Here is a 72,089-nt window from a genome sequence, read left to right on the forward strand (position 1 = left end):
TAAGGTTCAAAAGGTTCAGGTTTAAAAGGTTCAAAGGGTCATGCCACATGGGCGCCCAATTTCTAACATCTCCCACTCGCACATGAGTTGGCATGACACTGCCATATCTCCATCTCAATCTCCCGAAAAAAGAACAATCTCATACTAGCTAATGCACTGTGCGACTGCTGAGAACACCTGCATGTGGGAGCTCTATACTAGAAACTCAAAATGAGCCAGCATAGAGACATCAACCCAAAAAGAACAGAAATAGTGTCTCATATACCCCAGACCCATCTAATTACACCGGTCCAAAAAATATCTCTAATCCCTCAAAAAGAGCATGTTTGAGCCTCTCAATTCTTGCAATATATTCACACTCAATCCGTCTCTCATACAGAGCGATGTGAGTTGCCGGCAGTGAATATACAACAATGGTATAATACTAGATGATCTTCGCTTTGCCCTCATGCCATTTAGTTTAGGATTGACCGCTTTCCCAGTGATGTCCCTTAAGGCCGAATCATACATGACCGCAGGCAACATACCAACGTAGCAGAACATCAACCCCTTGCCTTATGACATAGTCAAAAGTCATAAAAGGGTACATAAGTGAAAGTCATATCAATAATGACATGTAAGACTCACACGGTGAGGAAACAGGGATCCATTCTCTCACCTCATTACTCGATCGCCAAGCACATATAGTATGAATACATGCTACGGTGGAGTAACTCTTTCAAAAGAGTGACGTCATACTCGATACACCGTACAAATATTAGTTTAGTCGCTTTCTAGCGCCTAACCCGAATTCTCTATTTGCTCGCCTTCCAGGCGCAAAATTAGATCTCGCATCTGGCTAATCATAACAGGCACAACATGGAAAGTGAGTACTAACATCCATGTTTGATCCTTAACATGACCTCATCTTGGTTGTAACCAAGGCGACATGCATAGTGGATAATTTAAGCCTCTCTTGGCTCCAAATAAAAAATAAACCACTAGTCTCATCCTTGCTCGCTCCCAAGCACCAAAGGCAATTGCTCGTGTGAGTGAGCCAATCTTGCCTGCTGACATTATCATCTGCTAATCATTATGACACAAACCATAATAGTGTCAACATCCCATCATCTCACAACAAATAAGTGATCGATTTTTAAAAAAAAAACACAACCACAGTCTGCGCAATTCTAGATTCCAAGCATAAGCTTATCAGCACCTCTTGCGATAAGCATATACAACGGAATCCACCATTTGCGCCTCACATGAAGTGGTTCAAGATCACTACCTCTTGCGCAATTACCTCTCTAAAGATGTTTTGGTGACCAATTTGCGTTCATTCTTGATGCGCCCAACTAGCGCAGATGCGCCCAACTAGCGCATTGAATCTTACAAGGAGCAAATTAATATACTACTAGTAAAGCATTTTATCTACAGTCTAATGAGCAAGGTCAATGTCTAAACAACTCAGTTGACCATTTACCAAAGATAACACTTATCATGCCGAATACGCCCGCATAGCGTACTTTAGGCTCCCACAACAAAGAAAAAATCAAGGAATATAGGTCATCTGTTTCTCCCAAAGACAATCCGAGGATTCACTCAATAGCTAAGGCTCTGGCTTTCACCGATAGGTAAGTCAATGGGTTTGCAATTTTGCATCTAGAATCATTCTAGGATATTCCTTATGTAAGTCATCGAAGACAAAATAGGAATTCTCCCAAAACAATCCCTAAGGATCGTACATCCGAGCATATAAATTACATCACCCATGTCCATCATATCTAAAACGGAGGACTGCCCACCCCAGGTGGCGACAACCCTATAAATTCCTGGTTCATAATGACTAAGGAAAAACTTCTTTTGGACCATTGATCATGCCTCAATGGTCTTCATCGATCATCGTTGGCCTATCATGGCTTGACGAAATCTAAGAACCACTATTTGGATAACTGTTTTAGGCTGAAAAAATTTATTGGAACTAGCAACCTTTTTGCGCTTCTAACTTTTCACCATAAAAGCAGAAGGTAAATCCTTACGGATCTACTTATCCAATTCTCTAACGAGAAAGTTGGGTCACAATGTCTACAAATCAATGTTCCGAACTTATGTCAATCATAGCCTAAGTCAAAATAACCTCACTTCCCAGGAGGAAGTCTTCTCATGGTCTACACTTTCCTCAATGGTGCGACTTTTCGGTATCTAGCGAGCTTTATGCCTCAACAATGACTATCCAAATTACGCATAACTTTAGAACAGTTTCTCTTCATAATAGAAAGTCAACCAAATTATAGAAATGGTTAATCCTCAAAGACTTTGTCTTAAACTGTGCAACATAAATCCACTTTCTAAAAACAGGGGACTAAAGCCTTTGGCATTATCCTAGGCTCTTTATCATCTTGCAGAGTAATCATGAGTGTTTCCCTCTTAATCACCCAGTGATGACGTAGAAAAATTTCACAATTGCTACCACGCAACTAAAAATGTAGGGTATTCTTCTCTAACGGATTAATCCATTAGTAGGCACATCGCTCCCACTGTCCCTAGGATATTGGAAATTTCTGTCCATTCTCAACTAGGCTACATAAAGCGCTATGCTTAGAATTCTCTATCTTATAGAGTTCCAAAAACTCTATTTACGTCACCTTTACTAAGAAAACTTTATGTGACTTAGTTACACTACCACAAAGCTGCTTACCTATATGTACATGACATGAAGGGTTTACATGACAGCATACAATAATGCGCTATAGAACCATAGGTTTTAACTTCGCAACCTTATGAGAAGTAAAATAAGGCTAAGTTGCTTTTATGGTTACAGTTCGCCCACAAATGGCTCTCTGCTAACCCATTACTTAAATGAAGTGTAAAATCTAATATGAAGGGCACTTAGTTAGGGATATAGGCAGCAAACTAAAGTGCAATTCGCAATTGGGAAACATTTTGCGCCATTATCCCCCTAACATTAACAATACTTAATTCCTTATCTTTTCTACACCATTGTGTTATAGAGTATTAGGAATAATCAATTTTCTAAGCATCCATCTCTCTTCACAGAACTTTTTTTTTTCTAAAATAACTTAAATAGATACTCGCCACCTTGGTTAAAACTAAAAGCATGATAGCTGTTATCTAATTGATCTCAACCTCATATGTGCAATGTCAAAAATCATCTCAAAACTTTTGACTTATGGGAGATCAAATAGTCTTGACTTAGATGCGTATTGTAATCTATAAATGTGTCAAGATTGAGGCTTAGCTATCATACCTTTACACATATCTAGTCACAAAAATCATAGTGGACTAAATGCGTCAATACAAATGACCTTCTACGGTTTTCCTACTTACTTGTGCGCAACCATTGCGAACAAAGTTACACATTCACATGAGAGCAGGATTGTAAAACCCCATATTTTTATATAATAATAATAATAATATATATTTTTAATTTTCTTAAATAATTAGTCACAATATTTTGAATTTAATAGTCTGTATATTTTTATACTGAACATTTATTTAAAATAAAATAAAATAAAATATTTTTTTGACTTTATATTATCACTCAATATAAATTTATGAACCTTATGATATTTTTATTTAAATTACACTGAAACCTAATATTTTATATACTAAAACCCAAAAATATATATATATATATATATATATATATATATATACATATTTAATCAGACTCTAATGGAAGTCAATTAGACTAATTAAATTATGTGGGATTTGAGATTAGATATAATTAACTAATTTTGTGTCAATCAAGACTTATAAAGAATATGTATTATTTAATTAAATCAATCTTAATCATAAATTAAACTATGGAAAAAAAAAAAATTATGGGTGTATATGAAGTGAGGGTGTGCTGAGAAACCCAAGTGTGTGTACTAAGAAACCTGTTTGTGTGTGCATGTGTAAGTGATGTGCTGGAAGCTTGACCAAGGTGCACGTGTGCAATATGTGTCAACAAGAGAAGTGCATGTGTGTGTGTATAACTAAGGAGTTAAAGGTGTTTGGGTGAGGAATTGGTGGGTATGTGCTGTGAGAGTCCTAGAGGGAGAGAGAGAGAGAGATAGAGAGAGAGAGAGCCGAGAATGAGAGAGAGGGAGTGAAAAATAAGAGAGTATTGAAGCCTATTCAATTTTCTTTGCTAGAAGGAATTTCATGGGAAGCAAAAAAAAAAAAAAAAAAAAATTAAAGAAAGGAAGATCTTGAAGGCTAATAGGTAAGAAAACCCTCTCAACCTTCTCATTTTTTTTTTTATATAATTGAAATTTTCAGATTGTATACATATGATACATTGTCTAAATTGTTTTGAATCTGTCCGCATGTTTACCCGAATTTTTAGATAATTTTATACTCAACATTTCAAGATGATTTCTTCTACAAAGTTGTTGATAATGATGCCTAGTTTGTCCAGAAATTTTTGGAAATAATTTTTGAGCTTTCTACGAATTTATACAAATTTTTAACTAAATCTGAAACTGTGTTGAGAATAAATTGTTTTGAATCTGCCCGCATGTTTACCCGAATTTTTAGATAATTTTATACTCAAAATTTCAAGATGATTTCTCCTACAAAGTTGTTGATAATGATGTCTAGTTTGTCCAGAAATTTTTGGAAATAATTTTTGAGCTTTCTACGAATTTATACAAATATTTAACTAAATCTGAAACTGTGTTGAGAATAAATTGTTTTGAATCTGCCCGCATGTTTACCCGAATTTTTAGATAATTTTATACTCAACATTTTGAGATGATTTCTTCTACAAAGTTGTTGATAATGATGTTTAGTTTGTCCAGAAATTTTTGGAAATAATTTTTGAGCTTTCTACGAATTTATACAAATTTTTAACTAAATCTGAAACTGTGTTGCGAATAAATTGTTTTGAATCTGCCAGCATGTTTACCCGAATTTTTAGATAATTTTATACTCAAAATTTAGAGATGATTTCTTCTATAAAGTTGTTATCCAAAAATTTTTGAAAACAATTTTCGAGCTTTCTACGAATTTATACAAATTTCTAACTAAATCTGAAACTGTGAGACAGATTTTACCATGTATTTGAAAATTTATTTAAAATTCTATACTAAGCCAAATCTGGTAATTTCTAACTAGAAGATGAAATTTGAGAAGTCTAGTTTCATAATAAATTTTTAGATTATGGGTTTGATCTATAAATTTAAGCATGGAATTAATGTAAGGAAATGTGACAAATCTGTGTCATAAACACCCTTGGAATTTGTTTAGAATTATTTATAAGTTATTTTTGGAAAAAGCTTTCTGAAAAATAACCATAACATGTTTATTGAGTATCCTGTAGATTGATATGAATTTTAGAGTTGTATAAGTAATGTATTTATAATTTTAATTGCAAGATATATACTCTGAAGATTTTTCTGGACAGAATAAAATCACCACTTTAATATTATGCTAGTCTAATTTTGTAAATCAAAAACTTGTGCATGTGTGTGTTTAGGGTTTAATTCTTGTATCTAAGTTATTATTTCATACCATGGTTTAAATAAATTGTTTATTTAAATTCTGTACTTTTATTTAGTATTGTGTGACACATGCAATATTCTATGATTGGGAATTTTAATGAGTTGGTATAACATTATTTGTGATTAAAAATTTAAAATTATTTGTGATTAATATCAAAATTAACTGAAATGATTAACGGCATATACAAGTTAACAATTGACGGTTAATACCAGTTGTTCGGGGTGAGTCTTGGTTTAAAGACTTTACGGAATTAAGGGCTGACGGTTAACACCGGTTGTTCAGGGTGAGCCCTGGTTTTGAGAATTCTCACGTAAATTGTGTTGCGAAACTCTAAGATGGCACGGGACTTATTTGAACCCTTTTCGATATTCGGTTTTGGAATAAGGGTGGATGTGCAGGTGGCACACAGGGAGGTTGCTTACCCCTGGCAGACCGTTTCCTTGGGGCAGACCACGGATGCCACTACTTGGGTATATAACTCCGGACGTGGGCATCCCTGGTAGTTACGGTTGGTAACACTTAAATATTTGACCAAGGGAGGGTTTCAAATTAACCGTTGCCATGCTTAGTGGTTGGTAAGTTAAATCTCTTTGGCGAGATTTCGAGTGTCACCTAATTTATTAAAATTACTGAAACTATTCTAATGGTTGTAATTTATGTGTATAATTATATTGTTATCTCATGTTTAGAATATTATTATTTGTCTCTTAAAAAGAATGGTAGGTTGGTTACGTTTTCTTACTGTGTTGCAAAACTCATGTTATATATTTTTGTTGCCCTGGCGTTTTATGCCAGGTTTTAGCGAGGAAATAATTGAAGCTGAAATGGAGTTGACGCTAACGTAGAGCCTTGGCTGACTTGAAATCATAGCAAAAGTCGAATAACTTTATTATCCTATATATTAGCTATTAAGGACCTTATAATTTCATTGATGTTGTATTTGGATAATGTTAAGTTTTTATTTAATATTATTTGAACCTTTGGTTATGTACGAGAGTTGGAATGCCCTATTAAGATGTCAACTTTTTAGTTTATTAAGTCATTTTGTTTATTTAATTTCCCTTGATGTTTCAAAAAAAAAAAGAAAATTTGGGGCGTCACAAGGATGTCATAAGCGAGTGGGCCCGAGAAGGCCTACTCAAACCATCGTGTCATCATTTCATTAATGTGATTAAGTATAATAAGCCACTAGTTCATGACCAATGTCATAAACTAATTCCAATCATCTTAATGTGTGAGTTCTCGAAGACAAGTTTAAAGGTTTAGGCCCAACTAGGTAATGACTCATGACTAATTCATGTTCACTAGATCATAAAAGGATGTCATAGAGATACCAAGTGCGCCTAAGTCGCAAATTTAACTAGTAAGTGCTAATCCTTTGCACTTTCAAGTTAATTTTATTCTCCATACACTTTACTGCATCTAATTGAAAGATGATGATACTCCTCTTGCCATCTCTGTTTCTCGCTTCATAGTTACTTGTAATTAATTCTACTATCCACAAGAAGGAGAGAATAAGCTATCAATTTATGACAGCTCCTGAAGTAACTTAAGTACGAATTAGGCTAAAGAGTCTAATTCAACACAATGCTCTCACAAGCGATGCGTCAAATTCTTAGAGTCACAACAACCTTGTCGGCCTTGACCTTTTCATTACTATGCTGCAACGTTTGCGCTTAGTGGTAAACGTTATTAAAAAACGTTAGCCTAGCTAAGGAATCATACAAAGGAGCCCCTCCTCATGTGTCACACTCAGATGTGGAAACAGTAAGTGTCCAGACTTAGACAAGTTGGCAATGCTAATAGATTTTGCAGCCACTAAGCGCTAATCTTTTCACTTAGTGTTAATAGATTTTGCAGCTTCTAAGCGCTAATCTTTTAACTTCACGTGATATTTCAACGCACACTATTATAGCGCATGAAATTTTGCTCCATCCACTCCCAATAATTGGGTAGAGAGCAAAACACTGCTCATACTGGCTACTCGTCTTACACTTAATGACTAATTTATTTAAGCTCGCATTTCTTGGATGACGTGACTCTTAAATGTTACTTCATCCAATGATGTAACATTATTTACAAGTCAAATTACAAAGTCAATCCGCGCAGCTCAATAGTCAAGATCATATACAGATCTATTGAGGCCTTACTAATTTCATAACTCCAAAACTCGCCAACCAAAACTACGTAGCATGCCGCTAACCATAGCGCACACATTAGTTTTTATTGTGCCAAACAAGGCAACAAAACCACGGCGACTTTGAGTTATGTTTCCTTACTTTGGCTCAATTAAGGTCTGACCTAAAGTCTCCAAGACTTTTGCTCATCTAAAGAATAGGATTACATTGTTCACATTTGAACATTTTTACTAAGTCTAGGTCAACCAATTAACTTCCATAAGCTACGTCAATTTAAAGAGAAATTCACATTGGGATTAATTTGATTAGCATAATATAATTTTGCCACAAAAATCTAAATTAAATAGTGACAATATTACACAAGTCGCAAGATCGAAAATCCGCTATGCTCGTAATCATTTTTTGCGCCACAAGTGACAATTATCCAAAATTTAATTTAATTTATGCGCAAAATATTGGTTTTCGGAAGTTAATTTACAAAGATATCTCTCAACCGAATAACCTCCCACTGACTATGGCATGTCTAAAAGCATGATAAAAAATTCTAATTCTATACAATAGCATCATAATGTAGATTCACAACCAACTCATGCTATGTCACAATTAATAATAGAATTTAAACAAATAACAATTAATCATGTTATTCTAATTACAACATATTAAAAACTCTAGGCAAAAAATAACAATAGACTATATTTAATATTCAAATTATGCCATAACAAAAACTATATCACTTATGAAATTTTCTGGAATTTTTTGGTATTTTCTGGAATTTTAAATAACTAATAAACACACATAAAATTAGAAATAAATATTCCAGAATCTGCTAAAATGCTATAACTATACTAGTAAATAGTAAACTACAACAGTAGTCTATAATAAAAAATTCAACCCCAGAAACTTAATCATGCAACACCAGATACATTTTAAATCAGAAATAATGAATTATTATTTCAGGAAAAATATTTTTTATTTTCATAAAATTTTCAAAATTTTACAGAAGATAAAAAAATTAATTCTGAGTCTAACGATACAAACCACGCTTAAAACAAAGCTATAACGAATTAATTATGACAATTTAACGCGATTCAGAATTTAAAACAGAACAAACAGAGCCTTATGCATCAGCAGCTAAGCCAGCCAAGCCGGCGAAGGAAAAACGGCGCGGCTCGGCGCGCGGCTCGACACGCGGCTCGCGTGTGTGGCGCGGAAGGCGCGCGCATGGACAGCGTCACTGACGCGCGCGTGACGACGCGTAGAAGCGTGTTTGAATCGCGTCTAGCACATGGAGGCGCGTGCAAGGGCGTGGCAGTGCGTGGAGGCGTGTGGAAGCCTCCCACGGCGTCAGGTGGCGTGTAAGGCCCACGCTCTGCCTTCTAGGGTGTTTTCTGGTTCGATTTTTGTACTGCCGGACTCCATTTTTCACAATAAAAACATTTATGGCATTAAAAATAACATTTAATGAACATAAAAATGAAGATATCTTCCTCCTTTATTAATATTCATGCATATATCATGTATATAAAAATATACACATATTTTGATGCATAAAAATAAGCACGAAAATACCCATATTTGCTCTGATACCAATGTAAATCAAAGGTAAACGCAGCGGATGAAAAAATTATGGTCATACCTTGTTCTGCAGAGTCTGAATTGAAGGATCTCATGGGTAAATCACGTGCTTCCTGAATCTGATCAATCAACCCAGCAATGAAGTGATATTACAGAATGAATATCACCCACACAAGTCTCAGTACAAAATGGCTCTTGATCGTTGTTTAATGGGCGAGAGTCAGAGAGAGAGTTTGGGAAAAAAGGTTATGGGTAAAAACCACATAACGTATATCTGACATACGTATCTGATCTATTAAATATATTATATATAAAATATATAATCAGATATAACAACCAATATCTATCTATCCATATCTATTGATAAGATAGATATAGATATCCTGAATGATTATCCAAATAAGTTTTGAATTCAAATTCAAACTTACATGGATAAGATTCAAAAGGTTCAGGTTCAAAAGGTTCAAAGGGTCATGCCACATGAGCGCCCAATTTTTAACATAGGACAACTTCATGCAAAACGCTCATATAGGGCGATATCATACAAAACGCCCTTATTGGACGACTTATGCGAAATGTCCACTTAGGATGACTTGGTACAAAACGTCCATATAGGACGCGCTTATGCGAAACGCCCACTTCGGCAAGTTTATTCAAAATGTCTATAACGGGCAACTATCATACAGGTCGATACAATCGAAATCATGCAAAACGATCATAAAAGATCGGCATCATATATTATATCACAATGAGTCAATAACTTATACTGAACGTACATGACGAGTTGAATACTATACGAAAGTCATTGGGGACCAAAGACATTTCCCAAGTTGTTATCATAGTTATCGTTTCAAAAGGAACTCATTCCTTCTTAAACAAATTTCATTTTTGAAAAGTTTATCATATCTTACTCATTCGTTCCTAACAAAACCTCATTTTGGAAGACATATCGTATTGTATACGTTTTAGAGTTTCAAAGTATACCTTAACTGTTCTAAGGTTCTTGTTCACAAACTTATCGTATCAACATTTCATAACAAAACATAGGTGGCCCAAATTATCAGATAATATAGTCATTCTCAAAGTAATTCAAACACGAAAATATCTTTATAAATAAATTACTCACAGTGCTTGGCCGGATGATACTCCTCGTGCAAGCGACCTACACAAACACATAACACATACACATTGAAACACAATATCACTTCCTTGATTCAACTTGGCTTCTCTTGTCTTTTTCTGTATAAGTAATCCGAAGTTCTAGTATACTTATTCTTTTTTTATTCAAATGAATTGGATTCTTATTTCACATATTTTTTAATTACTAAATCCTCCTTTTTCCAAATGGATCGATTTTTAACTTGGCTTCTTAATCAATCATTACTAAATCAGTGATTTATTCATGCAAAGATTTCAAATATTTTTCCTTGATTTTCAAAACACGAAATTAAAGTTGTAAAACTCTTAGAAGAATATTTGCATGTAATTTACGAAGCTTAATTTAACCATAATTTTCCAAAATCAAGCCCAAAATAATTACTTTCTAATTTTACTTTCATAAACTTGATCTTAACTCTAAGTCATCATTTTCTTATCAATTTTCCTAGCAAATATTGCATGTATGTAATTCAAATAAACTAACTAATTTAATATATATTTCAAAATATGGTTAGATCAAGTAAGACTCTTAAATTATATTACATGCATGGATGAAGGATTTAAAATCAAACTACATTTTAGATTTCAAATCAAAATCAAAGCCTCATCTTGCTCCATTATTAAACCATTTTCATGAATTTCATAGTATAAGATTGAATGACTTAAATTCCCTCAAAATTTATGATTCATGTAAAGATGGAGTCCAAATTCATGAAAAATAACACAAATTAAACTCAATTAGTAAATTTCCTGAATTAATTTCTTAATTCTTGAACTTAATATATATATATATATATTTTTTCTTTTCATTATATTCAAATTTACATACAATGGGATTCTATTTCTTCTTGATTTGAGATGTAGGAGAGGATTTACTACAAGATTGGAGTTGGAAATCTTACCTAGAGTTGTTGAATGATTGAATCTCTTCACAAATTCTTGAGTCTCCATTCTTTTCTATATTTTTCCTAACTTTTCCTTAGTTTTTCTTCCCCATTTCCAGCAATTAGGAGCTAACTTGGACACTGTCTCTCTCCCGTACAGTTTTCTTCTTCCTCTCTTTAGAGTTCTTGAACTCAATGACAAATTATTCCCTTGAATACACCACATTACATACATTACTCTCATCCTCTCTTATCCTCATTACATGTGCACACACCCATTCTTGTAGGACTTCCAACACAACACTTAACATGCACACATATACACGGATTTCTCAACGCACATACACAAAAGTTCTCTGCACACCCACACCCACACCCACACCCACACCCACACCCATCCTCAAATTCTAAATCATTTTACAATTTAATTTATGGTTAAGATTAATTTAATTAAATAAAATTATTCTTAATGCATTTTAATTAGCACATAATTAAATTAATCATAAATAATCACCAATCCCACATAATTTAATTAGTCTAATTGACTTTCAATAGAATCCAATTAATTATATTTAAACTTATCATTCTGAATCAGATTTTTAATTAAACTCCCAAAAGGCTCCAAATATTAAACTAAACTTATTTCCATTCTCAATTTTGGTTTCTTAAATCATTAAGGCTTTCAATTTCAGATTAAATTTCTAAATCTTCATCTATAAATTACATATTCAATTGAAGACCTCATAAATAAATTTAATTCATAATAATCTTAATTCCCAATCCTCATAACTTAATTAACTCCAATTCAAACCCAATTAACCAAATTTCAATTTTACAAATCTGAATCAAATATTTAATTAAACTCTCATATAGTTCGGTATCCGAAATTAAATAATTCAATTCACCATTTGTACTCTCTTGAGCCATTTAGGCCTTCAATTTCTAATTCCAAAATAAATCCTCAATAGAGTCATATACAAATCAGTCTCCATAATTTTCATAAATCCCAGATTAAATTAGATTAATTGACAATTAAAATTCAAATGTCCTGAATTAATTAAATACTAATCATTGTACATGGTGGGGTCGTCACAGGAATAAACCCCATTATATTTAATATTAGAAAAATAATTTTAATTCAACTATTTTTGATGATAAAACATGTGCTGCAAAGAAAAATTATAATTTTAATGACTAAACCGTTTGTCAAGAAAATGTAAACGATAAATATTTTGGCCTTAAGTTCTACCTGTCATGAAAATGTAAGAAATAGTTTTGAAAAAAATAAAATTTTCCTCAATTTTGGTCTAATTTTTAGGTAAGACCCATATGCCAAAATTGGCGGGTCTAAGTGGTAACGCATTCTTGTCGTGTTGTGATTCACATAGTAGATTTGGTTGCTCAAAACTATTATCGAGTGAATGGGAAATTGAAGCCAAAGTGAGCTCCATAGAAATGATGTTTTTGGTGAAATTTTCATTAAGGTTTGAGTTAAGGTTAGTCCCACATCAATTTGGTGGGCAAACTTTGAGTGGTTTATAAGGCTTGGGTTTGGAACTTGGGGTAGGCCCCAAGGGGCACTCAAGTTTTGTAGAGGGAGAGGTTATAGGCAAAATGGGCTAGACTTATTGGACCTAAAATAAACATGCGCGCCGCCATCCGGTCTGGCGGGCTGGGTTGGGCTGGGCTTGGGCACGGGTGTGCGGTTGGATTGGGCTTGTCCGGCCAAAAACATTTGAATTTATTTTTATTTTTTGAAAAAATAAAATCTATCCGGTTTTGATTTCAAATTTCGGTTGGAATAAATTCAAATTTTGGTTTGCACCTCTTCAAATTTTCTGTACAGTTCCATACCTGTCTAAACAGATTCAGTATCTGTTCAAAATTCAAACCCAAACAGTTTTACCTATTCAAACAATGCTGAACAGGAACCATACATGTTCAAATAGGTTTTCTACCTGTTGGGTTCAAATTTGAAAAGCCAAAATTTCTCTTATAAATAGACAGGCCCTCATTTGGATTTTGCACTCTAATTTTTGTTCTTGTTGCTGTCATTACTCTTTGTATTTTGCTGTATTTAATTTTATGTAAGAAAGTGTATAAACACAAAGTGTGTTCATTGTGCAAACAGTTTGTAGTACTGCTACTGTTTGTTGAAGATCATTTCATCCTGGGAGATAAACGTCCAAATTCTGTGAGCACCTTAGAGAGGACGAATTTGTCTTAAAAAGGCAGTGTTAAACACTAGACTTGATCACTCTAACAAAATATTTTTTGTTCTTAATTTTATTTTCTTCTCTCTTTCTTTATTTCTATTTTCTGTTTAGTTTATGTAATTAAATAGATTTTGAAAACTCTTTCTTTTAATTTATTTCTTACGTGTTTTGTTTGTTGTTGAGTACACAAACATAATTTATTCTTAATACAGTGAAGATTGTTCAACAATCTTAAGACAGAGTATTTTTTGTCTTCATTGTATTTATTTTCTGTGCTTTTACAAAGTGATATTCTGGTTGAAAAATACAAATAATAGTTATATGCTGTTTGACAAATAGTAGTAATATACTGTTTGTCATTAATAATTTCAGAATATTAATTTGTGTAGTAATGTTATAGAAAATTATTGTGTGGTATTTTATTTTTCTGGTTTTAGTAACTAGAAAAGTTATTTATTTTCTGGTTTTAGTAACTAAAAAATTAATTTGTGTTTTGGTTTTGGTTTTTTCTGATTTCTTGTAAATCAGATATTATGGCTGCTGACAGTAATACTCCAAATTTGATTGTTACAACGACTCTGGTCCCTATCTAGAACCATGTTCAAGTTCCAATAAATTATGAAGAAAAATCGGAAAAATTTAATGGCATCGAGTTTAAGAGATGGCAACAAAAAATACTGTTTTATCTTAAAACTCTTAATCTTGCCCGATTTCTCCGTGAAGAGGCTCCAGTACTTAAAGATGATGAAAGTGATCAACAAGTTGTTGCTGCTATAGACACTTGGAAACATTTTGATTTTATGTGCAGAAACTATATCTTCAATGGCCTTGACAACATACTCTATAATGTTTACAACCCTCTAAAAATAGCAAAAGAATTATGAGATTTTTTGGAAAAAAAAATACAAGACAAAAGATGCCGGCACAAAGAAATTTGTTGTCAGTAAATTTCTGGACTTTGTTATGGTAGACTTTCAAACGGTAATTTCTCAAATTCAAAATTTTCAATTAATTTTGCATGATATTTATATTGAAGGCATATCTTTTAGCGAGTCTTTACAAGTCGCTACATTAGTGAAAAAATTACCATCGGCTTAGAAAGATTTCAAAAATTATTTGTTACATAAACGCAAAGAGATGACCATGGATGAACTGATTGTAAGACTGAAAATTAAGAAAGATAACCGTAAGGCTGAAAAGATGAACGGTAAAATCCCATTGAATCCAAGGCTAATGTGGTTGAGCATGTGCCCAAACCACATAACAAAAAGAGAAAATTTGCTGGAGATGGTCCTAAACAAGGCGACAATAATGACAATAAGAAGTTCAAAGGCAAACGCTATAACTATGGCAAGACCGAACATTGAGCCTCTGATTGCCGTCGCCCTAAGAAGGACTGTGGAAGTACAAACAAGAAGACAACCAATCAAGCCAATGTGACGGAGTTAGATTACATCTCTGACGAGGTAAATGACATCAATCTTTCTGCTATGGTATTTGAGGCTAATTTGGTTGGAAATCCCAAGGAATAGTGGGTTGACATAGGAGTAACTCATCGCATTTACACGGACAAGAAGATGTTCACTACATATAATGAGGCTGCAAATGGTAAACAACTTTTCATGGGAAATTCTTCTACTTCTATTGTGGCTGGACAAGGAAAAGTGATCTTGAAGATGACATCGGAGAAGGAAGTTACCCTCAATAGCGTGCTGCATGTACCAGACATCCGAAAGAATTTAGTTTCTGGTTCTTTGTTAAGTAAAAATGATTTTGGGCTTGTATTTAAGTATGATAAATTTGTATTAACAAAGAGTGGTATGTATGTTGGTATGTGATATACGAGTGATGGCCTCTTCAAGTTGAATGTAATGACTATTATACCAAAACTTTATATTAATAAGAATAACACATCTTTTGCTTATATTCTTGAGTCCAATTTATAGTATGATAGATTAGAACATGTAAATTTTGTTGCTTTGCGTAGACTAATTGGTTTAGATTATATACCAAAGTTTGAAATTGATCCTAATCACAAATGTGAGAAATGTGTAGAAGAGAAACTAAGGCTCCATTTAAATCGGTTGAAAGAAAAACCGTACATCTAGAATTAATTCATACTAATGTATATGATCTTAAATTTGTTCAAACTAAATGGGGCAAAAAGTATTTCATAACATTTATCGATGATTGTATAAGATATTGCTATGTCTATTTACTTAGAAGTAAAGATGAAGCCTTGGAAATGTTTAAACTCTGCAAAACTGAAGTTGAAAATTAACTTGGTAAAACCATTAAAATGGTTAGAAGTGATAGAGGTGGGGAATTTTGTGCATAACATGGCATTATTTACCAAGCTACAACACTATATTTTCCACAGCAAAATGGAATTGCTGAAAGAAATAATAGAACCCTTAAAGAAATGATAAATGCCATGTTATTAAGTTCAAGCTACCGCATAACTTGTGGGAGAGAAGCAATATTGTCTGCTAATTATGTTTTTAACAGAATACCTCACAAGAAAACGAATAGCACTCCTTATGAAGTATGGAAAGGTCGACCACCTTCCTATAAATACTTAAAAGTGTGGAGGTGTTTGGCAAATGTAGAAGTTCTTATTTCGAAAAAAACCAAACTAAGATAAAAAACAGTGGATTGTATGTTTATTGGTTATGCTCAGAATAGTAATGCATATCGATTTCTGACTTATAAATCAGAAATACCTGATACACATGTGAACACTATTATAGAGTTAAGGAATGTTGTGTATTTTGACCATGTTTTTCCTTACAAGAAATGACAGGAATTAAGTTCACATAAAAGAACTTATGATTGTACACAGTCAAGAGATTAATGACAATCAAACGCAAGAGACTAGTAATGGTCTCGACCAACAGAATTTAACTGATGATAAGCCAAGACTAAGTAAAAGAGCGAGAATATCAAAATCCTTTGGTTCAGATTTTCTGACATACCTATTAGAAAATGAACTTCAAAGCTTTAAGGAAGTAATGACAAGTCATGGAGCACCTTTGTGGAAAGAGGTTGTTAATAATGAAATTGAATCTATTATGAAAAATCATACTTAGGAATTGGTGGATCTTCCACCTGGTTCTAAACTTCTTAGATATAAATAGATATTTAAGAGAAAAATGAAAGCAAATGGTTCAATAGACAAGTATAAAGCAAGACTTCTGGTAAAAGGTTATAGATAAAAGGAAGGTTCGGACTATTTTGACACATATTCCCCTGTGATAAGAATAACATCCATCTGCATGCTTATTGCTATAACAACGTTGTATAATATAGAAATACATCAAATGGATGTTAAGACAGCTTTATTAAACGGTGATCTAAATGAAGAGATCTATATGGAGCAACCCGAAGGGGTTGTAGTGCCACGGCAAGAAAAGAAAGTTTGTTGGCTTGTAAAATCTCTTTATGGGTTAAAACAAGCTCCTAAGCAATGACATGAAAAATTTGATCATGCTATGCTTACTAATGGGTTTAAGACAAACAAATGTGACTGTAAACTGCCCGAACTCGCTCTGCGCGGCCCCCTTTCGGAGAGGGCGTGAATTGGGTTCTAGCTACTACAGTTTGGACTCCTGTCGCGGTTCTGAATCTAATCTCACAAAGTGCAATGTAAGACTGATAAATCACAAAAGAGTCCAAATCTGGCAATCGGTTTTGAAAATTGATTTTGAATCAAAAAACGCCAAACATGGACTGCTTTGTCAGATTACAGAGTTGCCACCTGAATATTTTATTTTGAAAAATTTAGGAAACCCTAACTCGTGCCAAAGGCCACGTGTCCATCATCACCAAAGTTGCCTCGGCTTGGGAACTTGGGTACGAGAGGGAAAGGTCTTGAAATGAGCACCCTCGTTCGCCCGATCAAAGATCGACCTTTACTAAACATGATATGTTGTTTTTGAAAACACATGTGTCCTTGTTTGATTATTAGCTAACTTACTATGTGATGCGCACAACACACAAGTATAGACTAAATCGCTCCATTTGGAACAAAATATCTCATGTTTGTTTTTCGAAAATGGTTTGAAGATGTTACTCGCAAGTAGGCTAAAATGCGGATTTGCCACCAAACAAAGTGGGCTTAAAACATGACGATTTGCCACTCCAAGTGGGCTTAAAACTCACATTTTGATGAATTGTTCCAATTCAAGTAATGAAGCTTTCATCCACAGGCATTTATGCAGTTAATCATTTAAGCACATAGCCTCATGGCAAGCATGCTACTATGACAGTCACTTACACACATGCAAGGATGCTAAAGCGTAAACACTTACAGTATACTCCCAGCCAAAACAGAAGCTAATTAGAAATCAATGCATGATCCTAACTATGTTAAGTGCCTGATACAACACATGCAAAAATGCAACTAAAATAGGCTCGGCTATCTAAGATGGCATATGAATGCAACACTTGATAACATGCTTTGAAACACATATTCAAGTAAATGTATTGAAATACAATGCGGTTTGAATGATGCGCCGAGCCCGGTATATGCAAGACAAATGAATGATGCACGCATGCAAAGCATATGGTATGCTAATTGAAATATGCCCTAAACTAACCATCAAAAGCTGATAAGTAAAAGAGAAAAAGAAATGGGGTTGGAAGGCATGTACACACACACGCACCCTTATTACAACATTGTGCCCTCGCGACGAAGGGTCCGAATTAACAAGCTAAGCTAATCTAAGCTAAGCGAATCAACTAATCTAATTAAACTAATTAGACTAAATATTACTAACCAAATTGAATAACTAGTAAACTACTTACTAATTATTACAACAATTAACTAATTAACAATTTAATTAATTAAATTATAAATTTAAGCTAATTAATGAGGAAAGTTTTAAATTATGCTGCCTCGGCTCTGTTCGAAGAAGTTGAACATGCATGCTCGCATTCGGTTTCTCGCCCCGAAAAGCCTTCCGGTTTGCTCTTTAGAGGCTTTGTTTGTAGGGTGTCTTTAAGAACTTACTGCTGGATCTCACCAAAACAATGCTGGGGAGTGCACCAGTGGCCTGCCGGCCATGAGGAGCTTCTACCGGCCACCTGCCGGTCAAAGATGTTCACTGCCGGCCAATGATGAAGCAGTGCCGGCCATCTGCAAGGCACTGCCGGCCACTGGTGTGCTGTGACACCAAACTGCAACAAAGCACAAAACAGAGAAAAATGGAGGGTCTCCCAAGGGTATGTATGTACTGTGCCACTCTTTATCATCTCAAAACATCAAGGGAGAGACACCATTGGATCCAAGACCATCAACTAAGCATACACAATGCATGATGGCCAAGGGTCCAACTTGCACAAGTTCAATAAATGCAAGACAAACAAGACTCAAGAACCATTACCTTATTATGAATAATCAAAGGCAATGGAGACAAAGGGAATTGGCTCATTTTCATCACTTTGAGTATGAAATGGACCAATTCACCTTGTGTTCAATATGACGTCCAATTGAATACAATGCAATGCAAATGCCACATGCTTATCTTGACATGTTTTACTTGATCAATTCTTGTTTACACATTTTACATTACCGAGTCATTCATTAACCGGTTAAGTCCAATGTGAAAGTCCTCTAATGGGAAAGATGGCCTCAACTGCAAGCACATTGAGCATGAAAGAAACCTCATGCTTTTGGTTAGTAGAAATCCTCAAGAGAAGGCTAAAACCATTAGGCATGAGTGCCTCAATTCCATACTCAAGCCAACATGGGGCTAAAGACCTCTTTCAAGGAAAATGAAAGAGTGAAACCATGGAGTGCAATGGCATATATTTCAGCACTGAAATGACATGCTTAATGACTCAAAATCATGCAAACAACTCAAATAATGCATGTTTAAGGCAGAGACATCAAAGCTAGTGAAGTGTATTACACTAGAGGCATACAAGACAATGCTCAAATGGCCAAACCAGCTCTGGACAGAGCTTAATCACATCAAAATAATGGCCTAAACATGCTAGGATTGAAGCTCAAAAGGCTAGACAAACATGCACACAAATTGGCTCACAAGCAAGGCATAAGGCATAACTCTCAAAAGCATTTAAAGAGTGATATATGTGAGAGTGTGACAGAGGTATATGCTCTGAAATTACATGCTAAATGATGCTATGGCATGCAAACAACCCAAGCCAAGCATGCTAGAAGCCTTAAATCACAAAGCTAGTAAAAGCCAACTTTACTATAGCTATACAAAGCAAGCCTCAAAAGGCCAAGACCACTCAAAATAGTCCTAAATCATGCTAAATCAAAGCCAAAAACATGCTGGAGTGAAGCATACACATGCTAGATTAATAGGCTAAACCATCAAGTACATTAGGCTAGTGAACAAAATTGCACTACACATGCAAGATACAAGCAACCAATGACTAAACTAGCCTAAAACAGAATTATAGTAGGTCCAAAAAGTCACAAAAATATGCTCGAACCAAGCCTTAAAATGGAAGAAATGCATGCTCATTTGGTAGGCCATCACCACATGCAAACAAGACAAGAGGAGAGGGGACCACCCCCTCCTCTTTAGGACCTCAAAACAAGTTTTCTACCACTGAAATTCCTCTGGAATTCAGTGGTTCTAAGGCCAAAAAGAGATTGTTTGAAAAGCTTGAAAGATAGCTCAAAAAGCTTTACAAGTCAAGAAGCAAAAGGGAGGAAACACCCCCTAACCAAACAAGGCTTAAGTCACCATTTTAGAACCTCAAAATTAGAGTTTTTTACATGCCAAAATCAGCCTTTGAAATGGTGGAAAAAGATGGCAAAGCAAGTATTTAAAACAAGTTTAAAAGAAGAGAGTTATACCTCTTGAAGCCAAGCACACTTTAGGCCATAAAACCAAGTCAAAAACCACCTTAAGGAGCTCCAAGAGAGCTTCAAGCAACCTCAGCCCAGAGATGAACCACTCTTGTTAAGGGTTGATAGGTTGAAGATGGATGTATGCAAGCTTCTAGCATAAAAGCTTTAGAGAGAGAGGATTGTAGAGAGAGAGGCTCCCAAAACTCTTTCTAAATTGTTCTAACCCTTGAATATAAGATATTTGACTTCAATATATAGCAATATAAGAGCCTTAGGTCGAAAATATCTTAAGAGAGACAGTTGTGCCAGTTGGAACAAAAATATTTGTCAAAAACTACTTTCTGCCATCAATGGTCGGCACTTTATCACTGTTGGCCGGCACTTTATCATTGTTGGCCGGCATGGGGGCACCTCTGGACGGCAGGGGGCCGGCATTGGTCATTCATGGCCGGCACATGGCCAAAAAATCCCATTCATGGTCATAAACTTCCACCTCTGGTTGGACAGAAAAATCTGCTTTTTGGGCCCGACTTCAAATGGGAATATCTCCTTCATCTAGACTCATTTGCAGGTAATTCTTAATCCTAAATTGAAGCCCTAGAAGTCTTATTTCCAATGGTGGTAGCCTCACATCAAAATTCCAACTGTGCAAAAAGTTATGCTTGTTTGAGTGAAGACTGCTCAGTTTCGATCCTACCCAGATTCATGCCAAACTTCTTCTCCAACTTGTTTTCTTCTCTCCTCTCCTCTTTCCTTCAACTCCAAACCCCTAAACAAGGTATTTTGAAATATTTTTCAAAAGAGTTCATCTCTCCTTCATTCATTTCCACTTTGTCCTCGCTCGGTTTACCGAAAAGCACAACATTTAATAAATTCCAACGTCAGAACATCGTAAGAACTTTTTCAAAAACTATTTTGAAGGAGAGGGTTTCAAGGTCTAAAATCTTTTCATCAAGATCATTTTGGTCCAAAAAGGGGTATGAAGTTGATTGACTCTTTCCTTGCCGAAGAAATCACCCTTTGCACTGCACAACTTTCATCACCAAGTAAATGATCAGTAGCGCCCAAGTCTTAAGGGCGGTCAAAAATGAGGTGTCTACAGTGACAAGTGCGTCTATGTTAAAAACACTAACAAAGGTTATGTTATCGTTTGTCTTTATGTAGATGACATGCTTATTATTAGAAGCAATCAAAACATGATCAAATCAACTAAGCAAATGTTGAACAAAAGATTTGATGTGAAAGATATGGGGGTCGCAGATGTTATATTAGGAATAAAAATTACTAAAACATATGATGGATATACATTATCTCAATCTCATTATATTGCGAAAATTCTTGGTAAATATATCAAGGATGATATGAATATAGCAAAAACACCTGTAGACACCAGTCTTTATTTATTAAAAAATAAAGGTGATGCAATGTCTCAGCTAAAATACTCCAAAATCATTGGAAGCCTAGTGAACCTAATGAATTGCACTCGTCTTGATATAGCTTATGCTATTAGTAAATTGAGTAGGTACACTAGTAACCCGGAGAAGACCATTGGAAAGCGATCATTTGGGTTCTTAGATATCTAAGATTTACCTATGATCATGGTTTGAACTTTACTCGATATCCTGCAGTACTAGAAGGTTATTGTGATGCCAATTGGATATTGGATACTTAAGGTTCAAAATCCACTAGTGGATATGCCTTTTCTCTGGGAGGCGCTGCGGTTTCTTGAGAATCCATGAAACAAACATGCATCGCACGATCTATAATGAAATCTGAATTCATTGCTTTAGACAAAGCAGGAGAAGAAGCAGAATGGCTTCGCCACTTCTTAGAAGACATTCCAATGTGGCCAAAACATGTGCCAACTATTTGCATTCATTGTGATAGTCAATCTATAATAGGCAGGGCACAGAATCATATATATAATGGTAAGTCATGATACATTCGTCGTCGACATAATACCGTAAGATAGTTCAAAGGGACAACTAAGTTATGCGCGGCTCGCCAGAAATCGGTGTGGGATTAAATTTCCTTACCTATTCCTATGGTAAGAGTGATATCTGCAACATGTGTTGTATACAGGGATTTAAAGATAAGCTACGCTTTTAATGATTACTTATATCTTGATTTAGGCATGAAAGTCAAGATGAGTATAAGAGAAACTCACAATAAGAATCACCTATATGAGTGTCGAACTAGGATCGGTTCTATGAGAATGAAGAGGCTAAATTCTCTAGAAGCACTCATGAATAACAAGGAGTGTTCAAGGCCAAAATAAACACAACTATGAGAACCACAATGTGTCAGAAAATATTTTGTGTGAAATCTATTTTCTTGGTTTACACAAACGGCTGAACAATTCAATACATCATGTCCATTGGTTAGTTAGTAAGTCTGATAGGTTATCACTAGGGAAGGCTCAAGGCCAAAAGCTATCTATCTTGATGCAAGATATTTTCGATTTATACTCTTTCGACAAATTCTGTATATTGTTGCATTTCCATTGTCATCAAATTCCATTCATGTGGGGGATTGTAAGAAATGACTTTGGAAAAAATAGATTTTTCCTCAACTTTGGTCTAATTTTTAGGTAGGACCCATACGCCAAAGTCGGCAGGTCTAAATGGTAACGCGTTCTATGCCGCGTTGTGATTCACGTAGTATATTTGGTTGCTCAAAACCATTATCAAGTGAATGGGAATTGAAGCCAAAGTGAGCTCCATGAAAATGATATTTTTGGTGAAATTTCCGTTAAAGTTTGAGTTAAGGTTTGTCCTACATTGGTTAAACTTTGAGTGGGTTTATAAGGCTTGGGTTTGGAACTTGGGGGTAAGCCCCAAGGAGTACTTAAGTTTTGTAGAGGGAGAGGTTATGGGCAAAGTGAGTTAGACCCATTGAATCTAAAAAAAACACACAAGCGCGCCACTATTGTCGTCCGTTCGGTCAGTCGGGCAGGCTAGGCTAGGCTTAGGCGTAGGTGCGTGGTGTGAGGTTGGGTTAGGCTTGTCCAGTCTAACACTTATCTTTTTGGCCAAAAATATTTGAATTTATATTTATTTTTATTTTTTGGAAAAACAAAATCTGTCCAGTTTTGATTTCAAATTTCGGTTGGAATAAATTCAAATTTTGGTTTGCACCTCTTCAAATTTTTTGTATAGTTCCATACCTATTCGAACAGATTCAGTATGTATTCAAAATTCAAACACAGGTACCATACCTGTTCAAACAGGTTTTCTACTTGTTGGGTTCAAATCTGAAAAGCCAAAATTTGTCCTATAAATAGACAGGCCCTCATTTGGATTTTGCACTCTAATTTTCATTCTTGTTGCTATCATTGCTCTCGGCATTTTGCTGCATTTAATTTTTTTAGAGAAAGTGTAAAAACACAAAGTGTATTCGTTGTGCAAACAGTTTATAGTGCTGCTACTATTTGTTGAAGATCATTTCATCTTGGGAGATAGACGTCCAAATTCTGTGAGCACCCTAGAGAAGACGAATCTGTCTTAAGGAGACAGTGTTAAACACTAGACTTGATCACTCTAAGAAAATATTTTCTGTTCTTAATTTTATTTTATTTTCTCCTTCTCTATTTCCATTTTCTGTTTAGTTTATGTAATTAAACAGATTTTGAAAACTCTTTCTTTTAATTTATTTCTTATGTGTTTTATTTGTTATTGAGTACACAAACAGAATTTATTCTTAATACTGTGAAAATAGGTATGGAACTATACAACGAATACACTTTGAGTATACAAACAGAATTTATTCTTAATACTGTGAATCTGTCTTAAGGAGACAATATTGCAATTTTTTTTTTTGAGCACTAAAATATGCACACACCACCCGACCAGCTGGTTTCAAAGCTTGAACGGCTTTGGAGGGTATATTCAAACCATGGATTAGTCTACAGTTGAATTGGCTGGCCTGATTTGGTTTTTAAAATATTATTTTATATTATAAAAATATTAAAAATGTTAAAAATTTTATCAAATATTTTATATAAGTGCGAAAATTACATATAATTCACTTTATGTGAATCCTATGCTTATATAAAAAAGTTGATAAAAATTTTAGTAAAATTCCTAACATTGCTCTATTTTTGTCCTATAGCCTCCCAAAATCTTAACTCTAAGTGGTTTTTTGAGATGTCCTAAATAAGTGTACTTTTTGTCTTTTTAGACTAAAAAATTAAGGAAGAAAATATAGATTTTTGAGTTAACTTTTTGACTTTTTATGAAAAAATGTGTAATAAAAAATTATAAAAATTAATTTGTAAGAGAAAATTAGGATTGGGAGTTGTGTAGCCGTAATTGTTAACTTTTGATGAATAGTGTTAACTTTTTAACTTTTTGAATAACTTTTTGACTTTTTGACTTTTCCTGAACATGTCAAACTTGGCCTAAGATTAACCTTTACCCTTGCCCTATTCCTAACCACAGGGCCTCTCCGCCACCCCCAGCCCCCACCAAGCCCCTTTGCTACTAACCCCTTATTGCTCCATGCCACCTTCTCCAGCTTTTTCTCGCAACTCTTCACCTTTGCAACCCCTACCACCCCACAGTTTCCCATCACGACCTACAATCTTCTTTTTCTTTCCTTCAGCCCTTTTGCAATTTCTCTCTTTCTTTCCTTCAAGGATCTCTCTCTCTCTCTCTCTCTCTGTCACATTTTCTTCCACAAATTTTCTCTTTACAAATGGGATATGGGGAAGTGATAGTTTGGATTCGAGGCTATCGGGAGTGCTTGTGGCTAGGGTTTCGTGGAGGGAAGGGTTGCGGTGGTTGGAATGAGAAGGAAAATGGTAGGGGCAATCGAGAAGGAAGATGGAGAGTTACGTGGTGGCATGAGAGGAAGAAAATCGGACTGCTAAAAGTATGGGGTTGCTGGAAGTGGGGGTGGCAGGAAATGGGTTGTTGGATTGGAGGTAGGTCTGGCTAGAGAAGGGTGATAGAAGTAAGAAGGTTAAAGAGTATATTGAGTTTATAGTTCAAAGGAAAAAGGATTGGAGTAATTTTAGAGTGAGTGAGGGTCTAAAGAACGAGAGAATCCAAAGTAAAAAAGGACTATGAGAAGCAATTTTTATTTTATTTTATTTTATTTTATTTTGGAGGTAAGGTAGGACAATTCCAATAAACTCTATATTATATTTGTTACGTATTTTACATAGTTATATCAATCAAACAAGTTAGGCAATGTATTAAATATTATATCACGTTTGCAAAGGTTAATTATAATTAGAGAATTTTAATAAGACAATCTTACTGCACAAATGGTACATCAACAACCATGCCTACATGGCATGCCATGAAAACTTCGTGTATATATAACATAGTATTTCTTTTGAAAGTTAATTAAATTACTTCGAATGATTAATTATAAAGAATATTATTAAAATATACATTAGCTGAATCAATTAGATAAAAATAAAAGATTTTATTGATATTGCTGAAGTACCATGAACACATTAATTTATAAAGCCTAAATAATTATATTTTTTTGACATTCTTAAAAAAAAATACATTTGTTTAAAATTTAATGAAAAATAATTTAGGACACTCCTCAATTAAAATTTCTCCATTACCTATGAGAGAGAAGGATACACCATTTCCGGAGAGAGAGAGCTCAACGGTTAGGCGTTAGTTAGAAGGCCCCCCCAACTACCCAATGTCACAGTCCTCTCTCTCTCTCTCTCTCTGTGTTACTTTCTCTACACACAAACACTTCCACACACTTCTCCTCATGTCAAATTCTCAGAATTTTCTATTCTCTTTCTCAGCACCCTAAAAATTTTCAATTCAACAATGAAAAAACCAGAGAAAGATCAATCCCACCAATGCTCTCTCTCTCTTTCTCTCTCTCTGTTTGGTGACAAGTAGTTTTTGCAGATGTGATTCTTCTCCTGTATATTAGTGTATTCAAGGTCAGCTTTTTAAACTGTAATTTGAGTTCTCATACATTGCTTATCCTTCACTCAAACCTATATATATGTTTTTCATATATATCATTGTCACCAACTTCTTTAACTTCACTTCCAATTCATACTCAGATGTTTCCATCTCATCCAAATCATCAATTCTTTGAGACCCAACAAAATTTTCTTCTGTAAATCAGGTAATTGGTTGGTGGGTTTGTTGAATGGGGAGTTAAAAGCTTTGTATTTTGGGGATAGAGAGAGTTTACCTAGGAATTGCTGATGATGGGTGGCTAGATACATAGAAATACACGTCAGTTAATAATTTTTTATGTATTGGTGTGATCATCGAAGGAATGGTGTTGTTGAGTTGAGACAATTTTGAGTACTTGAAAGCTCTAATCAAGAGCTATTCTTGAAATGGTTTAATGGGGAAGCAAGGGTCTTTGAGAAGTCCACGCCCCGAGTACACGAATTTCGGGGTATCATTTGGAGCAAAGGACTCTCAGAGTAGATCTTTGGAAACCCAACAAGGCGGTGATGCTTTCGTAGGGAGGAGAGTGAGCAGTGTCGATTATAAATGGGACAAAGATGCTTTGCTTCATGGGTTGAGGAATGTCCCTACAAAATTGAGTGCATGCAAGGGTGTCTGTGGTGTGAAAAGGCATATATGGTTTCGGAATCACCTCCAATCAATGGTTCTTACTGTTGGGTTGATGGTTTTTCTTTTCCTCTTGGACTCCCTCGTGGTCTCTGTTCTTGATCACGCAAATAGTTTACCTTTGAGAAAATCAATCAAGCCAAAGGTATGACTTCGTTCAGTGTTCTGTGGAGGATACTTAAAAGAGCATTTTTCTATGTTCTGTTCTTGAAAAGCTGTAGATGTGAGTAGTAGACTCTTGGCCAATTAGTTAGTCTGTGTTTGTATCTTGGGTTTATGGAGGAAAACGAGAAATGCAGTAGAAGCAATCTTTAATTTTCTTTTCCCTCAAGAAATCCAAACACAGCCTAAAGAAGTCTGAATTTGAAATAACCTATCTGGGTGTAAGACAATATTCATAACAGAATTCATTCTTCCTATGTTTGTTCTCTATATTGTGATCATAATATATGCTTATTAGTGCTTATAGCTGAAATTTGCTGTTGTTCTGTTCAGTTCCTCAAGTTGTTCTCTACCAAGTTTTATTTTTACAAAAGGAGGAAAAGACTTGAAAATGGGATTCATGCTCATGTTTAGTTGAAAAATATGATTCAATCACAAAATGTGAGAAATGGAATTAGGTCATTGAGCTTTTTGATTTTTTCACCATTGTCGTGTTAAGCAGTTAGAAGATTTTCAACTCTGATACAATTAGTTAAGCCATCAGCTGTCATTCTAGCAAACCTTACGAATGCTGTATGTCTATGGTTTTAATTTCTTTTTTTTCATTGCTAATTTAGGGCCACCATTCAATTTATTTTTTCCTGGATTATCATGATTTGATTACCCTGCATTTGTACACAATCAGTATTGGTTCTATCTGTATAGTGTTAATTTGATTTCGTGTTTGAACTTTTTTCTGAATGAAACCCATAAATTGTTGGTTCTAATGTCATAATCTAAAGAGGTTCTTGGGCATGGTTGCTTTACTTCAAATATATCATTGACCATACTAACTAACTAATGTTACTTTTGTTGCTTGTGTTTCTGAAGGAGGTTAGGACTTCTTTTGTTAATGAAGGAAACAAACCAGTACAGATGTATGACCGACTTATGAATTTGGCTTCTAGTGCTCTTGCAGAGGTTTAATTACTATCTCAGTTCAATCCATTCATAGACACTTTGTGTGAGCGTGTGTGTTTTCAGTGTTACTAACCAAAACCATTCCGCTACAGAAGGAGTTTCGGCAAGATTCATCAAATTTCTGGGAGGAACAAAATCATCAGGCATCTCTCTGGAGACCATGTGCAAATAGAAAGAGTCGAACAAATCTAGGTATTCTTGGATTTTACCGAACCTTGTTGATGCATGAGTACTTTCAATTATTCTATTCTACTTATAACTGTCACATAACTGAAAATGGTGGCATAGATGATTAACTGTGAACTGCACTGTAATTAGTTGAAGTTGTTGGGGCAGGTAAAACCAAGAAGAGCGTCGGTTTTATATTGGTCAGCGCAAATGGTGGTCTAAATCAACAGCGAGTTGCTGTAAGTTTCTAAGCTGGATTTTCACATATTCATCTTTTATGTTGTGCTTGGATCAAGGATTTGCAGAGGGAAAGGAAATAGGAAGGAAGAAGTGAATGAAATAGAAGCTAAATTTTTGTCACATTTCCTTTCCTTTTCCTTACAAATTCCTACTCAAATCATAGATACAAACACAGACTTAGGAAAACTTCTGTAATCTAATTACAATCAACTGAGTGCAATGCTTTTGCTATATTTCATTCACCCTGAACAGCCTAGTTGACATTAAAGAAAGCTTGATAATTCTACTTACAGTTGGTAATTCCTTCATAACAGTGATTCCTCTGTTTCTTATATCGGATGTAGCAAGATTCTGTAAATAGGAAAATTGAAAATTCAAAGACATTTCATGTCAGATGGAAAATTTAGATAGTTCAACAATTGTAACATTCTTCAATTCAAGGTTGTTTTTGGATCTTGAATTTGTAGAAGGAAAGAAAAAGGGAAGGAAAAAGTGAAATTTGTGGAGGGAAAGGAAAAGGAAGGGAAGGGAAAAGTGAATAAGCTGCAATTGTATCATTCACTTTTCCTTCTGTTTTCCTTTACATCCATAAATCCGAGATCCAAACACAACCTAAAGAATTCATTGTTTGCCATGAATTAATATGCTGTCTGACATTCTTTGAGCCTCCCTTGGCTATTTTTTGAGCCATCTCTTTTATAAACACAACTAATCTAGTTAATCTTTTTTATCTGCAGGTATGCAATGCAGTTGCTGTTGCATCTCTACTTAATGCTACATTAGTTATTCCCAAATTTCTTTACAGCAATGTATGGAAGGATCCCAGGTCCAATATTATATCCATAGTGTATCTTTCGACTGCAAATTAGTTTTGGCTTCTTTTTTCAGCGGCTTAATTTAGTAGCATTAGCAAAGGTTATTTTCATTTTTTTTTTTTTAATTTTGAATTTCATAGGACCCTAAAAGATTTACTGTTTCTTATTTGTTGAGCATGCAGCCAGTTTGGTGATATCTATCAAGAAGAGCATTTCATGAATAGCTTGAAGGATGACATAAATATTGTAAAGGAGCTCCCGTCTCATTTGAAATCACTGGACTTCAAAGCAATTGGTAGTCAGATTACAGATGCTGATATTCCGAAGGAGGCTACACCTGCTGATTACCTTAAAACTGTACTTCCTCTCCTATTGAAGAATGGAGTTGTTCACTTCCTTGGATATGGAAATCGACTTGGTTTTGATCCATTGCCATTTGAACTACAGGTTGGTAATCCTGTATCAGTCCTGTGATCATGTGACACCAACTTAGAAGCTGACTCGATTTTGTCTTTAGTGAACTCTGTTTAAAAATTACACATGTCAACTTTTTTACTATTTAGGTTTGTCTAGATTAGATGACACTGAAATGTAAAAAATTCAAAAAAAGTTCACTAAAGACAAAAAAAAAAAACAAAATTTATAATTAAAAAAAAAGAAGCCTATAAAAGTTGGTTATTAAAGGTTGGTAGTCCCTAATATATTTATGAATTCATTGCAGAGATTAAGATGCAAATGTAACTTCCACTCTCTAAAGTTCGTGCCCAAAATTAAACATGCCGGTTCACTATTGATCAAGAGGATAAGAAACAATGATGCTGCTCGGAGTATGCTGGACAAGCAACTCCTTGGAAACTTCATCTCAAATATTCCCTTGGAAGGGAAGGATCTTGTTAGTGGACCATCCAAATATATTGCTTTGCACTTGAGATTCGAAGTTGACATGGTCGCCTACTCTCAATGTGAATTTGGAGGTGGAGAAGACGAGAGAAAGGAACTCCAAGCTTACAGAGAATCCCATTTTCCGCTTCTAATTGACCGCTTGAAGAACTCAACGTATGCACTTTACTTAGTTATCTTGGTGTTTTTTTTTTTTTTGTTTTTTTTTATACTAATCATGTTGAGATGGTGGATGCAGTCCTGTTTCTCCAACAGAATTAAGAAAGTTGGGTAGATGTCCATTGACGCCGGAAGAGGCAGCACTTGTTCTTGCTGCTCTCGGTTTTAAGCATGGAACGTTCATCTATCTTGCTGGGTCTCGGATATATGGGGGACGGTCCAGGATGAGTCCCCTAACTAGTCTGTATCCCAATTTGGTTACAAAGGAAGATCTTCTCTCACCAAGCGAACTTGCACCATTTAGGAATTTTTCTTCTCAGGTAAACAAAAATTAGCTTGATGCTTGCTATATCATAGTAAATCATCTTTGATCATTTTTTTTTTCTTGCCAATATTCCTTTGAATGCATATAATGTGACAATGAATTGACATTCTTAAACTCCTAATTATTCCTTCTAGGCCAATTTTAGGATTGAGCAAACTATTATTTATCATTAGGAATCAAGTTAAAATTAGACATTCAAAAACTATTAGCCGTTTGGGAACTTGGCTATTTTAGTTGGCTTTTTGGCTATTTTAACCTAGCTAGTAAAGTTCTGTTTGGGATGATAGTTGACTCTTTTTTTTTTTAGTAGTTGATTTGATAGTTGTGGGAGAAAAAATGAAATGATATTTTGTTTTTATTGTCTATTTTAGCCAAAAAAAACCAAAAAAGCCTACTTCCCAAGCAGGGTTAGGTCTTTATGTTTGGAAGCACCATGTTCACAGAATTTGAAAACTCAACCAAACAAGTGACTAAGCGCTATTGATTTTTATTATCAGTTTTTAGACCAAAAAACTAATGACAAGAAGATCATTGTGGATGCAGCTAGCAGCACTGGACTTCATCGCCTGTGCCACCGCTAATGTATTTGCCATAACAGACTCAGGGAGCCAACTATCATCCCTAGTGTCGGGTTTCAGAACTTATTATGGTGGTGGTCGTGCTCCCAACTTGAGGCCTAGCAAGAAGTGGCTCGCAGCAATTTTGTCCAAGAATAGCACCATGTCATGGGACACTTTCGAAAAGAGAACAAGGACGATGATAGAGAAAGGCCAAAATGTAGACATGAGGGGCTATGGAAAAAGCATTTATCGACAACCAAGGTGTCCAGAATGCATGTGTAAATAGCACATTAGTGTTTTGATTTCTAATCTTCCTTCTCATATTCTTTTGTATTCAGTAAATAATACCTCAGAAAATCATTGCATTCAACATGGCAAAATTTTGAATCATGCTATTGTCCATAAACCATAAGCATGAGTAGTTGATTCTTTATTTTTATTTTTTTGAGTTGTTTCTCATTTGTTACAAGTTTTAACTAAATAAATGAATTGGATGCGTTGAATAACTATAATAACTCGATTGAAATTATGTAGAATTAACGAATAGTAAAAATGGAAAAAACAAAAAGTGGTGACAAAGAAAGCGAAGACATCATTCACTATTTGAGTCAAAATGCATGTATCTCCATCTCACACTCTTCTTTGTGAGGGATTTTTATCATCATAAGTCCAATTGAATGATGATTTTCCTCTAGCGCTCTCTCTCTCCATTCCAACTCTCACTCTGAAATGAATGATGATTTTGAACTTACATTTTGTCTCCGCCAACATTAACACACTAAGACGGAGGGAAGAAACGGTTGAGATTAAAAGGGAGGAGGTAAAACTCCTCATTCCGGCTGTCTCCTTTGAATGTCCTGAATTTGGCCCACCAAGGCATTCCCCTGTCTCTGGCACTGTCCTTGTATTCAAGCGTGTTGTCGAGGAAAACGGCGACAATCAATGCAACAGTTGGGGAGGATAGGAAGATGGTATTTAGGAAATCATTGAACTGCAAAACATTAGCATGAAAGTGATGTCAACAATTATAGATCATGCGATTGTATATCTAAGGTAGGAATTTGTTTTGGGTACTAACACAAATATATAAACAACAATACTAGGTACTCAAAAAAAGTACTCCGAAAATGGAAACAAAAATGTTGTCACGTGGTACCACAAACATTGTCGTTTGAAAATGTTATCAGTTTTCTTTTTTCTATTTACATAAACAACTTCATATTTTTTTATGTTTTATTTTTTATTTTTTTTGTAGAAAACAAAAACAAAAAACTTGCTTGGTGTAAAAAAACTTGTTTGGTGAGTTGCTAAAAGTGGTGGGTTGGTGTGGCGTGTGGTTGGACGATTGCAGGATGGTGGCCAGAGGTCATTGAAGATCACCGGAGTTTATTTTATTTTTAAAATAAGTGAAAACACCTTTTTTTTGTTTCTAAAAATACAAACAGAAAATAACATACCAAACAAGTTTATGTTTTCAGTTTCCAAAAAATATGAAAAAGAAAACAAAAACAGAAGAGTACAAATGAGATGCGCCAAGGAAGTTGGCAACAGCTATGTACAAAAACATTTGCTAGTAGGATATGATAAAAAATGATTGCTTATACAAGTACAAATGAAAACTTACCCATCCAGCCTTGGTATGAGCAGGACCATGAAGAGCCCCTGCAGTGTATTCCCTAAAGTACTCGGGAATCGACAAACCAAGGAACATGGCAACACCGGTGATGAAAAGATTCCTCATCGAGTTCATGTTTGTGAATTGCAGGAAAGACAGCCCAATAGAAGCTGAGAAAACACCAGTAGATTAACAATCACATATAGATAAGGAAGACGAAACTGTAAAGTACAGAAGATACTGGAGTTAAATTAAGATAATCACCAACAAGACCGAAAAAAACACAGTATACAGCAGCGAAGATAGTAAATGGAATCGATGCAAACAAAGCTCCAAATTTTCCTAATATCGAGAAGAAGATCATGAAACCAGCTGAAATTTGTACAACCCTGCGGCTTCCAACACGAGTGGTTCCAAGAAGACCTACATTTTCTCTGGTTTTTTCAAAATAAAGTTGTTAACATCCATTTCCAACAAGAACAGTGTTCAAGAGCAGAGGATTGAACGGAAGAGTCTTTGTTAGTACTTACACAGAAACTGTAGATCCGGTAACTGTCCCAAAAAGTCCATTGAAAAGAATCCCAATTCCCTATATGATGAAGTTTCGTGTCAATATATTGCAACATGGATTACGAGTTAATTATTTTTCTTTTTACCAAATACCAAATTATTTTTTATTTCACCAAATTTCAAAATTTGTGTAGTAGTTTGCAGACCTGCCAACCAATACCACGGCTAAGAACATGAGCAGGAGGTGGCGTGGCACTTGCTAGACGAGATGCAGCCTTAAACGCTCCAGTTGACTGTCAATATGAATATTTGTGTTAATCACTGATAAAAATATACTTGATTGATTTTTTTATCTGTAAAAAATTACCTCAATCATGGAGACTAATACAGCAGCCATCATCCCAAAAGCATGACCAGCGTTAAAAGTAGGCGCCCCCCATTGTAGTGGGTATGGGATTTTTATCCTGCATAGTAATAAAATTCAAAGAACAATACAACATTAAAATTTTCAATCCCCTAAATTATTCTATACTTTTAATTCTTAGTCATGAAACAATGATATATGAGCAAAATATTGTTACCTACCATGGTGCAGAAGAGATGAGATTGGCTCTATCAGTCCGACAATTAATTTGGGTCAACTCTGGCCGATGTTTATATGCACCACTGGCTGTCAGAAGGTGTGCATATGCCCAGATAAATGCGACTGATATCAGAAGCGCAAACCGCTCCAATATAGGCAGTTGTCTTGTTTGGAAATGTTTCAAATACTGTCAAACAAAACAAGCCCAACAATTACACTTGCTTTCTTCCTATTATGTCGTTTATACAATAAAATTTAAGCAATACCACAATTTTATAATCAAACCTAATTTAAGCAACATATTTGTTTATGCTACTTCAAGCTACTTCACATTTGTTTATGCTTGAAATGCTTAATTACTGAAATTTATTATTCATTGAAAGATTAAACGCATATTTTTTTAAACTTAAATCACAGATTAATAAAAACACCTGGGAGAAGGCAACAAACAAAATCAGCATAGGAATGCCGATTTCCACGCACCTTCCAACCTGTAAAAAGTTAGTAGAATTAGAGTAAATGGTATGAGTTAGGGAAAGGAAAAAAAACAGTAGTTGAGTTGTTTTGTAATTGGAAAATTTTTACAATACCACTGGAAAGCCTCTATCAAATAGACCGAAACCCACTAATGATATTACCGGAACCATTCCAAGTGGGCTGAAAAACCTGAAGTTATATAATATAATGTTCACATGTTATCTTCAAAGTGAAAAATAATTAAGTTTACTTCTCAATTATGAAACTATAATTGTTTTTGATGTTGAAGTTGTACCTTGAACAAATAGCCCACAATTGACTGTATCCCAGTATAATCTGCATGCTCGATGATACTATTAGAGCACCTTGTATTGCTCTCATAGTATTGAGAAATCTCTGGAAGTAGAAACAAAGATCATAAATTTTTGCATTTAGGATTAATTAAGAACAATTTTAATCCCATAACCATCGAATTCCCATTTTTCTACTTTTCTTACCACAACGTCATTTTTATAAAAAAAGAAAGTCATTTAGGTACCTATTTAAGAAAGTATCACCTTGATGATAAGATTTTTAAATATGTTTCCGAATATAATGTATTCTAACCAAGGATCAAGTGATACTAATAGAAGTGACACATATGATCACATTGTCATTGCCAACTCTTCATGTTCAATTATCAAGCTTGAATCTACTACACTGACTTATACATTCAGAATGCAATTAAACTTTGTTAAATAAAAAATTTGCACCAGAAAAAAAATAAAAAATAAAATAAAAAATAAAATTGAAAATGTGAAATGTGAAATGATATATACTTACCGAATGCGGGTCTTCAATCTGTGCCAAGGAAGAGTCATGGATGATGGAAATAATAGGGACGATGAATGCCCATGATCCTCCAATCACAGCCGGCAATCGGGTCCCAAATAGTGTTTGTAGTAATGTATTGATTCCTTCAACAAAAAGCAGAGTCTGAACTACCCTCACTTTATCATTCTGACCCATGCATCAAAATTACAAAAACACATGTTAGTATCAAATAGAATTCATAGTTCTCTCAGAAAATTCCAAATTTTGATTCTTCAGTCTTCTTCTTTATGGGTCTCACTTTTTTATATAGGTATATGCTTTGTAAGATTCATCATTTATCTATTGAGAATTAACTTAACAGATTACACTTTGAAGAACAAGTTGAAACTTTTATAATCTACAGGATTCACAAAATTCATGAATGGAAGAAAATCAGCATATATATACTTAATTGAAGAAATAAATTAATAAGGGTCTCGCCAACAAGTACCCGATCACAAGAAAATGACAACAAAAACAAAACAAAATAAAATTTAGAACTTATGACATTTTTTATCAAGTTCATAGCACTTTTCACTCAATTTAAACTTCTTTTTTAATCTTTTCACCATTCCAAAATAATTTTACACATCTCCTAACATTAAACAATACCCATGTAACATTTTTTCACCTATTTTCAAAGCACTTTTCACATTCATCCCGAAACTAAACAATTTTTTCACCTATTGTCAAGACACTTTTCACATTCATCCCGAAACTAATCAGTGTACCAGATGCACTCGCAAGCATTTTCTATAAATAAATAAATAAACAAACAAACAACTGAAGATTGAATGAGAGATCAGATACAGACAAAATCAGAAAATAAACAGAAGAGACAATTGGGTCTTTTTTGTTTTTTTGTTGAGAATTGGCTCACATCAGTTCCACCCATCAATGGGACAAGAAATGTAGGAATCATCACAGCAGTCCCTAATGCCAAGATGTAGTGCTGGAATCCCAGAGCTATTGCCTCCGCTGTTTTCAAATGGAAAAATTGACAGAAATGAGCAAAAACTCAAAACAAACCCATCAAGAAACAAACCAACCAGAGACTGAAGAAATGATGGGTTCGAGATAAAACTTAAAATTTACATACCCCAAGAAGGGTTTGAATCAATACAGTACTCTAGGCCTTGAAGTTGGTCCATTGGAGGATGTATTATCTCCTCTGGTTTTGGTGGTGCCGCCATTGCTGATACCCACTTGAAAACTCAGCTCTTTACTCAAAATCTCCAAATGGGTTATCAACTGAATCAATCCAGAGAGTGAGAGAGAGTTTTGGGTTTTGGTCGTTGAATGTGATGGAATTTGAGCGAATCAATGAGAGAGAGAGAGAGAGAGAGAGAGGGAGAGAGGCAAATAAAGCTGAAGAATCAAGAAATGGTGAAAAGCAGGAAAAAGTTGATGGATGAGCAAGCACAAGACAGAGACAGTGAGTGAGAAAAAAGGAATGAGAGAGAGAGAGAGAGAGAGAGAAGTCAAGATTAGAACCGAGGGAGGTAGAGAAAGAAAGACAGAGAGGATGCACTTGAAAGCCACTCAGGTCTTTCACCGTTTTAATCACTGTGCTTTTTTGTTTTCTTTTTTTTAAGAAACAGTTCCGTTAAAATTTTGGTATTCCCAAATTGCCCTTTAAGGAACTTCCAAACCATATGTTACCGTTATTCTCCCTTGTTTCTGTGCACTGTGTTTGCTTTCATTGGCTGATTTTTTTTTTTTCGTCGCCGTCTTGCCATCAGAGAGGAGTAAGGATTTTTTAGAGTTTTTTTTTCTCTAAAATTTTTTAGAGTGGTGCATTATGTGGTTGAGATTTAATGACAAGTCATATCAATTTTTCAACATTAAATCTCAACCACATAATACACCACTTTAGAAAACTTTAGGAAAAAAACACTCTAGAGGATCCTTGGTAATCAGAGAGTCCCACGTGGAGGTGGGGACGCTGGGGTCACCCCCATTGAAAGTCCCAGCACTATTGTTTTTTAAAAATTAAAGTTAGGTTTGGAGGTAAGATTTTGTCCTATTTAATTAAAATAGTTAATTTTGTCATATATGACTAAATTTGACTAAATGGGCATGCCAAACGGAGTTTAAATAGAGAGCTAAAATAAATTTTTTCACACTAATTAAATATTTTAATTGATTGTCATATCACTGAATTTAAAAATAAAGTCTAATATTTTTTATTTTAAATAGTAATGCTTTTACAAATTTTGATTGATCTAAAATATTGAACTAGATATTAAAAACACTTTGACTCTAATAAAAATTTGTATTTTGTTCATATTGTTTGAACAAAAGTGGATTTATTGACATCGTACCCAAAAATAAAATTACAAAAAATTAAAAGAAGTGTTACTTGTCACTGAATTTATTTCATCAATTTATGTTACAGGTATCAAATGCAATCAAAGTAATGCTTAATAACCACTTTCTTTTACAATATATTGCATACCACATTCTCTGACACACTTATATTCGTTGAATATTAATGAGATCTATCATAAATGATATAATTCAAGAAACTATGACATGAATTTACTTAAAAAGTAGGTGAATTGCCAGAATAAAACTTTAATATTGTGTTTAGTTTGAGGATTTAAGGAGGGATTTGGAAAGAAAAAGGGAAAAAGTGTGTGAAACTATGTGAAATATAGACATGTTTTATTCACATTTCACAAACTTTTTTAATTTTTCTTTCCAAATCTCTCTACAAATCCTCCAATCAAACACAGCATAATGTGTTATGGGTTGATTCCACACAATTCAAATTCTAGGTAAAATTTTGGATTTTTTTTGGGAGGGTTGAATTTTATAGCATTGGTGCATATGGGATCTATTATATTCAACGAGCGGGTGTCACACTAGGCAACATATAAAACATGGTAAAAGGGCATGATCATCCTAGCATTATTAATAAGACTTACCATATTTAAAATAACAATGTTACACTTATCACAACTAATGTAAGTTTTCAATGTACTATTGACAATTACATGTGAAAACTTTTGGAAAAATAATCTGGTAATGGGAAAATTTTTGGAAAAATAATCTAGTGATATATAACAGTCTTAAAAAATTAACATATGGTATAGATTTATTTTGAAATGAAAAATGGTATACATAAAAATATTTCTTATTTGATTTTCTTACTCCTTAGACACAAGACACGAGTCCCACACGAATTTATTAATGTGAATTTTCTTTTTATCTAATGATAAGAAAATTTAGTGAGAAATCTATTTGAGCATGTTTGATTGGAAGGATTAAAGTATGGGATTAGGATTATTAATCCGTGGGCCCAATCATCCTATGTTTGTTTTGACATTTTGGTTTAGGACTATTAATCCAATGGATAATTAATCCAATAAATTTGTAGGATTATTAGTAATGTGGTAGGGATGGGATAGTTAATACCACACTAATTTGATAGGATTATTAATATCACTATTAGTATTGTGAATCAAACATGACCTTTATGTATAATATTACTTTTTTTTTTCTTGAAATTGATGAAGATTACGTTTAAAGTGAATTTAGACCATTTATTTATTTTTTATACTTTTCTTTGCACGTTTCTGTACATGTAATATTACTATTAAAAAAAAATTAATTACCTAAAAGTTTTATTTATAAATGTTATGATAGTTTAGATCCTATTTAAGACTTTTTGAACCAGTAAGTCCTATTTAGTAAAATTGAGAATATTATTAGTTTTTATCAGTTTTTAAAACAAAGAAAATTATCAATTTTTGTATAGTAATATTTTAGATAATTGTTTCACTAACTGATGAAAAAACAGAGCATGAGATTAAACGTTTTTGCCCTTTTACTTATTGGTTTGATTCAACTATCTAATAAAACCGAAAACATTAACAATGATTTCTAATTTTAAAACTAAGAACATTATCAGTTTTTCATTTTTAAAATTTAATTTTTATTTTTTTTTCCAGTTTTGCACATCAATATTCTATCATATGTATAGATACAAAATTTTTAATTTTATACAAAAAATAATTCGATTTTTTGTTTTTTTTTTGCACATATATTTTTTTTAATTTTTTCAAATTGAAAATTGATATTTTAAAGTTTAAAAAATCAAAATAAATGTCAAATCATCATATTCTTTTATAAATAATCATAAATGATAAATAATCATTGTTTGAAAGGCAATTCTAACTATTAAAAATTTGATAAGACTTAAATATATAAAAAATTTTAGTTAGAACTTAATGAATGATAAGTTCATAAATTAAAACTTATATATAAATGCAAAAAAAAATATATATATATATATATATATGAAGAAAAGAAAAGGAATTGAAATATGGGTTAAAATATAAGAAGTTTCTATCTTTACAAATTCATAATTTTTCTACCTTAAAAGGAGAGAAAGAAAAAGTAGAAAGTGATGGGTATTTTGTTTTTTGTCCAGCTTTTTTCATGTTTGATCAAGATTGGACCTTTCAGGTCCATAGATCTATTTTTGGATTCTATTTTGATAATTTGAACCGTTCAATATGTAAAACTTTTGACTATTATATCCCCACAAAAAAATCACTTTAATCGAATATCGATAGCTATTTGATTCATTTATTTTTTCATCATCTATTTTTTTATACAAATTTGATACGATCAAATAGCTATTGATATTCGATTCAACGTGATTTTTTACATAAATATAGTATTTGACGAGTTTTACATATTGAACGATTTAAATTATCAAAACAGAACCCAAAATAAATTCATAAATTAAATTAAATGGTCCAATCTTAATCTCAAATATGAAATAGGCAGAACCCTTCCTTTGGGTTCTTTTCAAAAGACAATAGGGGAATGAATGATCTTATCGTCTTATGTATTAAACTATTTTTTGTGGGCTAATCAGCAAATATTAATCTCCACCATCAATTAGAATATATAGATGATTGGACCACACAGCATAGTCCAATTATATATTTGATGGTAACAAGTGTGTATTGATTAACAAAGTCAAAAATAATATTACATCCTTAATGATATTCCCTTTTATTAAAAGAAAATAATAAATTATAAATATATTTCTTAAAATTTGTTTAAAATATAAACTATTCTTTATAATTCTGGAAATTACATCCTGTCCCTACAAATTTTTCCATCACATAACAAATGAACTCTTTTATTAATAAATTATCAAATCAATAATTTTTAATGATATTAGAAATATATTTCAATTAACAATTCTAATATTTTCTATTAATTATGTTAAATAAAAAAATTTGACAAAAAAATATTTATAATTTTAAAATTACATGAGACAATTCATATTTAAGTAAACCTCAAAAAATGTAATTATAATTTATCCAACAAAATAAAAATGTATAGTAATTCAAACTTATTAACAAGTGTAGTCAATCGTTACAAAATAAAATATCAAAGTAGTCACAATCTCAATGCACCTTATATATATATATATATATATTATCACAAACTTTAACATAATTTTATACTGCACATTTTTATTTATTTATTTACATATACTTTTATACGTCTATCGATAGACATACTTCTATAATTTGTTATTTATTAATGACAGTTGGTAACTCACAGAAATTTTCTTATCAAATTAAGAAAATTTAATTTGCTCTTCTAATATTTTTTAAAGAAAATTAGTCTAAAGTCCCTCTCTCATTTTTAGTAATGGAAGAGATTCACAATATTATTTTTTGATGTCTAAGATCCCTCCCATCTATCACAGAGAAATTTGATATATATCTCACGCTCTGTGTGTTTCTCTCTCGCTGCTCTCTTTCATTCCTCCAAAGCCCCAAACTCAACCTTCTTCTTCGATATCACTTTCTCTTCCAATTCAGCCCCGTTCATTGTTGTTTCTCTTCTTAAGCTTATTTGCCTTTGTTATTCCAATCCCACCACTATCTCTCTCTATTCCCTTTCTCTCTCTCTTTCTCCCCGATCTCATCACTTCACCTATGCCATAGTTGTCGTCTCCTCTACTGTTGTTGCCATCGACACTGCTACCAGCGCTCTCCCTTTAGATCAATTTCACGATGGATCTATCCTGTCATCACCAAATCAGACCTCCACCGGACACACGGTTCTGCCGATGGTTCACTCGCGCTCGAGTTCGCCTCTTCCACCCTCCATCGCCAAAATCGTTAGGCATATATATATGTGGATCTGGTTTGAGTGAAAGTGGATTATATTGCTTAATGTTGTTTTTGTCTCTCTCCCCCCCTCTCTGTCATGCATTTTTAGCTTAATTTACACATACGACATGAATTATATTGGATGAATTTATCATAAAGTAGTTTTTGTTGTTTGTTTGAACTTTGAAAAATGATGGAAGAACAATCCTCAAGATTTTTTGTTCTTTCTTTAGTATTACATGATATAAATCTCTAGTGTTTTGATAAATCCAAAAATGCTGCTCATCTATATTTCTTTCATGGTGGACTCCCAGTCTGGTTGTTTAAGATTTTCTGGGATTTTCTCTGGATTTCATTGAATTTCTCTGGGTTAGAGAGCGATTTTCTCTGAGTTTGAGTAAATTTCTCTGTGATAGACTAAATTTCTTTGGTTTGTATCTGTGATTGTTGTGTAAATAGAAGGGGGAATTTCTCTGGAGAGAGGGAAGGCCAAAGAAATTTCCAAAATTTCTCTGGAGAGTGAGAAGCTTAGGGGAAGGTTAGAGAAATTTTCAAAATTTCTCTAAAAAATCTAGAGAAATTCTGTGTTGAGATTTTCTCTATGACAAAATAAGTAGAGTTGAATCTGCTGTTCTATTGATTTGATAAACTGCCCCAGAGAAATTCTCTCAGTCCAGAGAAATTACCTTCCAATCTAGAGAAATTCACAAAAAGTCAATGAAAATTCCCTTCTAGTCTAGAGAAATTCACAAAAACTCAAAGAAATTTGGAATTTTCTCTGTAATGTGTCCAGAGAAATTCTCTGGATCGAATTTTCTCTGGATTGATGTTGAGGAACTTTAGACATTATGAAAATATTGAGTGTCCTTTATGCTATAAAATCATAATATTAGGGATCTTAAAAAAAAAAAACCCTATTTTCTAATAATTAGTATGCTTTAATAATGTACCTTTAATAATGTTGTTTGGTTTGTGCTTCTACTTTCGGTTTGTAATTGTTCTCCCTCTCCTCTATAAAGGAGAGAGCTCAACACACCATTAAATACAACAATCAATAATAACATACAATTTATTTTTCATCTCTCTATCAATTTATCTTACATGGTATCAGAGCTATAGGTTAAACTCTTGGTGTTCTTCGTCTTCCGGCAGGCGGCAACCTTGCCTTGACCGTCCGCCGTGCCTCAACCTATTCTCCTTTTGAACTTGTTGACAGTCGTATCGACAACAGCTCTACAATATTGACGCTTGAGTTCACTACTGGGCATGTCTCAAGCCCATGCACCATCATCTTGCTTCTGCACACCAACATTACTGGTTACTCCGTGATCTCCGGCTTAGCCATGGGCATGGAACTCATCTGTTGGGTTTCTCAGTTTGATTTTTGGGTTCTCTCAATGCCAAGATTTGTGCTGCTTCCACCACGTATTGTCGGGCACCTCCATTGTAAAGCCCATCTGCGAAAATGCAGATTACAACACTCCTTAGCACTACAAATGAATCAAGTGCCTCTGGGTGTTGACACTCTTCTATGTAAGTCCAGCTTCGACATCCTTAGCGTCGCAGACTTCATTTTCATCTACAGGCGAGTCCTCGACCCTACGAAAACCTAGTCCGCTCGAATTTTCTACACATACCTTGAAATTTCCTTTCTTCAACCTGCCGAAGTGCACTACTGTTCAGTCGCCAGAGGCCGCCGCCGCTTGCACGTCGATGTCCCTTTGCCGAAGCTCTGTCGCGACACCGGCCTTCCTTGCGTCTGGTTTCAATCCTCTGCACATAGCCGCAACTCAATCCTCTCCCTAATCACACACAGATACATGCATACACTAGCTCTCTTCTCTTCCTCTCTCTAGCTGGGTCTCTCACGAGACACACCCATCACACACCCAACACATGGCAGAACACACCCAGCACACCCAACATAGACCAGCCACACATAGACACCATTCACACTCTTCTCTCTCAAGATCCATACACACCAAAGAGGGACACCCAGCAGATGCATACACACTGATACACAGACATACACTTCTCTTTGGGGTCGGGGGAGGACAGACGGAGCACTCACACATACAGATGCACACACGGGTTTAGGCAGAGGGAGAAGAAACCATTAAGAGACACCCATGCACACCTACACACGGACATGCACTAGCTCTCTCTTTCTTTTCTCTCTCTAACACAAACCCAGCAGCTCACACACACACCCATCACCTCTCCCTCTCGGCATACACACACATATGCATGGCAGCAACTCCCTCTCTCTAGCTCTCTCTCTCAGCAGAGGGTTGGAGTACCCAAAAAAAAAAAAAAAAAAGGCTGCCATACACACACAGGTACATGGGACATCACCATACACACGGACAGCACACATTGAGACATGCATCCAATGACTCTCTCTCTCACTTTACACCCACTCTTTTCCTTTCTTTTTATTTTAATATTGCCCACCGACTCTTCTTTTCTTTAAACACAAAACCACTCTTATTTTTTTTTTATTCCATTCTCCCCACACACACAGCTCCCAACACACCCAGCCTCCTATGCTTTTTACTTTATTTTATTTTATATCTATATATTTATATATTATCCTACCCCACCAGGCCTCAGAAATCACTTCTGATTTTTTTTTTCTCTTTATTTTATTTTCTTCTCCACAAAAACCAAACCAACCACACAAAAAAAAAAACTACATTCATTCCAGTTGCTTTTTCTGCATTACCACACCTCCCATTCGAGTTTGCACAACAACACAAAATAACACCACAAATATTCCACACCCTTGTCATTTCTTCATGCCGGGGATCAACCCCGATCACCATTTTACACCACAAAACACAAAAAAATTAAAAAAAAAAAAAACTAAAAAAAAAAAAAAACCCAAACAACCACATCCACAGGCGGGATTTTTCTTCTCTACTCTGCCACCGGTCTCTTCTTCTTGCCTCCGTCATGGGCGGCCCTTGACGGTGTTGCCTCCGTGTTTCCCACTCCACTGGGCACGATCACTACTCCATGCTCCTCCACTGCAGCATATAGCGGCCCTCCAAATTGGAACATAAAGGTGGCCTTCCGCTTCAGCTCCTTATTTTCCGCCTTTAGCACACTTATCTCTGCTCGCGCATCCTTATACATGCGCTGGAGCAGAGCCAGTTGGGCGTTTAACTGCTGCACCTCATTTGTCCTACTCTGCAGCCGGTGCGACAGGTTTGTGACTTCCGTCATGGTCTCCACACATGACTTCAAAGTATACTGATTGGCCTCAATATCAGTTTGCACCGCCATTTTTTGCTCCACCGACCACATCGGAAAGTTCAACGGAGCAAAACCAGAGGCGCTTGGTTGAGGTTCACTGGCCACTGCACCAGTTATCTCTCTTGTTGACTCGTTGAGGTCGGGAAAGAGAGTGAGCAGACCACGGGACGAAGAGGCCATATTCTGGGTAGCTGAACGGGAAGACGAGGCCATGTTATGGGTTGCTGAGTTTTTTTCAGAGAAGGGTTGGATCCAGAGTATTTACAGAGTATCTCTCTCAGAACACAAAGAGTTTTTTCAGAGGTTTTTTAGCAGTTTTTTGTCTCTGCCTCTGCCTCAGCCTCCGCTTCGATTTATAAAGACCATGATGAAGAGGCAGACACGCGCATCGCGCGCCACTTGACGCCAGACGACAAAACGGGCGCGCAAGCCAATGTGGTGACGCGCCTCGCCATCATGTCCGGCACATTTTTTTATAACTTGGGCTCGCCTTTTGATGGCACGCCTTTTTATGGATTAGGCACGCCTTTTGATGGCACGCCTTTTGAAAAATTGGGCACACCTTTTGAGGGTGCGACTTTTTAGGGGTCCGACAAGACTCTGTAAACTGTCCCGACATTGATTCCGGTTAGCTCCTTCATGGGTCCGACAAGACTCTGTAAACTGTCCCGACATTGATTCCAGTTAGCTCCTTCATGGGTCCGACAAGACTCTGTAAACTGTCCCGACATTGATTCCGGTTAGTTTCTACAAGGGTCCAGCAAGACTCCGTAAACTGTCACAACAACTGTCACAGCATTGTCTGCTACAACGGTCCGACATGACCCCATAAACTGTCTTCTACATCGGTCCAACACGAGCCCGTGTCTTCTACATCGGTCTGCCATAACCATACAGTCTTCTACAACGGTCTGACACGACCATACAGTGTCTCCTATCCATTTTTTATTTTTCAGATTATTTTTCTGTTTTGTTACTCTCTCTAAACTCAAGTTGGTTGGTTCCTATCCTCCTTGAGTTTGAGAGGGGCTGTTAGAATATAATATGTAAAATGTTGCTTTAATAATTAGGTTAGTATAATAATTAGTATGCTTTAATAATGTACCTTTAATAATGTTGTTTGGTTTGTGCTTCTACCTTCGGTTTGTAATTGTTCTCCCTCTCCTCTATAAAGGAGAGAGCTCAACACACCATTAAATACAACAATCAATAATAACATACAATTTATTTTTCATCTCTCTATCAATTTATCTTACAATAATAACATGTATTTTCAATAATATAAAAGCTTTTAATGAATGAAAGTTTTCATTTGCAAAATTTGTCAAAGGGAATAGAAACATCACATTTATCACCACATTTATTATTGTTCTCTTACAAGATCGCGTGGATCTCATATCCCCGGTCTAAAACATTAGTCTCTTATTTTATTTTTTATTATCTCAAAATATTAGTCTCTTTTCAAAAATTAAGAACTAAAATAATATAAATTTCATACTTTACTCTTCTTTTAAATTCATTAATAACACAAAAAGTAAAATTATAACAATTGACATTTCCTAAAAAGTATACTATCAAAGGATAATTTTGGGAAATTAATTTTTTTAAAGTGCAATAATTGTACTATAAAAAAAGTTAGATTTCGCAAAAGAGACTATTATTTTGAGATGGAGGGAGTAGTGTCGATTGGTTTCATATGATGTGGTATACCGTCCTTATGAGAGAGAAACAATGGTAAATGTAGAATCATAATTTTGTAACTTATGAATTTTAAGGTTAGGGGTTTTAGAATTTTAGGGTTTGGCATTGTAGTTTTTTTTTTTTTCCCCAAACAAAAAGTTAAGATTTTTCATATGATTATTAGGCCTTTTGTTGTTTTACTTTAATTCTGATGGAAATCTATTGGATTGATTCCAAAGTTGAGGTCAGTTTCTTTTATTTATTTATTTATTATTTTTCATTTTTAGTATAATAAACTGTGAGTGTTGTAGGATAATAAAGTTAGTTAACTTGTACATATTTCATGAAAGTGGATAAGTGAAAAATATACAATCATTTAATGTAGAAAGACGTTAATTACAGAAATTAAAGAAATTATACAACAATACTAGAGAATTTGAAAATAGAAAATTGGTTAGAAAATAAAATGTATAGACTAAATTTATTTTGAATGTAGCCAAACTATATACTAAAGCTGAATATATATATATATATATTTACTTATTTATTATTTTCAAACTCCTTTTGCTGATTTTTTTTTGGAATTATACCGACGATGCATCAAATACTCCACAATAATTTTAGGGGAAAAAAAGCTATTTTTACATAAAATTCTTACAAAATTTGCTACATGAAAGTCACATTTTTACAATAAACAATTATCTCGATAAATTCTTTGTTTTTAAGTAATAAACTCACAATATGTAGTCAAATTATTTTATACAACTTTTTTTTTTTTTTTTTTTTGGGCATAACATTACTCTCTTATCAGTCATTAAATCAATTGGTAGGTAATTTTATCCACACAATGTAGAAAACTATATCATGGAATTAATTATGAATATTGTAAACTCTTTCTTTTTTTTAAACTAGAAAAAGAACTTCATCAAAGCATAAAGTAACCATACAAGATGGAAACCAAGCCTTGGAGCGGCAGTATGTGATGGAAACCTCCAGACGGGCAGATTCAAACACAATGTGGATGGGGCCGCAAAGCAAAGGGCAACCCTAGGCGGAGGAATTATTCGAGATAGCAATTAGTGTGTTTAATTTTAATTTTTTGAATTTAGTTTTTTAAAAATTGAATTTTTTTGTTTTTTGTATTCTTTTTAATTTTTAATGAATATTTTTAAAATTTTAAGTAATTTTTTTTACTTTGTTAGATGTACCACACCTTACTTAGATGTATTTAAATAGTAAAATATTTATGAAAAAATATTTTAAAAAATTAATAAATACACAAAAATTCGAAAAATATATTGAATTTTCATATTTTAAAAATATTTTTTGTATTTAGTAAATTTTTTTAATTTTTTTTTCACAAATACTATACTTTTTAAGCATATTTATGTTAGGTGCGTCTAAAAATTAAAAAAAATTACTTAAAATATTAAAAAAAATTCAGTGAAAACAAAAAATATAAAAAATAAAAAAATAAAATTTTTTAAAAAGTGAATTTTCATAACTGAAACCAAATAATAATTGGGTCAAAGATTTTAATAAGAGAATCGGGATAGCCACAACAATCGATCTGAGCTCTTCAGGATGGCCTTGGCTCGGCACTGTCCTTGGGGCTTAGAGGAATCATGGTTGAATCGGATGCTCATATCATGATGATAATGAGAAGTTCCTCCAACACAGATCATCTTAGGTCTTTAGGGGCATATTATTTTAGTAATTTTTTAAATTTTTAGTTAAAATATAAAGTAAAAAAAATTATTATATTTAAAATAATTTTTTAATTTTTTTATAAAAATATGTGCAAAAAATAGGAAAATTTACCAATAAATCCCATTTCACAAACTATTAAACCAATTAGTCCCAACTTTATTCTTTTGTTCGAATAAGTCCTATCAGTGGGGAAGTTTATTTCTTATTGATCCTATTTTTCATATTTAGTGTAACTGTATGGACGATTTTACCCATTATTATTTTGTTTCCATGTACTGGTGGGGCTTCACCATCACTTCACCATTTCCCACATTATAACTCTTCCCCTCTTCTGTCTGCAACCCACCCGCGCTTCTCTCTCTCAAATTTCGTTCCCTCCAAACCCTTCCACAGATTTAATCTAACAAAACTCCTCTCATCTCTCATTTCAGATCTCTCTCTCTCTCTCATCTCAGACCCCATCTTTCTCTGCCGCTCTCTGTCTCTCGTCTCTACGCCGCCGTGGCCGCACTCCGCCGCTTGATACCATCGGCGCAACCAGTCTCCATCTTCTCTCCTCTCTCAACCGATCGAGACCTCTCTTCTCTCCCTGTGATTGTGTGTGTGTGTGATGATGATGGCGACTCAGATCTCAGTCTCAGATCTGCAGATGCATGTGTGTGTGTGATGATGATGATGGCGACTCAGATCTCAGTCTCAGATCTGCAGATGTGTGTGTGTATGTATCTGTGTGTGTGTGTCTGCCCCTCGTAATGTATGTGTGTATTTGTGTGTGTGTGTGTATCTGTGTGTGTATGTATGTATCTGTGTGTGTCTGTGTGTGTATCTGTGTGTGTGTATCTCTGTGTGTGTGTGTATGTATCTGTGTGTGTATGTCTCTGTGTGTGTGTGTCTGTGTATCTGTGAGCAACGGTTAGAGATGAGGGTAATTACGTCCCTCACAATTAAATGGGACTAAACGGTTTACTAGAATAAAAATGGGACTAATTGGTTCATAAGTTTACATTTTGGGATTTATTGGTAAATCTCCCTAAAAAATAAAGAGAAATTTTTTTTAATTTTTTTGGATAAATTTTAAATTTTTTTTATTTTTTTCATAACTTTTTAATTTTTAAATTAAAATATTCACATGTCAAATGAGACGTTAATAATCTCAACAATGATTCACCCCACTAAAAACATCACCACTAATAGCACTAATGTATTAAAAAAGTAAAAAAAAAAAAAAAAATACAACTCCAAAATTAAAACATCACATTATTAATAGCGAGACCCACAGCCACCTAATTAGTGGGAGCACTAATCCCAAGCATTTTTCTAATAATCTTGTATCCGATTGTAGGTACCTGATGCAGCAATTGGGAGTAGTAGCGACAGAGCACATCTATTGAAAAGCCAACAAGTGCACTGACATATTAGCAAATCAAGGCTTTGATGTCACTGAGGGATTGCAAATTTTTACCAACACTCCTACCTGTATTGCATCCCAACTTTCTGATGAAGTAAAGGGTGTTTCATACCCTAGAACTATTATTAGTTAATCTGTATATTTCCTTATCTACCCAAAAAAAAGAAAAAAAAAAAAAAAAAAAAAAAAGTAACCATACAAGATAGAGTTCCATGTCCAGACAAATAACAAGCAGCCTTAAACATAAGAACTTATCTAAGCAGAAAGACAAAAAGACAAATCTTTTTCACGAGATTGAAATAAAAGTCAACTTTAGAAGTAAAATGAGAAAAATTGAATATGAAATGCCGAATTCCAATGGCCAAAGTGAAAAAAAAACACCAAATATAAAGGGGATAAATTATACTATTTTTTTAATCAACATCCCGTATTTTTCCTTACAAATTTGAATCAGAGACTTTGGTCAGGTTTGGCTTATTTTTTGAATTTTTTTTTAAAAAATAAAAATTAATTTGACAAAAATAAATCTCAAAACTATATTTCTATCCTCAAAAAAGATAAATCTATCTAAAAATAACAAGTGCTTTTGATTTTTTTGATTTACTTTTTAACTTGGGACTATTTTGGGAAGACCAAAAAAGGGCGACTTTTGGCTTATTTTTAAAAAGTCAAAAGTTAGGAGTTGTTTGGGATGATCTAAATAAATGTACTTTTTGACTTTTTATGAAATATGAGTTAGGTTTGGATTGGGTTTAAAGTGATGTGTTAGAGACGTGATATGACTTAAAAAAGATGATGTGACTTAAATAGGATAGTGACTTTTTGACTTTTTGTCTTTTTTCAATCATGTCAAACTTTGCCTTAGTTTATTTTGGCAAAAAATTATTTGGCAAGTTGAAAATAAGTCAACTTTCAAAATTATGAAAATACCCTTCCATGTATGAAAGAGAACTAAGATAAAATTGTAATTTTACATAATTTTATGAGGGTAATATGATTAATCTACCTTTTTGTCTATTCATTTAACAATGCCTTGTTTGGAAAGTTGGCTATTTTAGTAGGTTATTTTAGTTTTTGACTATTTTAATAGGTTAAAATTTTTATGTTTGGAAAGATTGTTGGATTTTTTTAGTTGAATGCGATGCTTGTGAGAGAAAAAGTGAAACGATTATAAATTTTATGTGACATTTTATCTTATTAACTATTTTAACATATTTTATCTTTTTGTGAATTTTAATCTAAAATAGGCTAAAATTACCCTCGCCAAACAAGATCAATATATAAAAACAATTTTGAAAAAAAAAGTAAAAAAATAGCTTTTTTTTGCATCGTCCTAAATGGTTTTGGGTGTAAGTCAAAAAGTAAATAAGCTTAAAAAAAAAAACAAAAACTTCTTATTTCTATTTTTCCAAAATAACCCTTAATATTTAGTTTTCTTTTTTTAAAAAAAAAATTAAACCAAATTTAGCTTTTTAATTTTTAATTTTTTTTTTTTTTTTTTTCAGTTAAAATAAACCGTGACTGACTAAGGCCCAACGTGTGAAGTAGCAGTGTACGAATCTCTAACGTCTCTATTTTTTGATGCAAAGACAAGACAAGCAGCAGCACCGGTAAACGAGCTTGTACGTGTACGTATATATACATAAAGGGGTCTTTTGGGAAGTATAAAAAAAGTTAATTTTTAATTTTTTTATCTATTTTAAGTCATATTACTTCTCATATTTTTTATTCACAAAAAACAATATATTAAAAAAACCAAAAAATTAAGGGCTTGTTTGGTTTGTTTTTGGGAGAGTCGTTTTTGAAAAAAATTTGGGAGAGTTGTTTTAGAAATTTTTTTGGTTTGTTTGGTTGTATATTTTAAAAGTTATTTTGGAGTTTGGGATGATTTGATATTTTGTTGTAATTGAGTAAATGTGTGTGAGAGACAAAGTGATTGAAAATGAGAGAGGAGAGAGAAAAAGTGATTGATTGATATGTAAGAAAGAGAAAGTGATTTTGGAAAATTTTTGAGAAAAATCTCAAACCAAACAATTTTTTAAATTTTTTTTTCTAAAACTCATCTCTAAAACTCAAATCAAATATATCCTAACTTTTTACTAACTTTTCAAAACACTCCAAAATATACACTTATTTTTTTTTTTCTACTAATAGAGTGTCTCAATTTATTTACGTATATCTCAATTAATTTTAAAATGTGTTTCTTGATTAATTTTGAAATCTTAAACTTAACGAATAAATAAATTTTCAATGACCCCAGAGTTTAACATGTTTAATTTTCGTAAAATTTAACAATGCGACCTTTTAAATAATACCCTTAAATTGTCACTCACTACCAAACTTCTTAGTTACATAAATACACATTTAACACATAGACACATACAAATATTTAGGCTGGGTTTGGGAAATTGGTTGCCTTTTTAATTTTTTTTGACTATGGCCTAGTTTGGGAAGATTAAATAAGTGTATTTTTTGAATTTTTATGAAATATGGGTTGTGTTTGAGTTGGGTTTGAAGTGATGTATTAGAGGTGTGATGTGACAGGATAGTGACTTGTTGACTTTTTGTCTTTTTTCAATCATGCCAAACTTGGCCTGTCGAGGATTAAAAAGTTTGATTTGAAAAGAACTTTTGAATTTTTTGTGAGAGAACGAATTTAATGATTATGGGTTAAATTTGATATTTTGTTCTATTAAAACTAAAAAGTCTATTTTTATTTTTATAACTATTTTAGCTCTAAATCTGCTCAACTAAACCCCCTTCCCAAACAACCCCTTCTACGGATATATGTCTCAGTTTTTTCTTACAGTTTCAGACTGCAGCAGGCAGCAAAATTCATGGTGTTTCGCCTCTCTGGCAATCGTTCTAGCAATTACCAATTGGTATAAAAGTGAAAAGGAAAAAAAATGAGATACAGTTTAAATATTTTGAGAATAGAGTCGTATTTAAAATTGTGAGTTTTGAAGTTATGATTTTAGTATGAAAATTTGTTTAGTTAATAAGTTTTGAAAAGAATTTTAAATTAAGTGAGAAATTTTTGATGTGACATGTAATAGTTAATTCAAAAACTTAACCAAACACACAATTTAAAATTCTATTCAAAATTCATAAAATATTTTTAAAAATTTTGAATTTTTTTTTATTTAAAATATAAAAAATATCATGTGCCAATTGTAAAAAAGAAAATAGAATTGTTTCGGTCAATCGGCTGGACATTCGGGAGGACAACCGATTAGTTCAAATTTTTCCTCTTTGGAAAGAGCTTTCAAAAGTGGGTGTAGAATTAATTTTTGAAAATTGTAAACAAACAACACATTCCAAATAAGGGGTAGAAATGTATTTGGAGAACTTCAAACACACCCTGAGAGTTTTAATGGGGGGACTTATTTTGTGATGTGATGTGTTGCGTTAGTTTTTTTTTTTTTTTTTTTTTTGCTGTTTCACATCATTAAAACTCAAATTAGAGCTCTAGATTTAGAGTTATGTATCATTTCTCAAGTGAAAAAATAAGGAGGAATTTGCATTCAGTGGGAATATAGAAAAAATATTACAAAATTATGAAAAAATTTAACATTTTTATTATTAATGTTAATAAAGTTTTTCATTAATTTATATTTATTTTTAAAACGTTCACTGCTATGTTATATCTCCAAAAAAAATAATGCATTAAAATATATATAAAAATATCAATTATAAAATATATATTTAAAAGATAGAGAAATTTTTTAGTGCGTAAATGTCACGTGGTACCTTATTTTATTGTGATTGAATCTGACAATAAGATCTATTACATTTATATTAAAGCCAAGTTAATCCATCTTTTTATCTTTTTTCATCACATCACCTCTCTACTTTTCTGCACATCTTTTAGTAAAAAAATAAAAAGTACACTTATTTAAGTCATCCCAAACAACCCTTAAATGTTTAAGAGACAATAAGAGATATATGCATTTGTAATTGGTGGAAGGTACCATCTCACAATACCACATAGTACTTTCTGAGCATACAAAAATTTCTCTAAAAATTAAGTGTACTTTTTTTTATTTTTTATTTTTTATTTTTTATTTTTGATCCGTAACGAATATCTATTGGATTGTCTTTAATAAACTTTTTTTTCTATATGTTAGCCAATGACAGCCCTCATAAATTGTCAATTACGCAAATGTCAAGTTTGGATACTGAGGTGGGATTAGGGACATCGAAAATTAATCGGGTGAAAACAATCTCAAAGTAGTTTAAGGCCTATTTCGGGAAATAATAATTTTTTTTTTCTTTTGGATTTTTCTTTTAAATATACAAAAAATAAAATAAAATAAAATAAAGAGGTAATATGACTCAAATAAGTCAATAAACTAACTTTTTTCTTAGAGCATCTCCAACCATATGCTATTGTCATTGCTATAATTTGGCAATGAATAGTGTTATTTTGGCAATGAAGACTGGTATCAGAGCCAAGTTATGTAGTATCCTGTTTCTAACTGTTTAGCTACTTCTGTTCAATCGTCTTCCTTGTTTGTTTAATTAATCCTGTTTTCAGTTCATCTTAATCACCCGAAAGATCAGTCTGTTCTATCCACCTAGTTTAAGTCACCCACTTCTTCCCAGTCTTCTGAACGTCCTTCGGTTTAGGCAGAGTCAGACTTTGGGGTTTAAAGATAGGGTATGTATGTATACTAGGTATGTGGTAAAATTGACAAGAATAGGGTATGTATTAAGATATCTGTAAAACTGGTTAATTAAATCAAAACAATGAATCGATTATTTAGAAGTAACTCATCAGTCAGTTCTAGGTCAACTACCTTGCCTTCCATACCTAATCCAGGCATCATAATTAATGAAGAAGATGTTGAAATACAAAATGATCAAATTAATTCTGGCTGGAATATTCCAAAACTACCTATTAAAGAGATTTATAAAACTTCTTTTATACAGGATGTTTTTAAAGTTACTCTCCATGTTAAAACAATTGAACAAGTTTATGCTTTAGAAAAACCCAGAGAAACCTGTCAGTTATTTGATAAAAAATTAATCAAACGACATCTGGATCGTGGTTACAATTTTATGCATATTGGTTTAATACAAATTGGTGTCAATCCATTAACAATGATAGGACAAAATACTTCTGTTTTACTCTGTTTAAGAGATGCTCGTTTTCTTAATTACAATGCTAGTTTAATGGGAATGATGGAAACTGGTCTTAATAAAGATCCCGTACATTTTAACTGTTTTCCTGACTTTACATTAAGTTTAAGCGATCCACATATTCTCAAGGCATTAACACTGAACATTCAATTACATGGTGAATATCCTGAAATGCTAGATTCTTCTCATAATATTGCTTTGATTTACCGTGTTCATTATAAATGTATGCAAACTAATTTAAATGTTCATGCTTTACATAAAAGTCCCAAAGATAAAACTTTATTAATCCAAAGTAATAGTACTAATGAATCAAACATTAATATTCCTCACATGATTGAATGGAAAGATATTAATTTACCTGATCAATGGGTTACTGTCAATGAAAATTACAAACATAATCAACAACAATCTTCAATCCAAGACATTCAACATATCCAGCAAAACAATGATGGATCAGTTAATATCAAATTTAATCGAAGCCAGTCTTCTAGACATAGTACATCTAGTGTTCCTTCTGAAATATCAACTGAAGACGAAATATTTAACACTCCTTTATTTAGGAAAAACAGTCAAATCCATCTTGGTCCAACTAATCCAACTTCAAAAAATAAATTAAAAGGAATTGATAATTCTACCACTTCCCAAATTAGTAAACCTGTTTACACTACTCAAACACAGTTACCCGAAGAAGACATTGCTTCAAATAATTCCCCAACTCAAACTGATTTCGAAGAATTTATACAACCTGTGAATCCCCAGCTAATGACAATCAAAAAAGATTTTACTCCTGATTTAAATACATTACTTATTGAATTCCGATCCAAAGAAAATAAAACTAAACGACATGCTTATAGTGCTAAATATAATTCTGTTCAACAATCCAGAATAACTAGAGAATGGTATAATTTTATGGTTCAATATGGTTTTGAATTATCTTTCTTTGATTATATGGATCAATATTACAAAAAGGTTAATACAATCACAAAACATAAATGGAAAACTTCTCCAAATACTTCTGTTAGTTCTAATCATCCTCCATTAGAAAATATAATTATTGATCACCAAGGTTCTGAAGTTCCAGCCTCTCCTTTTAAGTTACCCGGTACTGATCCTGAAATTAAAAAAGTTATTGAACAAAACAATTATACTAATCAATGTCTCAAAACAATTGGTAAACAATTAGATAAATTAGAAACTAATTTAGATGACCAATCTGCCAAATCAACTAAAACTCTAGATCAACCATTACTTAATCTACCTAGTCATCGTTCTAAACGAAATAGTCTAGTTACTAATGACCAATCTACTGTTAAAGCTATTGAACAATTATTTACCAAATTAACTCCTAATGATACTTCTACATCTAAAGATAAAGGTCTTACTGTTTTGAATCAACAACCTATTACTAATACTGTATCTGATCAATCTACTAATACTGTATCTGATCAATCTGAAACTGACACTACTGATAATGAACTAAATCAATTAGCTCAACAGTTTCAACCTACTACTCTTAATAAAATTCACTATCCCAAAGTTAATCCTCACAATACCAAAACCTGGTATTCTAAACCAACTCCTGTCGACCTCCAATTTGAAGACACAAATATTAGTAATCAATTTTCTGTTTCTGCTAAAAGATTATACGAATGGAATATTGATGGTCTCAGTGAAGATCAAATCCTTCAAAAATTAAATCATTTATCTATGGTCGCCAATAGTTATCTTAGTAATTATCCCCAATACTCTCAACCTGAAATTGTTTCCTTACTTACCTCTGGTTTTACTGGTATGCTCAAATCTTGGTGGGAAAAATATCTCACTGAAACAGACCGTGACTCTGTTATTTATGCCAATCAAACTGATGAAAATTGTCTCCCTCTTTTTGATGAATCTCTAGGATGTTGTCACCCTGATGGTATTAATCAACTAATCTATACCATAGTTCGACATTTTATTAGTACTCCTACAAATATTTATTCTCGAATCCATGATCAACTTAGTAATCTTAACTGTCCAACTTTAAGTGATTTTCGATGGTATAAAGATGTATTTACCTCTAGAGTCATGTTAAGAGAAGACTGTACTAAATCATTTTGGAAAGAAAAATTTATTAATGGATTACCTAGCTTATTTGCCCATAAAATTAGAGATGTTCTTAGCCAACCCACTGGTGTTATTGAATATGACAATCTCACGTATGGTGATATAATTAGTACTATTCAAAAAGAAGGTTTAAAAATGTGTATTGACCTCAAACTTACTCAAAAAGCTAATAAAGATAAACATAAAGCTAAGTATGAATTAGGCAATTTCTGTGAACAATATGGTTTACCTCCCGTTGCACCTTCTCGTAGGAAATCACACAAATACTCCAAACATAAATCCGCATATCAACATTCCAATAAATATAAATATAAGAAGAATTATTCACCTTCTAAATCCAATGATAAATTTTATACCAAACCTAAAAAGACATATTACAAATCCAAATCTCATCCAAAATCTAAATCAACAAAAGATGTTACCTGTTATAATTGTGGTAAAAAAGGACATTATTCAAATAAGTGTAAAGACAAACAAAAATTAAAAGATAAAGTAAATCAACTTCAAATTGATGATAACTCCAAAAATCAGTTATATGAAATTTTCCAATTAAATCACTCTGTTAATAGTTCTTCCTCTTCTGATCCATCTAATACTTCATCCGACTACCATTCACCTAGTGATAATTCCGATAATAATATTACAATAGGTTGTAATGACGTTTGTTGTAAACCTGTTAAACAAATTACTGTCCTTACCAAAACTACTCAAGAAGAATCTGCTTTAATTGACCTAATTAGTAAATTAGATGATCCCAAGTTAAAACAAAAATATACAGATAAATTAAAATCCTTATTAATCCATTCCGATTCCAAACCTAAGTTTGATAAACCTATAATTAGTTTATCCAAAACCTTAGAAAGGTTTAAAAATAAACAAAAAGACGTTACCTTACAAGATTTACAACAAGAGATCAATCAGATTAAACAGACAATCAAAGAATTACAATGTAAAGATAAAAAACTTGAAGATGAAATCATTACACTCAAACTTGATAAAAGTTTAGATAATTTCCAAACTAATGAACATGAATCTCCTCATGAATCTGAACATGAGTCTGATCCTACTCATCCTGATCATTTGATATTTGACAACCGATCACACCATTCTCAATCCAATAATTCTGAAGAAAAACGACTAAGTCTAATCAACAAACTTTACATTCAAAAATGGTATTCTAAAATTAAAATAATTGTAAATGATTTTGAATTAGAATTAATTGCCTTAATTGATACTGGTGCTGATTTAAATTGTATACAAGAAGGATTACTTCCTACTACCTATTATGAAAAATGTCAGGAAAAGTTGACTTCTGCTAATGGTACTAAAATGCATATCAAATATAAATTACCTAAAGTACATGTTTGCCAAGATAATGTATGTTTCAAAACCTCTTTTGTTTTAGTCACCAACATGACTGATAAAATCATTTTAGGTTCCCCATTTATTTATTTATTATATCCTTTTACTACATCTAGTACAGGCATCACTACACATGTTTTAGGACAACCTGTTACATTCAAATTTTTATCTTCTCCTGAACTATTACACTTAAACCAATTAAAAAATTGTTCTATTTCTCATCAAATTAACCGCCTAACTCGGCATTTAAAATTTCTCAAAGAAGAAATCAACCACAAACGCATTGATCAACAATTAACTAATCCCGTTCTTGTTTCCCAAATTAATAATTTCAAATTAAAACTTGAATCAACTGTTTGCTCCACTTTACCTACTGCATTTTGGCATAGGAAAAAACATGTCGTTACCTTACCCTATATTAAGAATTTTAATGAATCTCAAATTCCTCCTAAATCTCGACCTATTCAAATGAACTATGAATTACTTGAAATGTGTAAAAAATAAATTAAAGAATTATTAAGAAATCGCATCATTAGCCCAAGTAAATCACCTTGGTCCTGTCCGGCTTTCTATGTTAATAAAAATGCTGAGTTAGAACGTGGTGTCCCTCGACTTGTTATTAATTACAAACCATTAAATTCTATTTTAGAATGGATTCGGTATCCTATTCCTAATAAAAAAGATTTAATTAAACGACTTAGTCAAGCCGTTATTTTCAGTAAATTCGACTTAAAAAGTGGTTTTTGGCAAATTCAAATTCATCCCAAAGATCGATATAAAACTGCATTTAATACACCATTTGGTCAATATGAATGGAATGTCATGCCATTTGGTTTAAAAAATGCTCCTAGTGAATTTCAACATATCATGAATGACATATTTAACCCATTTAGTCATTTTTCAATTGTTTACATTGATGACATCTTAATTTTTTCAAAATCACTTAGTGAACATTGGAAGCATTTAAATGCATTCTATTACACCATCAAAAGTCATGGTCTCGTCATTTCTGCTCCTAAAATTAAATTATTTCAAACCAAAGTCAGGTTTTTAGGATACGATATTCATCATAATACTATCCTACCCATTAGTAGATCCATTGAATTTGCTTCCAAATTCCCTGATGAAATCCTTGATAAAACTCAATTACAAAGGTTCTTAGGTTCCCTCAATTACATTGCTGAGTTTTATAAAGACCTTCGGAAAACTTGTCAACCTCTATTTGATAGGTTAAAAGATCATCCTCCTCCTTGGTCTTCTGTTCATACTTCTATTGTTAAACAGGTCAAACATTATGTTAAGTCTCTTCCTTGTCTTGGTATTCCCACTGAAAATTCCTTCAAAATTATTCAAACTGATGCCTCCGATATTGGTTATGGTGGCATTCTCCTTCAGCAACTTACTCCTCAATCATCTGAACAAATTGTTCGCTATCATTCTGGTGTCTGGAATAAAGCACAATTTAATTATAGTACTATTAAAAAAGAAATTTTATCTACTGTTTTATGTATTCAAAAATTTCAAGATGATGTTTTAAATCAAAAATTCTTACTTCGTGTTGATTGCAAATCTGCCAAATTTATTTTAGAAAAAGATGTTCAAAATCTTGCTAGTAAACAAATTTTTGCCTGTTGGCAAGCTATTTTAAGTATTTTTGATTTTGATATTACCTATATACCTGGTTGTCAAAATTCCCTGCCTGATTTTCTTACCCGGGAATTTTTACAGGGGGGTAAGGGATGACAACACCATTTACTGCTTACCATAAATCCTGCATTACTTATTTCAAAACCCTTATTAAACAGCTTACCCATCGCATTCACCGCCTCAAATCAGCTAGACCCACTACCAAAAGAGCCCAATACATCAATTACCACCAAATTCTAGCTCGCCGCAATTTACTTGCTCACAACTACAATTGTTTACATCGTCATCAAGATTATCTTGATCTCCTTTCTGGTTGCTAATTACTGTTTATTATTTCACAGATGTCTCGTCCAAGGTCTCCTTCCAAGGCTTTGGCCTCCTCTTCCGCTAAACCAAATCAACTCATTGTCCCTCATCCTTTGGAGTCAGTTACCCCCTCTTATTCACTTGACCTCATTAACCGTTACCAAACCCTTGGTACTATTCAACGCCCTGATTATTCATCTGCATTGGCCTCTGATCCTTTTGTATCTAGCCAATCGGTTTCAGTTACTCCATTCCCAGTTAACCCTATTAAATCATCTCGGTCTGAATATACCAATTCACATGTCACCAACCTGTTCTATAAAGAACCCAGTCACCCAAGAAATCAAACCATCAATGACATTGCTAAATTCCATTTTGGCTCTGGATGCCATTTCACTCTTTCCCATCCAGAGAAAACCTTAGCCTATTATAAGGATATTTTAATCAACCATCATTCCATCTTAATCAAGCCAATTCAGGACCGCACCTATGCCTATAAGGTCCTATACCATTCACTTTATATTCACAACATTGTTTCCATGGCTGAATGGGGTAATCCTAATCAGCTTCGTGATCTACCTGGCCATTCTATTCCATATAATTATCATGATTACGTTGATGCTTGGTTCAAGATTTTCTTGTACCAAAATGAAACTTTTAGTCATTCCTGGTTCATCTCATTTGATCAAAAATTCAAATCTGAGTTACCAACTTGGTTTCTGAGATGGTGGTCTCACTATGGCGCCATTTCAGCTATCCTTCCTGATGATCTCAAACATATAATTCATTATTTCAACTCTGTGTACCCATTTTCTACTCACCAGAAGCAATTTCCCTTATTACTCATATTCATTGCCAAATACAAGATTCCATGGATATTCAAATGGCATTATGGGATTGATGATAATATCATCATCCGACAACACACAGTTAAATGGTGGGTTAAGTTCAATGTTCCCAGAATTCTTGAGATTGTTCAAGAAGAATTTCCACCTGATCAATGTGCTCCAACTCCTGCTCTTGCTCAAGCCCAGCAGAACCCAACTGCTGCATTTACTCAAGGAAGTCAGCCCAGTCTTCCTCCAGTCAATCTTGGCAGCCCCTCATCTAGTGGCTCCAAGCCCAAATCATCCAAATCAAAGCCCAAAGCCATTGCTGCTCAGCCAGTTCAACCAAAGCCCAAATCAAAATCCAAAGTCAAAACAAAGCCCATTCCACCTCCTGTTCAGCTCAAAAGCAAATCCAAAGGAAAAGCCCAATCATCCAAAGAAGACATGATCCAGTTAGCCCATCAACTGTTGAATCAAGCTAAAGCTCAATCCACCGATTCAGACAGTTCAGACGGTTCAGCCCAGATCCATTCCTCTGAAGAATCAACCAATCAGTATTCAGGACCCGAATTTCAAGATGCTCAGGATCCATTTGTTTAATCACCCTTGGATTCCATATAGATACAAATTAGCTTCAATCAATACTCTTTTGAGAAAAGCTACCAATTTGTATTTATATTGATTCCATAATTCACCGAAAGTGATGAATAGTAAAAGTTACTGTTCACTTTTACTGTTCACTGTCACTATTCACCCAGTCAACTTTTGTTGTAAGCTGTTCAAATATTCAATGAATCCACCGAAAGCATCCGACAGCATCTACTTTTCACATGCTCGGCCAGCTGCTTTCTAAAGTCACATGTATACTGTGTTGCTTTTTATTCCTTTATATTGTAATCAATTGTAAGGATTCAGACATTCTTTAATTTTCTTCTCTATCTCTGTTGTAAGAAAAACCAGAGTGTTTTGAGAGCCTTACCAGTTGCTTCGTTGTACCTATTTAAGATCCTTGCAGTTGCTACAATTGTAATTGTAAGTTATTTTTTGTTATTTAAAATGTTTTGAATTTTGATTTCGTAATCCATCTCCTTCATATATGCTGCTTCCGCCTTTTGCCAAATTATAGCAATGGTGCTCCAATGGTCATTTGCTATTTTAGCAAATCTTAATCAACTTTTCTTTCAAATTTGTAGGTGTTGTTTGGATATAGGTTTTCTTGTGATTTTATTTTTGTTTATTTTTTGTCTTTTGTGACATTTTTTTATTATTCCCAACTAGACAAATATAAAAAATTAAAAAAAAAAATGAAACCTTACCGTCTAGTAATTAATTTTTTTATATTACTATTATTTATAAAAATATATATATATTTATATTACTATTATTCCCAACTAGTAATTAAATTTTTTTTTTAAAATAAACCAAACAGAGTCCAACGGCTCTTTATTACACTGAGGCATCACCGTCTGCCTCCATACATCTAGAATGATCCATCCTCATCCCCTCCCTCTCCCTCTCACTCCTCATCCCCTCCCTCTCCCTCTCCCTCTCCCTCTCACTCCTCACTCTCTCAGTCTGTCTCCCTCTCACTCTCTCACTCTCTCACTCTCTCACTCTGTCTCCCTCTTCTGAAACCAGTCCTCATTCTCTTCCATGGTTGTTGATGTGGATCGGTCTCTCCATTTTTTCCTCCATGATCGAAACATCTCTCACTCTCTCAGTCTGTCTCCCTCTCATTCGCTCACTCTCCCACTCTGTCTCCCTCTTCTGAAATCACACCCCCTTCTCCTCCATGATCGAAACTCCTCTGTGACTCTCTCACTCTCTCACACTCGGTCTCCTTCTCAGTCTCTCACTGTGTGATGTGGATCAAAACCCCCCTTCTGGTTGTTAATGTGGATCGGTGATCGTGGTTGTTGCTGTGGATCGGTGATCGAAACCCCTCCATGGTATTTTTTTTTCTTCAAATTTTCTTAATTATTCTTTGTGATCAATTTTTGTTCATCTGATTTTCATATCATATTTGTCTCAATTTCATTCATATTTGTCTCAATTTCTTCATATATGTGTCAATTTCATTCATATCTTGATGTTCATATCTGATTTTCTTCATATCTGACTGAGATTTGGTGATAAATGAATTTAAAAAAAAATTTAAAAAAATAAAATTTGAGAAACTGAATTTGGGTTTGTCTCAATTTCATTCTGAAATTTATTTTCATCTCAAAATTGAATTTGATTTTGAAAAATGGGCTCCCTTCTGTTTAAATTCTGTTGTATTCAACTGAATTTGGTGCCAAATTGCTGTTCATTTTTGCTGATTTGGCAAGCTTGGGAGCTGCTATTTCACTTGCCATATTTGACAACACATATGGCATCTGCCATCTTTGGCAAGTGAAATAGCAGACCATTGGACACCTGTTTTTGCCATTCTTGTCATTTTTTAACTTTGGCAAGTAAAATAGCAGCTCCCATTGGAGATGCTCTTAGTTGTCAAAATAGGCCTAACTCGTGGATTAAAAGTTTATCGACCTCTCATAGTGTGAATATCCCTCTTAATCGGACGAAAACGAGGATTAGGAATGTTAGATTATGAGACTAGGTCTTGTTTAGAGACTAAATATTTTAACTAAAAAGTTAAAAGTCACTATAAATTGTGTATAAATTACCACATCATTCTTTTTACTTTTTTATATATTTTTTTTATAAAAAGTAAAAAAATTATTATAATAGACCGTTCCCAAACAAGACTAACCAATTGAGTAGTTGTTGCATAAGAACTCAGGAGGGCTCAAAAGAAGCTGAGGGGATTGAGCGTTCAAAGTCTAAATATCTATTAAATTTAGAAAAGATAATAAAAGTAACAAATATAAAAATTCTAATAAGTAGTATGAGAATGCCATTCACAAGATCAAAATATCTAAAAATAGTTTGTTGTGGGATTAAAATTGTTGGGATATGAGATTATAATTAGAATTCTTAATTTTCTCTATTTTCTTGCAATTTTTTAATCATCAAATACATATAAGAAAATATATATATTTTTCTTTTTTTTTTCTTTCACTTTATTATTGTTATTATTATTATTATTATTATTATTAAATGGAAGAAATTGTACATATGCACGAGTAAAATGTACCATGTATCTCTAAATATCCATAAAAAGGAAAAGTTAATGATATCTATACCATAAACATCTAATTCATGACGTACACACCTAAAAATCTTCACAAAAAAGGAAACACATATGTCTACAATAACAATACATAACATTTAAATCAATGATAAACAACTATTAAGAATTGTCAAAATTTTAAAATGAGATTCCGTCTACTAACTGTATAAATGAGACTAATAAATGAGCTAACAAATTCTCAATTTTATTTTATTTTATTATTTTCATTTTTTTGGTAGCTAGTTTGAATTCAAAATTGTCAAGGCCTTTCATTTGGTTGAGGTCTACTATCTATATTTTAATTTTAGACATAATATAAAAAGGTAAAATTATTTTAAAGTCCCTATTTTTACGTAAGATTATAAAGTCATCATAAAAATGTAACAATCCAATAAAATTTGAGGGCTGTTATTAGCACCTGCCTAAATTATTTGGATCCTTAATTTTTTTGAGCCCCCATCCTAAACCCTAAATTTTAATAAGATTTCTTTGAACATCCCATTTAATACCAAATTTATCCATACTCATAAAATTATCACACCCAAGGCACACCAACCTAATTTTGCACACCCTATTTTATTCTCCTTTTGATGACCTTCTATCTCCTGTTAAAAAGAATGCCAACGGTCATTGCATCAGTAAACACCATTGTCTCAGTGAAAAGCATTGCATCGACAACTCATCATTGAAATTCCAGTTAACTCTCAACGAAAAGAAGAATCGACTCGATGGTGTCCAAGGAATACCATCGAAAAATTTGTTGAAAATTCCTGTCCACAATTGCAAAACTCGTCAAAAATTCATCTCACGTAAATACCGACTCCCCATCTTATCAACAATATTCCCTCTTTTCTTCATATCACATTTTTTTGTTTTTTGGTTTATTTTGGCGTAAAAAGGGGTTTTGGAGGAAAAAATCCTCACGAAAAACACAATATAGTGTTGAAGATACAAAAATCAAACCGTTCGACACAGAAGTGCCGAAAATAAAGGTCATGTTCGATTCAATAGTACCGACTATCTATATTACTGTTCGGAATCCATATATTGAACTAAATGTTTGTATTCAGTACTGTATTACCGAATATAATCTTAATAGTTGGCAAACCAATGCCGAACAGCTCAAACAAAACAATAATAATTGAAAATGACCGAGAATGTTAATGCAAGACATATAAACTTACAAATGGAATATCAACTTTATCAGAATTGTTATAATCGTCCCCCATTCCTCTACAAGGTGAAATAACTAATGAAAAGTAACACATTGGACTTGAAAAAAGCTTTTTGGTTTAAGCTTTCTAGTTCATGAGGGTTTATGATGGTGATGAAGATGATACATTTATGGTTTAAGATAGTCATGGAGAGTATCAAGTTTAGGGTTTATGTTGGTTGGTTATAAAAAGGAAAAGATTTAGGGTTATAAGGTGGAATACGTATCACTAGAGGTTGAAGTGGAGGTGGAGATGGAGGTGGGGGAGGGTGAAGAAGGGGGGTGGGTGTACAATATTGTATAGTGTCAATTCTTATTTGGTAGATGAGTGTTCTATTAAATGATGTCTTTTAATGTAATTTTAATTCAAGGTATAATTGTAATAAAAGAAAAATTAGATATTGGGGGGTCTAAAGAATTTGAAAAATTCTATTTCCACACTCCTAATTAGCTCAAGGCACACATTTAATGAAATATTAATATAATGACAATTATATCCTAAACAAAAATGACTATAATAAACATCTAACAACACCCATAATATTATATGAAAAAATTCTCTGTACACATTTTTTAAAAAAAAAAAAAAATCTCAATATACACATTTTGAGTTAAGAAAAATTAAACCCTAGTTTTTCATTCTAACAACCTATCGTTGCTTTTTCTCTTTGAAAAACATGCTATGTAGTGCCATACATTTGCTGATATGTTTGCCACTGTTAATACCACCAAGCTATTGAATACCATTTGCTTCTTCTTTCTTTATTTTCTTATTACTCTCTCTCTCTCTCTGGTTTCTATTAGTAGCTTTTTATTCTTTCTTGTCTTTCTCTCTCTTTGCTTGTGAATTGGGTCTCGTCGAACTAATACCATTTATTCAGAAGTTAATTTCTGAATTAACTCTATTGTTTTGGAAAACCATTGCCGAAAGCCCCAAATCGAAAATCACAAGAACGAAATTGAAGGTTGTATGCCAATGGAGCAGCATTCTAAAATTTAGGATAAACTATCAGTAGGTCCTAATAGTTAGATTTAATTCCCATAAAGTCCTATTGAAAATAAATCTTCGTAAAATCATTGCTAAAAATATTTTTTTGTGACGATTTTTTGCATATGTTGTTAAAAAAATCGACAATTAGTGACTTTTTTTTGTCACGATTTTTATAAATTGTCGCTAAAACTTACAATTAATGACGATTTTCTGTAGATAATTTTTCAAAATGTTGTTGCAAGTTGAAAATTAATGAAATTTTTTTGTGAAGATTTTTTTTAAATTGATGCTGAAACTTAGAGTTAGTGACATTTTTTGTGACAAAATTTTCAAATTGTAACTGAAAATTAATAATTGGTGACGTTCTTTAATAGTATTTGATGAAAATGCAATTAATTATTATAGGACTTATTGAACAATAAATTTATTTATTAAGATTTACACGTAAGTCCTAAAAAAAGTTAGGGTGACATCATTATCAACACCCAAACAGAGATTGTCAAAATAATAACTAGAACATGGCCATTATGGGGGGTGGTTTGAGAATACTCCTCTTCACCAAACAATCCCTGGAGAGATCCTCGTGTTGCTGCCTGAAACGAAACAAAACTTTGATCGAGGGTGTCAAAATTAGTACTTTGACAAGTAAGTTAGTCTTTTTCAAAAGAAGAAGAAGTAGTATCTTAATTTCTTAGAATGTAAGTTATTAGAACATATCTTTTTCTTTAGCCTCACCTTTCTTTTTTATAGTCCTTCTCCAGTAGTTTAGATATCTATTATTACTCTGTCAGAGCTCATTTTCCTACTATATCTTTTAGAAAAGGACAACATAGGCCCACAGTGGGGAGCTGTGCCGACTCAAACAACATACTTGGTTCGTATGTACGGCTTAAAGACTTTCGATTCGGCACGCTTCAACCCATTTGTATTTACTCGACAATATTCTGTTTGAGCCCAGTGGACATTGGCTAAATCTTATGTGCTTTATTTGCCGATTAGCAAATATTTTTAGGGTTTTTTATTGGCCGGTCCTGAGTTTTGCACTTATTCCCCTCTTAGTCCTGAATTTTGATCTTGTGCACCAACAGGTCTTGAGCCTTTTTTTTTTGTACCGTTTTACCCCTCCCCTGTTCTGCCGCGTTTCTGCTTGGATTTTCCATCAAAATATTGTGTTTGTGATTTGGATTTCTGTGGAACTTCACGATTTGCTGCTGTATTATTGTGGAGCTTCGTGATTTTTGATTTCGCGCTTGGTGTATCTTCACGATTTGTGATTTGTGTTTGCGTGCTTGGTGATTCTTCCTATTTGCGATTTCACGTTTGGTGTATAGTTACATTTTCTGATTTGCGGTGTTGTGGAGTGAGGTCGGCTGGTATGTTTGATTTTGATTTCAATTTCAATGTTTTGGTTCTTTTTAGTTTGAGTTGGTGATTTTGATTTTGTGGTGATATTGTTGTTACTCTGTTGTTTCTATTGCGATTGAACTTGTGTTTTGATCATGATATTGAAAGTTTTGAGATATGTATTTGTTAATTGAATTTTAGATTTTTATTTTTTTTGGTTACGAAATTGTGTTGATTGAACACAGGTGTTGCTTTGTTATTTTATACAGTGATAATTTTATCACTGTGTATTTTGGGGGTGATGTTGGATTAATTTTTTCAACAGTGATAAATTTATGAGTGAGTATGGGAATAGGAGATGAAAAGGTTGCATAATGTAAGATTCAAATCGAGTTATCAAGTCTAATAAGTGTAAGCCTTATTCACTGTTCTTGGTCTTTGGTGGTGTTAACTGTTAAAGTTATGAGTGTATTGATTTTAATTGAATTACTTTGTTTGAGAGTTGAGATGTGTTACTTGCATTGAATGATTGAGTATTTTTGAAAATATGTATCATTTTGGTACTCGCATTGAATGATTGAGGAATTTATTGATAAGAAATTATATTTTTTACTGATATTTTTACAGGATTAAGTTTCACAGATTTATATTATTTGATTTGCGTTAAATGTAGTTGCTGGTTTTTGGTGTTTTATAAAGTGATAAATTTATCACTTGTTAGTTTAGACAAGTTGATGGATTATTTTTTTGTAAGAATGATAAATGTACCATTAATGTGGTTCTTGAATTTTGTTATTTTGAAGAATGATAAATTTATCACTTATTGTGTGGGAAGAGTTGATGGTTTATTACATTTATGTCAGTGGTTGATAAATTTATCACTGTCATATCCAAGCAAATGTTCTATTTCAACAGTGATAAATTTATCATTGTGTGGAGTTATCTAGTTTTCCCAGGAAAAATTTCCACAATACAAAGGCATAGATCAAATCTATAGAATACATAATTGCATATCTGATGTGTTAACTACTTTAAAAAGCAAAAAAATTTAGATCAACTACAATGTTTATTTGGTTTAGCAACAAGTTCTCAGCCTGCATACTGTTTTGTGGTCACTGAGAAGCTAGCTTTGGATGTTTGAGTTGTTTAACTGAAGTATCAAATGGTTTTGATTATTCAGAAATCGCCAAGGATAGCATGTTCTTACATTCATTCTCAAAGTTGGGAATATCTACAAATTGTAATAGTATTTTAATTTCCAATTTGGATAATGTAATAGTGCTTGTGTTTTAATTTTCAATTAGATAAATTTTTTATTATTTTTTATAGTGTTTTGTTTACTTGAATTGGGGAAAAAGAGAGAGAGAGAGAGAGAGAGAGAGAGAGAGAGAGAGAGAGTCGCTGGTTTTTTTGTTGGAAATTGGTAAATTTATCAGTGTTTACAGTGATAAATTTGTTGAAACAGTGATAAATTTATCAGGGTAAACAAAACACTATAAAAAATAAATTTATCAGTATAGTGACTCCAAACCTGTTATTAACCTTTAAATTCAACACAAATACTCAGATTAGAATCAATTTTTTGAATGAAATTTGGATAACAAGACTGATATGGAAAGCCATGTCTGGTAACAATATGGCTAAAAAAGACTGAATGTTTCATTGAAGCAAATTTGAGATTGTAACAAGCAAGCATTGTCCATAACTTTGACATTGTAACAACTAAGCACTGTCCATAACTTTGACATTGTAACAATGAAGCATTGTAACATTCATTGGAGGAAAGTAAGAACCAAAATCATCAAAATACAGGTAACACTATAACAAGCAAACAAGCAAAATGTATGAAGTATTGACATTCTAACAACCAAATGAATCAGTATTTCCTTTTCTTCTATTCCACATTTGTTAATTATTGCAGAGGCAAGTCATCAATGTTTTCATCAGGTATTTTTCGTTGAGCAACTTGTTGGTCAGTCAAGAAGATACTTAACATATCAGCTCTCAATTGATTGCATTGATCCTTGAAAAAAGTAGGCATTATGTTGTTATTGGAAACATATTGCCTTATGATGTAGCAAACAAGGATTCCACAATCAAGCCTGCAAAAACATTTGAAAAGTAGGCATTACTTTGCTTCATTATCATGTATCTGTTTAGTCCTAGTTTTTCTTCCATCAATTTTTTTCTTCCCTCTTGGTTTGTGGAGCTCTGTAGGTTGTTTCAGTTTTTCCTGTTTGGGCTCCTCATTGTCAATGTTAGATTCAGGTTTAACTTTTAGTTAATTTTCACTTTCATATGTTGTTGGCTCTATAACAAACTCAACTTTTTCAATCTTTTTCTTTTTTGAGAAACTTGTTTCTCGACGACGTAATCTTTTATGATGACTGGAAACATCTGTACAAAAACATTGAGCATGAACATTAAAAATTAAGAAGAATTTTATCACTGAACTAGGCAAACTAAGAAGAATTTATCAATCTATTATGCAAATTAAGCAAATATATAAGTGTATAGCAAAGTTTAGATTCCAAATTGCAAAAGAACATAAAGTATCATGATGAAGATGAAAACAATTGTATAGCAAATTTTATCACTGAATTAGCAAAAGTAAGAAAATGCATCATTGTATACAAATGAACATAAATGTATGATTATTATGATGTTGAATATCACTCATAAATTAATATTGTATGGTATAGATCCAAAATAGCTTCAAGTCGAATTTTATCACTCAATTATAGTTATGAAAGAAGAAGGGAAGCAAATCCATCGTTATAACAAATTTTATCACTCAATTTGAAAAATTAAGCAAATCTATCATTCTTATAGTAAATTTTCTCACTGATTTGGGTAAAGTAAGCAAATCTGGCATTGTATAGCAAATTTTATCACTGAATCAGCAAAAGTAAGCAAATCCATCATTGTATAGGAAATGAACAAGAAAATGTGATTATTATGAAGTTGAATATCGCTCATAAATTAATACTATATGGTACAGATTGGAAATAGCTTCAAGTCGAATTGTATCACTCAATTATAGTTATGAGAGAAGAAGGGAGGCAAATCTATCATTATAACAAATTTTATCACTTAATTAGGAAAATTAAGCAAATATATTATTGTTGTAGCAAATTTTATCACTAAATTGGGCAAAGTAAGCAAATCTGTTGTTGTATATCACATTTTATCACTGAATTAGCAAAAGTAAGCAAATCCATCATTGTATAGCAAATGAACATGAATATGTGATTATTATGAAGTTGAATATCACTCATAAATTAGTATTGTATGATACACATTGAAAATAGCTTCAGATCGAATTTTATTACTCAATTATAGTTATGAAAGAAGAAGGGAAGCAAATCCATAGTTATGAAATAAGAAGAGAAGCAAATCCATATCATTATAACAAATTTTATCACTCAATTAGGAAAATTAAACAAACCTATCATACTTATAGCAATTTTTCTCACAGAATTGGGCAAAGTAATCAAATCTGTTATTGTATATCAAAATTTATCACCGAATTAGCAAAAGTAAGCAAATCCATCATTGTATAGCGAATTTTATAACTCAATTGCAGTTATGAACGAAGAAGGGAAGCAAATCCATCATTACAACAAATTTTATGACTCAATTAAGAAAATTAAGCAAATCTATTATTTTTACAGCAAATTTTCTCACTGAATTGGGCAAAATAAGCAAATCTGTTATTGTATAGCAAATGAACATGAAGATGCGATTATTATGAAGTTCAATATCACTTAATTATAGTTATAAAAGAAGAACGAAAGATGAATACGACTCACGTTTCATTCGCATGTTTGTTGAAGATGAGCCAAACAGGGAATATAGATCGAAACGGTGAAGGATTTGCTGGGGATCTGTTCGGAATCAGATTATTGATCGAAACAGAGGTGATTTCTTTGGAAACGATGGGAGATACAGGGAAAATCTCTTCGTTTGTTACGATTTGCGATTTGCAAATCGTCTCAGAATGGTTTCCAAATCGCGTCAGAATAGTTTCCAAATCAAAACAATTGAGAAGGAGCGTGTGTTTCACTCGCACAAGGGAGACCTCGTGATCTATTCTTTGATTCACACGTGTGGTGTGACATTCAGGGGTAAAATTGGAAACTGAAATAGGGCAGGACTTGGTGGGTATTAATTTGTTTGCATGGGACCGGCTGGTAAGTCCCCCATATTTTTACCCGGCTCCTACAACAACATATTAAGTTGGGCCCAGCAAACCACACAGCTAACCAAAAGCTTAATTCAGTTGGTCATTTTTGTTCAATATTAACTGAGATATTAATGATTTAGTTCTTGTAGAAAATAATCACTCTATTTAATTTTCATTTCCAAAATTCACTTTTAAGAAAATTCTACTTTTTCATTTTTTGTATTTTTTTATTAATATTTTAAGCAATTTTTAAAATTTTTTTTTGACAGACCTAATATAAATACAATTAAAAAGTATAATATTTGTGAATCTTTTAAAAAAAAATCACTAAATATCAAAAATATAAAAAAAATATGAAAATTCAATATATTTTTCGTATTGTTATGTATTCATT

The 72,089-nt window shown here is 33.2% G+C and overlaps 2 protein-coding genes across 3 annotated transcripts; one reads left to right on the forward strand and one right to left on the reverse strand.

The window, feature by feature from the left end:
• Positions 1-25,849: 25,849 nt before the first annotated feature.
• LOC114263860 (O-fucosyltransferase family protein) lies at positions 25,850-31,557 on the forward strand. Of its 2 annotated transcripts, none has more exons than XM_028204442.2 (9): positions 25,850-27,007; positions 27,895-27,984; positions 28,077-28,176; positions 28,321-28,391; positions 29,130-29,218; positions 29,390-29,654; positions 29,929-30,263; positions 30,346-30,586; positions 31,135-31,557. In XM_028204442.2, the coding sequence occupies exons 1-9, from the start codon at positions 26,630-26,632 to the stop codon at positions 31,435-31,437; spliced, it is 1,872 nt and encodes a 623-aa protein (XP_028060243.2). In that variant the 5' UTR covers positions 25,850-26,629; the 3' UTR covers positions 31,438-31,557. The 2 variants fall into 2 exon arrangements, with proteins under 2 accessions (XP_028060243.2, XP_028060242.2); XM_028204441.2 differs by having other exon boundaries at positions 26,064-27,007; positions 28,303-28,391.
• Positions 31,558-31,654: 97 nt separating this feature from the next.
• On the reverse strand, positions 31,655-36,721 carry LOC114263861 (Xanthine/uracil permease family protein). Its single transcript, XM_082886550.1, has 13 exons — positions 36,288-36,721; positions 36,069-36,166; positions 35,159-35,335; positions 34,632-34,732; positions 34,450-34,525; positions 34,291-34,350; positions 33,862-34,046; positions 33,644-33,740; positions 33,483-33,569; positions 33,297-33,355; positions 33,031-33,200; positions 32,776-32,936; positions 31,655-32,142 (listed from the first exon to the last, which is right to left on the reverse strand). Exons 1-13 carry the CDS (start codon positions 36,379-36,381, stop codon positions 31,930-31,932), a joined length of 1,578 nt encoding a protein of 525 aa, XP_082742676.1. The 5' UTR covers positions 36,382-36,721; the 3' UTR covers positions 31,655-31,929.
• Positions 36,722-72,089: the final 35,368 nt, after the last annotated feature.

The sequence above is a fragment of the Camellia sinensis genome, chromosome 9, assembly GCF_055761805.1.
Source record: "Camellia sinensis isolate YWXY chromosome 9, ASM5576180v1, whole genome shotgun sequence".
NCBI lineage: Eukaryota > Viridiplantae > Streptophyta > Magnoliopsida > Ericales > Theaceae > Camellia > Camellia sinensis.

Bases quoted from the DNA above. Each gene is read 5' to 3' on its own strand.
- LOC114263860 (XM_028204441.2), top strand. From the start codon at position 26,630: ATGGGGAAGCAAGGGTCTTTGAGAAGTCCACGCCCCGAGTACACGAAT. The intron at 28,392-29,129 runs GTAAGTTTCTAA...TTTTATCTGCAG, and splicing joins TAAATCAACAGCGAGTTGCT to GTATGCAATGCAGTTGCTGT. The intron at 30,264-30,345 runs GTATGCACTTTA...TGGTGGATGCAG, and splicing joins GACCGCTTGAAGAACTCAAC to TCCTGTTTCTCCAACAGAAT.
- LOC114263861 (XM_082886550.1), bottom strand. From the start codon at position 36,381: ATGGCGGCACCACCAAAACCAGAGGAGATAATACATCCTCCAATGGAC. The intron at 34,733-35,158 runs GTAAGTATATAT...TTCTACTTCCAG, and splicing joins AGATTGAAGACCCGCATTCG to AGATTTCTCAATACTATGAG. The intron at 33,741-33,861 runs GTAGGTAACAAT...ATTACTATGCAG, and splicing joins CTCATCTCTTCTGCACCATG to GATAAAAATCCCATACCCAC.